Source organism: Haliotis cracherodii, unplaced genomic scaffold (genome assembly GCF_022045235.1).
Source record: "Haliotis cracherodii isolate W230 unplaced genomic scaffold, xgHalCrac1.p SCAF_12, whole genome shotgun sequence".
In the NCBI taxonomy this organism is placed as follows: Eukaryota; Metazoa; Mollusca; class Gastropoda; order Lepetellida; family Haliotidae; genus Haliotis; species Haliotis cracherodii.
The window spans coordinates 9,400,422-9,452,500 of record NW_027266267.1 but is presented as its reverse complement, the minus strand read 5'-3'; the positions used below and the strand labels follow the sequence as shown (position 1 = coordinate 9,452,500).

At 39.8% G+C, this 52,079-nt stretch overlaps 1 protein-coding gene and 1 long non-coding RNA gene across 2 annotated transcripts; both read left to right on the top strand.

Annotated features, from left to right (window-relative positions):
* Window positions 1-15,789: 15,789 nt before the first annotated feature.
* On the top strand, window positions 15,790-36,451 carry LOC139457514 (uncharacterized). The gene is made up of 3 exons (XR_011652596.1): window positions 15,790-16,048; window positions 18,985-19,296; window positions 36,392-36,451. It is a non-coding gene; the product is annotated as an uncharacterized lncRNA (long non-coding RNA).
* A 315-nt stretch (window positions 36,452-36,766) lies between these two features.
* On the top strand, window positions 36,767-43,102 carry LOC139457513 (carbohydrate sulfotransferase 15-like). Its single transcript, XM_071238899.1, has 6 exons — window positions 36,767-37,039; window positions 38,133-38,237; window positions 38,669-38,825; window positions 40,299-40,470; window positions 41,930-42,077; window positions 42,762-43,102. Exons 1-6 carry the CDS (start codon window positions 36,832-36,834, stop codon window positions 42,938-42,940), a joined length of 969 nt encoding a protein of 322 aa, XP_071095000.1. The 5' UTR covers window positions 36,767-36,831; the 3' UTR covers window positions 42,941-43,102.
* Window positions 43,103-52,079: the final 8,977 nt, after the last annotated feature.

Below are 52,079 nucleotides of genomic sequence, written 5' to 3'. Positions count from 1 at the left end.
AACGTTCGACACAACCGAAAATAATGAATAAATGACTACGCAGGAACCAAGCTTATACTTCAAGACAAACGTTCGACACAACCGAACATAATGAATAAAGGAGGACTACGCAGGGACCAAGCTTATACTTCGAGACAAACGTTCGACACATCTAAGTTCGACACAACAGAGTTTGACTGTATATGTTCCGATAGGATATTCCTATCAATATATTTTCTCAACCTCTTGTAATGTATTTTATTTCGTTATTGCATTTTTGTTTTGTTTGATTGCTTTTTCTGAGTTGTTTCCGTTATTTTAGCTACATTGGTAATTTTTTTTAAATAAATTTAATATATCGAAATTTTTCTGATCTTTGTATTTCATAGGCATTTAGAAGTTTGAAGAACATAAATACATGACACTTTTATTGATATAATACTTCATGTATATAACATTAACTCAATGGCTTCACTTTGTATTCATCTGGTGAAGTCGCTCTGAAACATCGTTTCAAAGAAAAAGAAGTTGTTATCAATAAAAAAAGTGTTATGTATTCATGTTTCCGATCTAGTCATTATCATTAAAAAATGGCTGTTGTTATTGGTTAGAGTGAGTGAGTGAGTGAATGTTTTTAATGACTCAGCGATATCCCTGCTATAACAGTAAACAGTAAATAATCGTAATCTGTGTTATTGATGAATTTTACCTTTGTATCCTTTGATATGAAAAGTGTCAATCTTAAATAAGTTTAAAACTTGGAGATACCTTGGAACTATTTTTTTTATCCTCCAAAATCATTCTTCAAACCTTTTTTTAGTTTGTTGAGTCTAATAAGTGCAGCTGACCAGCTTCCGTCTTCAAAGAGGTTAGTGATGTAATTCTAATGTGATGTCATGGTAACCAGAAACGTCAAACTGGTCTGCAGAGCGCTGTGATGCATTTATACTCTTGCGGTATCGCCCAGGAGATATTGCTTGATGACAGCCAAGCAAGATCTTCCGTCGAAGCCAGTCTTGAATGATAGATACATGGAAAACGTGAGATTATACGCTAGATGTAGCGGATATATAGAATACTAAACGAGCTCCCGTCTAATACCAATATTAAGAAACGAGTGAATAGTTCACGAGTTTCTTAATAGGTTTTACACGGGAGCGAGTTTAGTATTATATTTATTACTTGCCATTTATAATATTTTTTTAGAATATATACTGTTGAGTGTGAATAGGCTGACACCTACAGGATTTCACGGCATAATCCAATTGAGTTTAACAGAATAATATTTCAAACACGTCAAAAGTGTGAGACGTATGAGTTTAATACCATACAACGGTCCACCTTTAGAATTCAGGCGTCCGTTCCACAAAATTATCGTAGCGCTAAGGTTGTCACAACTCACAAACTTTAACTTAGACTTACGACTGTCGTTGCGCTACAGTACGATCGCTTTGTGGAACGGGTCCTTGAACCTCAAAGTTTACAATCACGTCACAATACCAGATGACGTAATTTGTGGAATTTTGTTGCAAGATTCATCGGCGAAACAATGACATGTGAAGTCAGCCTAGCAACAAGGTTTCTGGGGTCAACGGGTGTGCATAAGCTCCTCTCAGTGATCTATCATCACCACATGCAGTGTCGTTGATTAAGTGAGTGAGTGAGTGAGTTGGGTTTAACGCCGCTTTTAACATTATTCCAGTTATATCACGGCGTGTCAGCTTAATGTGGGATGAAAGCCCGAAGTGATGCAGGTCTCGGACGTTTACCACTTCTGTGAAACCCACGAGCACGGGTATGGTGCTGACAAACCTAGAAACATAATCGGGGTGAACCGGGATTCGAACCCACAATCATAGGTTTCTGGCGTGTCCAGGAGACGCAACTCTGCACAGCGAATCGCGGCGCCTTAGACGACTGGGCCACCCGTGCCCCTCGTTGATTAAGCCAAGGGATGTTGAGAGATTTCAATATTTGTTCGTGAAACGTGTTCCGAGAGTACATTTGCACGCTTTTTGGTAATACAGCTATATGTTTATTAAAGGGGTGATCTCTTCACAGGGAAGTAATGAACGGAATCTACAGGACGCAGATAGTTATCTAACACTCGTGTAAATGTAAATAAGAGTGACAGAACCTTTACCATATTCATAAGACAATTCTACCATTAACTGATTGTCGACTGCACAAATCCTACGTCATGAGCTTGTCTATATGTATCACCATGAAATAGTGACGACACGAGCTGTCTTGTGCAATAATAGACCGCCTCCGTGGTCTAGTGGTAGAGCGTCCGCCCGGAGAGCGGAAGGTCCGGGGTTCGATCCCAAGACGCGTCATACCAAAAGACGATAAAAGATGGTACTTGTTGTTACCCTGTCTGGCGTTCGGCATAAAGGGGCTAAAACAAGGACTGGTCGGCTTGGAGTCAGTAAAATGTGTCTGAGTGGGGTATTCATGTTAAACTGCGGCATGGTATCTCAGTGAGCTTGCACTATAAATCGGCATCAGTCCGGACTAGTACAAGCAGCCACACAAACACGCACACGTACATGCACGTCGCTATATAAGTGCAATAATTTTGGACGCGACGTTAAACTTCATTTCACCTCACCTTGTGCAATAATAATTTTCTTAATGCCAGCGGATGCCTTTAAAACAAGTTATTTGTTATTCCATGCTTCTTTAAGGCTGTGCAGAGTTGCGTCCCCTGGGCACGCCAGAAACCTATGATTGTGGGTTCGAATCCCGGTTCGCCCCGATTATGTGTCTAGGTCTGTCAGCACCATACCCGTGCTCGTGGGTTTCACCGAAGTGGTAAACGTCTGAGACCTGCATCACTTCGGACTTTCCTCCCACATTAAGCTGACACGCCGTGATATAACTGGAATAATGTTAAAAGCGGCGTTAAACCCAACTCACTCACTAATAAAGTATTGTTCTCGTTGTTGTCCTGAACTAATTTCCACATTTAACAAGAATCAAACTGTCATCATTTGACAAAACTTAACTGATAAAAGCGAGTCTCCCGAGCACTGGCACACAGCTGATGGAGCTGCTCTATCATATAACTTCCTTGTCGACTTTCATCGCCATGGTCTGCACTGACGTACACTGAAGGAAGTAATGGAAGGAAGGACGCTGTGTATTCGTTTGTTTGTTTCTTTGTTCGTTGTTAACCGCCACACTCAGCAATATTCCAGCTATATGACGGCGGTCTGCAAATAATCGAGTCTGGACCGGACAATACAGTGATTGACATCATGAGCATCGATCTACGCAATTGGTATACGATGACATGTATCAACCAAGTCAGCGATCCTGACCACCGGATCCTCTTACCCCAAGCATAGTCGCCTCTTATGACAAGCATGGGTTGCTGAAGACCTATTGTACCCCGGACTGTTCTAATTCACCACAGTTGGCTGCAGAAGAGCACGTATTATGGATCTGTAAGGTGTACTTTTGTATAAGCTTTCTCCTCTCGATTGCTTGTCTGTAAGTTAATTTGTTTGTTGTTTGACGCAACACTCAGCAATAGTCTGAGCAATATATTTCAATAATCCGAGTCTGGACGAGTCAATCCACAGATTGATACTGCGAGCAGCGATCCACACCGTCGGGGTATTATGACACCCAATGAACCAAGTCACCGAGTCTGACCACCAGATCCATTTAGTTGGTTGGTTGGTTTGTTGTTTAACGCCGCACTCAGCAATATTCCAGCTATATGACGGCGGTCTGTAAATAATCGAGTCTGGACCAGACAATCCAGTGATTAATATCATGAGCATCGATCCACGCAATTGGGATCGATGACATGCATCAACCAAGTCAGCGAGCCTGACCACCGATCCCGTTGGTTGCCTCTTACGACAAGCATAGTCGCCTTTTACGGCAAGCATGGGTTGCTGAAGACATATTCTACCCCGGATCTTCACGGGTCCAATCACCAAGTGTTAAGCTGCTGCCTATCACAACAGGGCATACATATTTACCTATCATCCAGCTTGATAATGGTGTAAGAATCTACATCTGCAATAATCCAGATGTTCCAGATCCATTTAGTCGCCTCTTACAACGACCAGCTGTGGAACAATTCTACTCCTGACTCCTCACGCGGGACTCGTCTGTAAGACGTATGGACCCTGCTAGATACTCGAAAATGTATCAAATCTTTACTACTTACATCCGTACATTAACGGGCCATCAATTCAACAGAGGTTTCGGGGTATTTCTTTAATTAAAACTATGAGTCTAATTATTTTCTTTAGTGAGTGAGTGAGTTGGGTTTAACGCCGCTTTTAACAGTATTCCAGTTATATCACGGCATGTCAGTTTAATATGGAAGGAAAGCCCGAAGTGTTGCAGGTCTCAGACGTTTACCACTTCGGTCAAACCCACGAGCACGGGTATGGTGCTGACAAACCTAGAAACATAATCGGGGCGAACCGGGATTCGAACCCACAATCATAGGTTTCTGGCGTGCCTAAGGGACGCAACTCGTACCCCCTATTTTTTTTTGTAAATTTCCCACTTGCAACAATGTATTTTAGTGTCAGACAGATTATAGTTTTAACAAACTGACATGATTATCTTTTGTCAAGCATTTCCTTGGACAATATATATTTTCAAATATCCCGAGCTTCCTTCGGATAAAGCAGATAAAGCAACTATAGCCAAATGCCATGTGGCTTGCATAAGGTCATGCTAAGCACAGGCTCTTACCAACATCGGTGCCTTTCTGCGATCAAGGCCTAGTTCCATAAAGCGACCCTATTGCTCCGAGTGTCGTATTCAACATTAAGATCTCTTTGTGAATCCTGGGGTCCTGACTGGTCTTGTATGCTATCAGAGGAAGAAAAGAAGAAGAAAATATTTTATTAAGGTGTCTTTGTGAATCCTTGGGTCCTGGCTGGTCTTGTATGCTATCAGAGGAAGAAAAGAAGAAGAAAATATTTTATTAAGGTGTTTTTGTGAATCCTGGGGTCCTGACTTGGCTTGTATGCTATCAGAGGAAGAAAAGAAGAAGAAAATATTTTATTAAGGTGTCTTTGTGAATCCTGGGGTCCTGACTGGGCTTGTATGCTATCAGAGGAAGAAAAGAAGAAGAAAATAGTTCATTAAGGTGCCGCATGATATACATACATAAGGACAAACAGTTAAAAACAATTATTGTATATCATCCGGCCGATATGGCCTATGGGACACCAAATATCTCATAAGTACAAATAAAAGCACATAGTGTGCTAAAAACACAAATGTTACAAAAAATACATTTAAAAGAGGCACGGGCGCGCGATATGTATTCCGCATTAAGTAAATGATTGGATAGATATAGGTAAATAAAATAGATGGATAGATACAACTACACGTGCAACAGTCATGGCAATGCGAAACATACGACGTGCGCCCGGGCCCATGGCATATTACTAGTTATTGTAATAATGCTTTCTACGCTGAAACATCCGGTTCACTAAAGCGGCAAGGCTTGCCGATAATTCATCGCATTGCATTAAGAAGGCGAGCTGGTCAGTAGGAGTCAAAGCCACAAACAATGGGTTAATTAAAGACGCTTGATGGAATAAGTTATATCTTAGGTCTGAATAAAGATCACAAGTAACTAAAAAGTGCTTTTCGTCCTCAACTCTTAAGTTACAAAACTTACAGGTACGTTCTGACAGAGGTGTTATAGGGCGAGAGAATCGCCCAACTTCAACTTCTAACGGAAGAGTGCCACAACGAAGTTTAGCTAAACAGCTACCACTGCAAACACGAAAACGTCGTTTTTTTCCGTATATGGTCATTGGACGGAAAAACGACTAAATATTCATTAAAATTGATTGATTGGTCAGCGTCTAGAAAGTGTCCAGAAAAGGGTCGAGTTTTTCAAGCGTAAAATGGACGGAAAAACGATGCTTTTTGCTCCGCCTTGTACAACTGTTAACGGCCAATCAGATGGCGCTGGTCCCCCGACGCACGTGATGTCCAAGGCTTCCTTTCGGAAGCTTTAGGTTTCGTATTTCTGGCATGCCTTGCTCTAGTATCTCTCGCGCGCAGTGCAGCGAGATTTGCTGATAAGCTAGTTTTAGGATATGTTACATGTTAATGGAATTCAGACACGCGCCAAGAAGTCAAACCAAACAATGTTACTAAGTTTATTGTGGTAACGGCTATGTACAGTTACCCCTATCGGATAATGGGTTGTGTTTCATTTGGTTATAACAATAACTATTTTTTTAATGTGAAGTTTACAAGATATACGACTTGGACGCGAGGTCGGTTTCATGACGTTCTTCACGTGACTGTATTCTTGAAAAGGCGTAAACACTGACTACTTCCACATTCCTGGGGAAAACCCTTGGAATTCCCTAGTACGAATTCATACAGAAGCGTGGTTGCAAGCCCATTTAAGGATACCCTCGCTACAACCCATCCCAGAGAGAAAAAACACGAAAAAAAATCCAAACTGTCGCAGTGACAATTTACAGAAATCTATTAATTTAATTACCTTAGTATCTATTTGACACATCTTCACAATCACCTTTCAATGATCGGCCAATTGATCAGTGATGCCAAAGGCTTGAAATAGCCACAGGTTAATTAACAACTTCGAAAATATCTCCCGTCACGTTTATCGTGTCGGCCATTTTGACGTATTGTACTTGATGTAAATGTATTACGACGCTCTGTCATTGTGATTGACTTACTGAGGTAATTCTGTAAAAGATCTTCTCATCTAATGAGGATATTGTTTGGAATATATTTCTTGTAAACATACTAAAACATGTGTTCCTCGCTTTGGGGGGAACTATTTTATTCCGGGGTGGCCCATTAAATCTAGTAGTAAGTCAAGGCACCATGCGTGATCTGTTATTTTATGTGTTTAAATTACGATTTGGGGCGTTAATAAAATACACTGACGCAAGTATATTCTATTCAAATCAATTGGCTAATTGAATATGCTTTCTTTTACATATTACATAACATCACTGCACAAAATATGAACAGTTGCAGTAACACACTACGGTAATCGCATCAAACATCATTTTCAACTGTACAGTATATCAGTATTTCAGTTATATCATGGTGTATCAGACTGATGTGGGATAAAAATCCGAAGTGGTTCAGGTCATCCAATGGGTGTTCGGGAAAAGGTGAGCGTATCCTGCCACACAAGTGGCACCCGTCACAAACACATGCAAGGACAAGTCAATTGTTCACCTGAACAAAGCACGGAAACACACAATGATGCCCGTCCTTAGTTTTACCGAGCATGTAAATTATTTTGTCCGTCAAAAACATGGACGAGTATAAACAATATGTTCATTCACGTAATACATGTCATACATTTGACAAAATGTATTGACTCGGAGCATTATTGTTAATCACAGCGTATGCATTTGAACTCATCACCCATCCCATTATTGATAACCCTTCTTGAAGATCTATGAAATCAGAAGCTGCAACACTCTATCTTTTAACTGGCATGTCAGACTTCTATTTCATTACTCAGTTTTTTTTGCACGGATTGCTATGGAAGGGACATTGTCTCGTTGTCGCATTGTCGCATTGACGCCTTTACAAAAACAAGCAAAACGTGTCAAAATTAACAAAAGCGCGACAATTGGCCATTTGTCGCATTGTCGCGTGTTCGCATTGTCGCTCTTTGATAATCCTTTTCTTTATTTTACAAAAGGGCGACGATGCCGTAACGCGACATTTTCAAGGTCAAAATATGTCTCGTTGTCGCATTGTCACCCCATCACAAATGTGTATAAAAGGCGTAAAGTTCAGTTATTGTTACAGTTAGGAAGTTCAAACTGATAAATGTACGCCTTGAAATGAAAACACAAGTCCGTCCGCGAGTCCATAAAGTTTTATTGTGAGCTCTTCTCTAAAAGTGCTTAGTGTTCAACTCCCAGTTCCAAACACGTAGTGCCTCCTCAATAATCCACATACCTCCAGTGCAGTGGTCTTCCGGAAGATTTTACTCTTGACCGTATTAGACAACTGACGAGGGCATTGCCTAAAACTAGGGCCGGGCGGGGCCAAGACGGGCCAAAGTGTTATTGGCTAATTACTTCATTATCGGCGATCATATATTATTATTATTGATGCAACATACACACATGACATTAATGAACAATCACCAACCAAAAACGTGAAACATAATTAGGTATTTCGGAGTAAATCGCTTGAAATCCAGAAAGTGGAGCTGTGTGTAAGCGTCGCTGATCTAGGTAACATGTAAAAGAGCAATCGTTAAACGAAATAAGATTTGAAACGTATCAAATACTTCTAGCTCTCGCGATATAAATTTCCATCTGTCGGCATAGTGTTTATATTTATAGGATAGTACTATATCTATGTAAATACCACTTAATAATGTCACTGTTCATCGTGTATAAAGCAGACACGTTGGTTAAAGTAGACCTCTTCTCCCCATACTCTCAACAGTCTCACAAGTGTTCGGTCCAACTTGGCCCGGGCTGTCAAAATCAACTTAAACCTCACAGATGTAACATGAAATGGATTCACACCTATAGATTAGTATTATATCTACCTAAATATCTCTTTATAGTGTCTCAGATCGCGTTTTTTAAAGAAAACAAGGTGCTCAAAGTGAAGCCCTTTTCCCTCTACATTCTCAACATAGTCTCTATCAGAAGTGGTGCTCGGTCCGACTTGTCCCGGGCTGTCAAAATCAATTATACACACAGATGTATCATCAAATGTGTTAATATCTGTAGCTTAGTATTGTATCTACATATAAAACACTTTATAATGTCACAGTACATCGTATTTAAAGAAAACAAGGTGCTCAAAGTGAAGCCCTTTCCCCTCTACATTCTCAACATAGTCTCTAACAGAAGTGTTTGGTTTGTGGTAGGTCCGACTTTGCCCGGGCTGTCAAAATCAACTTTAAACACACAGCTGTATCATCAATGTAGAGGGAAAAGGGCTTCACTTTGAGCACCAAGTTTTCTTTACATACCGCGATCTGAGACACTATAAAGTGGTATACAGGTAGATATTATATCATTTTGTCTTGGAACATCTATAAGATGTACAGCTACATGTATTTACCAAAAGAAAGAATCTACGTTTTTACTTCATTAAATAAACATTCACTCATTGAACATCTCCAACAGTTTTGTCCATGTTGAGATCCACTGAAATGGTTAGTTCACTTGTTACATTTATATAGAACAGAACGAAATTTGTGATTAAATATGATTGTGGATACATTTACCTAGGCTATATTTTAAAATTCAACAATAGCTTGCGTGTGGTTTGTTTGGAAGCATAAAATCAACTATTGTTTGTAAAAACCATTTGTGTGTGTTAATATATATGTTTTTTAAAGGAAGAGGTGTTTGAATAAATAATTATTTGTGTGTTCACAAACCCCTATCATGTAATTATATTTTCCTGAATAACATGTTGTTTGCATGTAAAATAAATGTCCCTGTTCACCTATGTAGAAAGTCGATAAGCGAAATAAGACTGAGTAACAGACTGTGTATTATAGATCCATAGAAATACGATTGCATAGACGATCAATTCAGAATACAACAGGTGTAAAGTGTGGCTAATTGACATGTATCTCGATGACTAATTGAAATGTATTTCGCAGGTAATAATCAATAAACATTGTGACAGAAAAACAAGTGAAGGATTGAGTTGAATTTTAGTTTTGCGAAAAAGGTCCGTGGTTTCTGTGGATGAAACTAAGTTTGACAATGTTGCAAATGATCACCTTCTTTGACTTCATTACGGATTCCTCAACCTGTATCGAGGAGAATTGTTTACAGTTAAGTAAAATTCTAATTAAGATTTCTTAAAGCTGTCACGGTGGCAAATTCAAACTTCGATATCATGGTACACAGTTCTATTGTAAAGTCAGATTGGGAGTTCAAATTGGCGCTATGTATTTTTATCTCGAATTTGAAATAAGCGGTTAAATTTATATGTTTTGTTTGTTTGTTTTTTTGTTTAACGCCACACTCAGCAATATGCCAGCTATATGACGGAGGTCATGCAAATAATCAAGTCTGGACCTATACGGTTTGACCTGTTCCAGTTATTGTAGACATAAAAGGAAGTATGAAGCGAAATGTTCGGAGTTTATTACCGTTAGGCTGACCAGAATCGTTCCATAAGGTACTATGCCACTTTCACCATCAATACTAATCAGTTTTTCTTTAATAATATGTAAATCTCTCGGTGAGACATTATAAACATCTAAACCACGAAGCTGTAAACTATTAAGTATGTTTAGCACAGTGTTATCCCAGGATTTACTGAATTTTCTTGACCAGGTTTTAATGAGGCAAATCAAATCCATTATTCAATTTTGACCAAAAACGTGAGATATCGATTCTTTGTTTCGTAAGAGGTGATAGCCACCTCATTTCTGCGCGAGTTGCCAAGTTAGGGGTTTTGAGACCAACTCACAAGTAGAAACGACACGCTTTATTTTGGACAGCGTTAATACATCCCAATTCACGATTACCCCAAATAGCAGAACCATAGGATAACACCGCGTCAATCAGATTATCGTACAATGTATTGAAAACCTCGAACGGCATTCCACCCATTACTTTAAATTTGCTAATTATAGCGCCGAGCGCCCTACCAGCAGATTTAGCCATTTCTTTTGCGGTATAATTTAAGTCGAGATGTTCCTGGAACCAAAGCTCGAGGTACGTATAGCTCGGAGCGATGTCAATCAAACTTTCACCACAGTTAAACAAATAGGTAGTTTTTGCGACACTCGGAGGTCTATAATGAACTATCTTAGTTTTATTTAAATTAATTTACACTCTCCAATTTTTACACAATTACGCGACTCAGTCCAACATAGACTGGAGAGAGCGCTCGTCAGGGGCTATAAGTGCAATGTCGTCCGCATATAATAATAAACTTAGCATTGTACCGTCGATGTCTATACCGCAGTGAAGATTGTTGATTTCATGTGCCAAATCATTAATAAATACGTAGAATAATACGGGGGATAAGACGCACCCTTGTCTGACGCCGCTTGATACGGGGAACATGTCTGTGAGATGACCGTTTACCGACACACACGACTTAGTTTTTTCGTACATCGATCTAACTGCAAAATAAAACTTTCCGCCAATACCCAACTTTAACAGTTTATACCACAGACAGTTACGGTTCACCCGGTCGAAAGCTTTCATAGCATCAATGTAACACACGAAAGTAGATTTCTTAATTGCCTTTCTGTTGTTAATGACTGAGTAAAGTGTAAAAAGATCATCAGTTGTGCTCCTTTTTGCGCGAAAGCCATTTTGCTCTACTGCAAGAATTTCGTTGTCGTCCAGCCATTTCGTAAAACGGAGATTTAATAAGTCAGAATAGAGTTTACACGCAATACATATCAACGACCACGGTAACGAAGAAGATCATCGGCGAGAGTATCTGGCTTTTTGATATGGGTTACGATGCTTTTTTGCCAAGTGTCCGGACAAGTATTATACTCAAAACAGTAAGTGAATATTTTAAGTAATAGAGCAACACATGTGTTATTTTTCAATCCTTCAGCTGGGATTTGATCAATACCAGGGGACTTACCAAGCTTAGTACGGTTAATAACATTAACTACCTCCTCCCGTGTTACCGGAGCATTTAGACTGCTAACGTCATATTGCTGTGGGTTAGTAGAGGTGCTGTTTACATCATATAAAGTATTTTCATAAAATAATTAATCAAACGAGTCAGTAGGATCTGCATTATCCAATGTGCCATAAACAGTTTTCCATTTCTCCAGAACAACTTTTCTATCCGTAGCAACAAACCCATTTAGAGTTACCTTCCAGGGTATTGAGCCACGCCTATCGTTAGCAATACCGAGTTTACCAATGGATTTCCAAAACTCGCGGGAATCCTTATGCTGGTACTTATCCAACAGCCGCTGTTATTCCTGCAACTTAAATAACCGTTTTGATTTTCTCAACCGCTTATCAAAGGATTTCCTTTCATTACGATACTTAACTTTCAACGATTTCTTTAGAACAGGAGATCTGCATTTTAACCACTTACGCTCACAGTCTTTAACAATATCCCTCAATGACTGTAGTTCGTCATTCCATTATATAATTTAATGATTAATGATTTAAATTAATGATTTACCTCTTGTGGTTTTTGGGGTTTTTTTGTCTTTTAAGATACCAACCTTATTATCTAGTTCAGTATATAAACATGTCAAAACTTCATTATAAGCAGCACTTATGTCATTTTGGGAAGAAAGATGAAACTCGATATTCGTAATAGTATTATTAATACTTGTCAGGGCATCTTCGCTTGCCAAAAAGTCATTGGAGCAATTCTTCCAATTATATCGTTTAAAAGCAGGTGGTGAATTATGTGAATGAGTTTCGTTTGTATCATCACGGTTATAAGGAATCGAAAAATCACACAATAAGGCAGAGTGGTTCGGAATAACATCAGGGGCATTACTTCCATTCGCACAAGATGACATTTTCAAGACATTGAAATTAGAAAAACGATATAAATCTTCATGTGCCGTGACCATATACAACGACGGAACACCCATTTTTCACATAAGTGTAGTCTTGCTTACCCACTCGATCATTTAAAACACACACATTGCTCTTAGTAAAAAAAACGACAAACAGACTACCATATGCGTTTTCTTTGTTATCGATGACCACACGGTCACTCATCGTATCCACACCGTCAATATAATCAGTTTTCATACCAAAAATAAGACCCGTGAATATTCCGGGCTAGAATAGGTCTTCAGCAACCCATACTTGCCGTAAAAGGCGACTATGCTTGTCGTAAAAGGCGACTAACGGTTTCGGGTGGTCAGTCTCGCTGACTTGGTTGATACATGTCATCGATCCCAATTGCGTGGATCGATGCTCATGATGTCAATCACTGGATTTTCTGGTCCAGACTCGATTATTATACAAACCGCCGTCATATAGCTGGAATATTGCTGAGTGCGGCGTTAAACAACAAACAAAACAAAATCTTTCATACCAATACGGGCATTAAATTCACCACAAATACAGATCGTTCCTTCGTTCTGATATAGATACACTTTTTCTAATAAAGTTTGGAAAACATTATCTCCTTCATTAGTTCTAGTGGAACCAGCCGGCGGTAAATAACAGATACATAATACGAAGGAAAATTCTTGATTAGTTTGAGACACAAGTTTGAACCAGATAACGTCATCAACAGATGAATCTAAAACAATCACATCAAACAGAGTTAAAAGAGAGTTTTTAATAAGGGCTCCAGTGTCACCCGATCCCTTGGGTTGGCCTGGCTACGATTATTGCCAAACCACGTATAGCCTTCTACCTGAATATTTTCTTTATTTCTTAGAAAGGCACACACCAAAAATGTCACAGTCAAGATCTTTAATCAGCGACTCGCGAAATTGTTTATTAGTTGACTCACGTGTAGACCAGCCGCCAACATTCCATGCACCCATCCGCACTGTGTCCTATGCGTCTTTCATAGCAACCAGACGTTTTCCTTGGAAACGTGGTTTCTTCCATTCATGACCAACTCGTGTTATTCCAGGACAAGCCGAATAGCGACTCGTGCCCATCTCATGACCATTTTTGCGACCGGGTTCCGTCTTTGCGCAAACGGGCATATCTAAAACAATTGTCGACTCGTTGCGTAATGCTTCACAAACATTTCCTCATATATTATAGAAATTTCAAATTCAATTTAAAGCACATCGGGACGTGCGGAATTATACGGTATGATTGAACACATTTAACTGTGTCTTGGGTATATTTTTAGATGCAAGACAAATGTAAAATCAAAAGTTATTCCTGTGGGTTTCTTTGATGAAGAACGTGAAGTCATACGCGCATTCTGATTGGTTTGTCGTATTTTCGCACATAACATTCATCGATAGGGGGACGAGTCTTCTTGCAGGTTACGGAAAGGGACGAGTGGTGACGAATGAGTTTCTTCAACTTCCCAATTTCCGTGATCATTGGCTGCATGTTGTTTCGCGCTACGAGTTCAGCCTGAGATTACGCACTATCAAAGTATACTCTCGAATAGTCCTTGCTCTTTCGTAAGTTCTTCTTGTTTAGAAGTAATTTATTTTTCTGTTCTCCAGATTCTAACTGTACCATGATCAAGCCATGTTTGTTGTCATTCCGGTTTTTTTTCGCTCCGCACGTTTTACGCGTACATCTGTCAGTTTCAGGCCGTCTCTAATGACATGGGGGACAAGTTGACATGTGAGGGTTGGACCACTGTTCTCACGTTCATCAAAAGCCAAATTTCTGACAACCACTTTACAAGCCAGATCATCTTCTGCAGTTCTACCTTTTACAACTTCCGAGAATTTCTTTTCCAGATTTGTAAGAGTTTTTTCCACCGCACCACACTTCTTAGAGTTATCTTCATTAACTCTCAGCCGTTCTCTGAGATTTTTCAAGATACACAACTTTATCCCTAAGAATCTTTATTTCAGCATCGAATTCTCTCTTCAATTTCTCAGTTTCTGCTTCAACACTGCTGTTAAAGATCTCGTAACTCTAGCTTCACTCTCACCGAGTTGATGACTGAAAAACTGCTTCATATTGTCAATTGCAGCGAGAATGTCGGCGTTACCCGACGCCTGTTTAGTGCACGTGCTGTGCGAGTTTTCAATGTTTACATGATTGTCAGGTTTAATTGGTATATCTAAAATTTCCTCAGAATGATTAATTCGGGCTTATACATATCTGCCGCACATTCTGAGACATAACCGATTCTACAAAGTTTTCCGCTTCGTTTAAAATGATGGCCTGTGACATTTTCACGGGCAGCAGATGTCCACATGTAAAATCCCACAAAATCGATAAAGTATCGGCAAAGTCGACAAATTCAGCTTCAGTAATCTATCAGGACTGGTTGCACAAACGTTCAGCTTAAATTCAGTAGATTTTACCGTAGGATAACGCCGATAAGTAGAGATATTTCTAAGATTTTTCAAACTTTTCGTCAGAGACGATGTGCGAGAGTCATCTTGGTGTTCTTATGAAGTTATTCCTGCTTCTTTATGCAGATGCCTGCTGCAGACTTACAGAAAGCTTTAGATACTTTTGGCAATTATTGTGAAGCATGGAAGCTAAAAGTCAATGTAATAACTTGAAGTCTTTCTTTCACAAATGATGATTTCTTTATTCTTTCCTGTTTTGCATTCTTTCTTTTCTTTACATTCTTTTCTTTTCCTTTTAGATAAATGTCTTTCTTTTCTTAATTGAATCTAATTATTTTCAGATTGACTGAAATACAAATAAATAAACAATAATTACTATTTTGATCAAATGATGCAATAATGCAAATAATCATAATAACATTATAAATGAATTAACCTAATAAAATTGACTACCTTTCAGTGACATGAAATACTATACAAATGTAAACAAACGATGAAAAACACTCTATGACTAAATAACTGCTCTAAAACATTTATACACATGTAGATAATGATAAAATAATATATATGACAGAATTTGGAAACTCACCATTGTTTTCAGACTCTTTTATCCTTAAAACCTTTTCACACTCTACATGTGTCTTCTGTTTTAGGTGCATGACGTTGTTCGTTCTGTCATAATTAGCATATGATTTTTTTAGAAAGGGCAAAAAAATTAGACTTCTACGATCGTTTCGTCAAAACACATTGTTCTTTCCACTATCAGATCTGACCATTTTTAACCTACTGCAATATGTTACCACAGTCAATAGAGCACAAATCCACGGCTGACAATGTCACTTGTGTGTATGCTTGCATCAGTAGCAGCTGCGCCATTTCGGATATCGCACATTACCGACGACGGAAGGATATAGGCTGAGTATTTTGTTTGTCCAAGCGGGGAGATAGACATTGATAATTGACATATTTTATTATCTTTCTTCTGGACATGCTGTGTACTTGACAATTTGCAAATTTCATCTTTGTGAACTATCTGAATTATTTGGTTACTTGTTCATCGTTAGAAAACGAAAGAAAACAAGTCAAGACAAGCATCTCACTTCCTTCATGTTGATGGTGGGTGTATACTTTACTATTTAAATAACATTTATTTGGTTGTATCAAACTTCTTACAACCTGCATGTTGATGGTGGATGTATACTTTACTATGTAAATAACATTTATTAGGTTGTATCAAACATCTTACAACCTGCATGTTGATGGTGGGTGTATACTTTACTATGTAAATAACATTTATTTGGTTGTATCAAACATCTTACAACCTGCATGTTGATGGTGGGTGTATACTTTACTATGTAAATAACATTTATTTGATTGTATCAAACTTCTTACAACCTGCATGTTGATGGTGGGTGTATACTTTACTATGTAAATAACATTTATTAGGTTGTATCAAACTTCTTACAACCTGCATGTTGATGGTGTGTGTATACTTTACTATGTAAATAACATTTATTTGATTGTATCAAACATCTTACAACCTGCATGTTGATGGTGGGTGTATACTTTACTATGTAAATAACATTTATTTGGTTGTATCAAACTTCTTACAACCTGCATGTTGATGGTGGGTGTATACTTTACTTTGTAAATAACATTTATTTGATTGTATCAAACTTCTTACAACCTGCATGTTGATGGTGTGTGTATACTTTACTATGTAAATAACATTTATTAGGTTGTATCAAACATCTTACAACCTGCATGTTGATGGTGGGTGTATACTTTACTATGTAAATAACATTTATTAGGTTGTATGAAACATCTTACAACCTGCATGTTGATGGTGTGTGTATACTTTACTCTATAAATAACATTTATTAGGTTGTATCAAACTTCTTACAACCTGCATGTTGATGGTGTGTGTATACTTTACTATGTAAATAACATTTATTTGGTTGTATCAAACATCTTACAACCTGCATGTTGATGGTGTGTGTATACTTTACTATGTAAATAACATTTATTAGGTTGTATCAAACATCTTACAACCTGCATGTTGATGGTGTGTGTATACTTTACTTTGTAAATAACATTTATTAGGTTGTATCAAACATCTTACAACCTGCATGTTGATGGTGTGTGTATACTTTACTATGTAAATAACATTTATTAGGTTGTATGAAACATCTTACAACCTGCATGTTGATGGTGTGTGTATACTTTACTATGTAAATAACATTTATTAGGTTGTATCAAACATCTTACAACCTGCATGTTGATGGTGTGTGTATACCTTACTCTGTAAATAACATTTATTTGGTTGTATCAAACTTCTTACAACCTGCATGTTGATGGTGTGTGTATACTTTACTCTGTAAATAACATTTATTTGGTTGTATCAAACTTCTTACAACCTGCATGTTGATGGTGGGTGTATACTTTACTCTGTAAATAACATTTATTTGATTGTATCAAACATCTTACAACCTGCATGTTGATGGTGTGTGTATACTTTTCTATGTAAATAACATTTATTTGGTTGTATCAAACATCTTACAACCTGCATGTTGATAGTGGATGTATACTTCTTACAACCTGCATGTTGATAGTGGATGTAAACTTCTTACAACCTGCATGTTGATAGTGGCTGTAAACTTCTTACAACCTGCATATTGATAGTGGCTGTAAACTTCTTACAACCTGCATGTTGATAGTGGATGTATACTTTACTCTATAAATAACATTTATTAGGTTGTATCAAATATCTTACAACCTGCATGTTGATAGTGGATATAAACTTCTTACAACCTGCATGTTGATAGTGGATGTAAACTTCTTACAACCTGCATGTTGATAGTGGATGTAAACCTCTTACAACCTGCATGTTGATAGTGGCTGTATAGTTTACTATGTAAATAATATTGTCAAGAAGTAACAATCTTACTTCCTGAATGTTGATGGGATAGACTTTTCTAAGTAAATAACATTGTCAAGTAGTAACAATCTCACTTCCTGCATGTTGATGGGATAAACTTTACTAAGTAAATATCATTCTCAAGTAGTAACAATCTCACTTCCTGCATTTTGATGGGATAGACTTTACTAAGTAAATAATATTGTCAAGTCGTAACAATCTCACTTCCTGCATTTTGATGGAATAGACTTTACTAAGTAAATAACATTATCACATAGTGACAATCTCACTTCCTGCATGTTGATGGGATAGACTTTACTAAGTACATAACATTGTCAAGTCGTAACAATCTCACTTCCTGCATGTTGATGGGATATACTTTACTATGTAAATAATATCATCAGGAAGTAACAATCTCACTTTCTGCATTTTGATGGGATAGACTTTACTATGTAAACAATATTGTCAAGTAGTAACAATCTCACTTTCTTCATGTCGATGGGGTATGCTATATGTTGTAGCAGCATCACGAGGGGTACATAGGGTCCAGAGGCGTGTTGTAGAAAACCTGACGAGGGATCGCCTAAAACCCCATGTACCCCAAGTGATCCTTCTACAACGAATTTATCTTACCGACATGTTATAATATGACATTGTAAAATAATTCCAAAATGATAAAAAAAAACAGCTGTTTCTTTGAGCTGATGTTAGCTTATGCTATGTCACGTGACATCCATTGGCTCGGAAAAAGCGTGCGGCTTTTTCTATGAAGAGGGGTATAAAGGATTCATTCTGTCTCTCAGAAATGCAGCCTGTAGTTCTCGTGGCGGGGTATAAAAGATTTATTCCATGCTTGTATTACATCCTTGTGATATGTTAATTAATTGTTAACACACAACATCGTGTGTCCTCACAATCTAACATCAACTGCAACCATTACCCCATAAGTATCGGAAGCATGCAGTAACGACCGGGGTCACTCGTCACGCTGAAGAATCAGGTTCGATTCCCCACATGGATACAACTTGTGAAGCCCATTTGTATTGTACCCCGCCGCGACATTGCAGGAATATTGCTAAAATCGGTATAAACCATACTCACTCACCCATTTCGATCATTGTATTCTCTTCTACAGCCTTGGCGTTTCACAATGGGGACAGTCCAAAAAGTCGTAAAAGTGAGCCTGGCTGTTTCAATTTTACTTGTAATGTGTCAAATAACACTTGTGTGGCGGAAGATGGATTCACACGTAGAATTACAAAGAAAAAAGTTAAAGGCCCAGAAAGCCAAGACTGTACAGCACATAATGACTTTACAACCTCACGGACAACACGATTCGACAATGACACTAACGAAACCAAAAGGATTATTAAATGAGAAGGCTAGGTTTCTGTCAGACGCATCTCACAACGCCACCTTGTGGCGTGACCTTGACCTCATGATGTTGGTAAGTAGTTGGGTCTATTTCCAGATGTGTTCTTTCTTTGTATGAGGATCAGTAATTGTGTCGATTACTTGAATTTGATGAGTGATATTGTATCTTTCTTAATGCTGTGTCTCAGTCCACGTAATCTGCAGTGTGCCTTTACCAAGAATATTTGGGGGACACGAGTGGTCCAGTCGTCTAAGGCGCCGCGATTCGCTGTGAAGAGTTGCGTCCCTTGGGCAGCCAGAAACCTATGATTGTGGGTTCGAATCCCGGTTCGCCCAGATTATGTTTCTAGGTTTGTCAGCACCATACCCGTGTTCATGGGTTTCATCGAGTGGTAAACGTCTAAGACCTGCATCACTTCGGACTTTCCTCCCACATTAAGCTGACACGCCGCGATATAACTGGAATACTGTTAAAAGCGGCGTTAAACCCAACTCACTCACCCAAGAATTTCTGGTAGGCTTTTCTAGACTATAGCTAGAGATACCATGCCGTAGTTTAACATGAATACCCCACTCAGACAGAGTATACTGACTCCGAGCCGACCAGTCCTTGTTTTAGCCCCTTAATGCCGAACGCCAGACAGGGTAACAACAAGTACCATCTTTTAACGTCTTTTGGTATGACGCGGTCGGGGATCGAGCCCCGGACCTTCTGCTCTCCGGGCGGACGCTCTACCACTAGACCACGGACGCGGTCTGAACTAAGGATGAAGCATGACATACTTGCGTGAGATTCATGCTGCACCACTAAATAAAGCCACAAAACCCTTTTATCCTGCCCTACCGATGGCACCGGCACAAACACATGCAAAGGCAAGTCAGTTGTTCACATGAAAAACATGGGCAAAGTTTCAGTTGTATCACGGTTGCTGACACCGCCCATTGGCTTCATATATGAAACTATAATGCAATGTATTGTTAGCTCCTTTGGGACTGTTCAACATGATGGACCCTGTAGAAGATTATTGTTACCTTGTGAGTTAGTGAGTGAGTGAGTTGGGTTTAACGCCGCTTTTAACAGTATTCCAGTTATATCCCGGCATGTCAGCTTAATGTGGGAGGAAAGCCCAAAGTGATGCAGGTCTCAGACGTTTACCACTTCGGTGAAACCCAAGAGCCGTACATGTATCAAGACTCATTGTCCTAGCCGTACTTGTATCAAGATTCATCGTCCTAGCCGTATTTGTATCAAGATTCATTGTCCTAGCCGTACATGTATCAAAACCCATTGTCCTAGCCGTACATGTATCAAGATTCATTGTCCTAGCCGTACATGTATCAAGACTCATTGTCCTAGCCGTACTTGTATCATGACTCATTGTCCTAGCCGTACATGTATCAAGATTCATTGTCCTAGCCGTACTTGTATCAAGATTCATTGTCGTAGTCGTACATGTATCGAGGCTCGTTGTCCTAGGCCTACATGCATCAAAGTACTTTGCCATAACCGTACATGTATCGAGGCTCGTTTTCCTAGCCGTACTTGTATCAAAACCCATTGTCCTAGCCGTACATGTATCAAGATTCATTTTCCTAGCCGTACATGTATCAAGACTCATTGTCCTAGCCGTACTTGTATCAATATTCATTATCGTAGTCGTACATGTATCGAGGCTCGTTGTCCTAGGCCTACATGCATCAAAGTACTTTGCCATAACCGTACATGTATCGAGGCTCGTTTTCCTAGCCGTACATGTATCAAGATTCATTGTCCTAGCCGTACTTGTATCAAGATTCATTGTCGTAGTCGTACATGTATCGAGGCTCGTTGTCCTAGGCCTACATGCATCAAAGTACTTTGCCATAACCGTACATGTATCGAGGCTCGTTTTCCTAGCCGTACTTGTATCAAGATTCATTGTCCTAGCCGTACTTGTATCAAGATTCATTGTCCTAGCCGTACTTCACAGGATAACGAGCCTCGATACATGTACGACTATGACAATGGGTTTTGATACATGTACGGCTAGGACAATGAATCTTGATACAAGTACGGCTAGGACAATGAATCTTGATACATGTACGGCTAGGACAATGAGTCATGATACAAGTACGGCTAGGACAATGAGTCTTGATACATGTACGGCTAGGACAATGGGTTTTGATACATGTACGGCTAGGACAATGAATCTTGATACAAATACGGCTAGGACGATGAATCTTGATACAAGTACGGCTAGGACAATGAGTCTTGATACATGTACGGCTCTTGGGTTTCACCGAAGTGGTAAACGTCTGAGATCTGCGTCACTTCGGGCTTTCCTCCCACATTAAGCTGACACGCCGCGATATAACTGGAATACTGTTAAAAGCGGTGTTAAACCCAACTCACTCACTCACGCATTGCAGACCACTTCACATTGATCAGTCTTCGATTGATAGTTTATATATTCAAGCAGTGACGCCTGAAAACAAGTTTCATGTGATCTTGTACTGACCTCAGAACAGGTGTATGGCTGTTTGACATTAGGCTCATAACTTAAACGAATGTTCCTGTCATACACATATCTTAATAGAAATCTCAGGTCGGCACAGGGTTGATTTTGTCATTGATCTGCCATTGTTGGACCAATTGCGATCATATGACGTGAGGATACAATGTGTCGACCACACGAAGAGTACTGCAACGGCTGATGTGTTATAATCTGCATTTATCGATATAGGCAATACATTTAATTTGCACTGCTCTACGTTGACAATATACATCCGACCTGGCAATGGTCAGCGTGGTCGAATACTTGAATTGTTGTATAGTCATTTTAAGGCTAAAAATATGGACAACAACTTCTTTATTATTCTGAGAAAGCATATTTCTCAGAAGTAGACTACTTAGCATTCGAAATTTTGTAAACAAAAATATACAATACCCACAATAGTTACATTTTACTTGAGGCACGAAATAATCGAAGACAATTATGTTGGGTGCGCATCAAACTCAACGTGTTTCGAGTTGGAATATGAGCACAAAACCATCTTCTCTTATTCTTGAAAATCATATCTAAGCGTCTGTTTGGACAAGTCAATACGTATTTTGGTGTCTATGGACAAGTCAATACGTATTTTGGTCTCTTTGGGAAAGTCAATACGTATTTTGGTATCAAAAGGCATATCAATACGTACGGACATTTTTTTTTACTTTTCCTCACAGTTCTCGGTATCTAATGACCTATCGAATATTTAAATTGTTGGATAGGTATGTCCTGCCACATGATGTAAGGCTCTTAAGAACACCAGCCTCCTAGAAATCCCATTCAAAGTTACCCGTGTTCCAACGACATTGTTACTGCATTCCATTCGATCATTGCATGTCTCTACATCATGCATTTAATTTCATCTAACGCAGTCTCTAGGTTTGGTTAGTGCAACATTAGACCAACTTGGTCTGTGTGGGCTTGTCAATAAGTATCTTGGTCTGTGTCGGCTTGTCAATAAGTATCTTGGTCTGTGTCGGCTTGAAAATAGGTATCTTGGTCTGTGTCGGCTTGTCAATAAGTATCTTGGTCTGTGTCGGCTTGTCAATAGCTATCTTGGTCTGTTTGGCTTGTCAATAGGTATCTTGGTCTGTGTCGGCTTGTCAAAAGGTATCTTGGTCTGTATGGGCTTGTCAAGAGGTATCTTGGTCTGTGTGGGCTTGTCAATAGGTATATTGATCTGTGCCGGCTTGTCAATAGGTATCTTGGTCTGTGTGGGCTTGTCAATACGTATCTTGGTCGGTATGGGCTTGTCAATAGGTATCTTGGTCTGTGTGGACTTGTCAATAGGTATCTTGGTCTGTGTGGGCTTGTCAATAGGTATCTTGGTCTGTGTGGACTTGTCAATAGCTATCTTGGTCTGTGTCGGCTTGTCAATAGGTATCTTGGTCGGTATGGGCTTGTCAATAAGTATCTTGGTCTGTTTGGGCTTGTCAATAGGTATCTTGGTCTGTGTGGGCTTGTCAATAGGTATCTTGGTCTGTTTGGGCTTGTCAATAAGTATCTTGGTCTGTGTCGGCTTGTCAATATGTATCTTGGTCTGTGTGGACTTGTCAATACGTATCTTGGTCTATGTCGGCATGTCAATAGGTATCTTGGTCTGTGTGGGCTTGTCAATAGGTATCTTGGTCGGTATGGGCTTGTCAATAAGTATCTTGGTCTGTGTCGGCTTGTCAATAGGTATCTTGGTCTGTTTGGGCTTGTCAATACGTATCTTGGTCTATGTCGGCTTGTCAATAGGTATCTTGGTCTGTGTGGGCTTGTCAATAGGTATCTTGGTCGGTATGGGCTTGTCAATAGGTATCTTGGTCTGTGTCGGCTTGTCAATAAGTATCTTGGTCGGTATGGGCTTGTCAATAGGTATCTTGGTCGGTATGGGCTTGTCAATAGGTATCTTGGTCTGTGTGGGCTTGTCAAAAGGTATCTTGGTCGGTATGGGCTTGTCAATAGGTATCTTGGTCTGTGTCGGCTTGTCAATAGGTATCTCGGTCTAGGTCGGATTGTCAATAGGTATCTTGGTCGGTATGGGCTTGTCAATAGGTATCTTGGTCTGTGTGGGCTTGTCAATAGGTATCTTGGTCTAGGTCGGCTTCTCAATAGCTATCTTCGTCGGTATGGGCTTGTCAATAGGTATCTTGGTCGGTATGGGCTTGTCAATAAGTATCTTGGTCTGTTTCGGCTTGTCAATAGGTATCTTCGTCTATGTCGGCTTGTCAATAGGTATTTTGGTCTGTGTCGGCTTGGCAATAGGTATCTTGGTCTGTGTCGACTTGTCAATAAGTATCTTGGTCTGTGTCGGCTTGTCAATAGGTATCTTGGTCGGTATGGGCTTGTCAATAGGTATCTTGGTCTGTGTGGGCTTGTCAATAGGTATCTTGGTCTGTGTGGGCTTGTCAATAGGTATCTTGGTCTGTGTGGGCTTGTCAATAGGTATCTTGGTCTGTTTTGGCTTGTCAATAGGTATCTTGGTCTGTTTGGGCTTGTCAATAGGTATCTTGGTCGGTATGGGCTTGTCAATAGGTATCTTGGTCTGTTTGGGCTTGTCAATAGGTAACTTGGCCTGTGTGGGCTTGTCAATACGTATCTTGGTCTGTGTGGGCTTGTCAATACGTATCTTGGTCTGTTTTGGCTTGTCAAAAGGGTATCTTGGTCTGTTTGGGCTTGTCAATAGGTATCTTGGTCTGTACGGGCTTGTCAATAGGTATCTTGGTCTGTTTTGGCTTGTCAATAGGTAACTTGGTCTGTGTCGGCTTGTCAATAGGTATTTTGGTCTGTGTGGGCTTGTCAATACGTATCTTGGTCTGTTTGGGCTTGTCAATAGGTGTCTTGGTCGGTATGGCATGTAAATACGTATCTTGGTCGGTATGGCATGTCAATACGTATCTTGGTCGGTATCGTATGTTAATACGTATCTTTGTCGGTGTGACATGTCAATACGTATCTTGGTTGGTATGGCATGTCAATACGTATCTCGATATGTATGGCATATCAATGCGTATCTCGACCTGTATTTCATGTCAATGCGTATCTCGATTTGTATGTCATGTCAATGCGTATGTTGGTCTATATGGCATGTCAATACGTATGTTGGACGGTATGCATGTTAATACGTATCTCGATCTGTATGTCATGTCAATACGTATCTCTAACTGTATGTCATGTCAATGCGTATCTCGACCTGTATGTCATGTCAATGCGTATCTCGATTTGTATGGCATGTCAATACGTATCTCTAACTGTATGGCATGTCAATGTGTATCTCGATCTGTATGGCATGCCAGTGCGTATCTCGACCTGTATGTCATGTCAATGCGTATCTCGATTTGTATGGCATGTCAATGCGTATGTCGACCTGTATGGCATGTCAATGCGTATGTTGGTCTATATGGCATGTCAATACGTATATCGATCTGTATGGCATGCCAATGCGTATCTCGACCTGTATGACATGTCAATGTGTATCTCGATCTGTATGTCATGTCAGTGCGTATCTTGGGCTGTAAGAGCATATCATTACGTAACATGATCTGGTCGGCGTGCATATGGACGGTTTGGCATGTGTTGACAAACCTATATCTTTACACAGCTTTACTTTGACATACACTGTACTCTCAATTTATTTCCCGAAGTACACCTTTGTTTAGTTCGATACATATCACGTTTGGTATGACTCATGACTCTCCCTGGATTTACCAGCCTGTGTTACACAAAACCAAATGTTTTCCCATAGACTTCTATAGTAACGTTATATTTCTTTTAAAAATAACTAAGCATTCAACAGCTATTACCTGTACGTGTGTGCACAGTTTGGCCTTAGAGCAGCAATAAAAAAATAAAAAATGTCTATCTTAGCCAGCTCCTTTTCCGAGTACAGGAAGCTAAACACACCACCCCCAGTTTCGCACCAAATGTCACCTACTTGAAAATAGCTGCGGTCACATTCAGCATAAGTCATCATGTTGAAAAAGACAGTACTAAATATAGAAAAACATGGTCAGTTTTAATAACTGGATGGATGTACATTTGAAAGACATAAAAATCTTACAGAATATCCTCCATTCACAGCCTGCAGATATCTCTCGATCTGCACTGAAGGCTGATTTGGTGAAGTAGAACCTGTATATAAGAAAAAAAACGCGTTTAGCAGGCTGCTCTCTTTGGTGTCTTATTATTTATATCCCAAGTAAAAGAATCAGCCCTTGTTTCCTGACACTTATTGGCGAGTCATCATCATCATCATCATCATCATCATAATAATAATTATAATCCCTTCTGTTTTGAACAAATATATTTAAATTTGTTTCTACAATTTCTACAGCTTTCAAAATGTGCCTTAAGTTGCACTTTGCTGACACCAGTTAAAACATTTGGATAGTTATGAAATGTCGTTTCATACACGAATTACAGTATTTAAATAGGTTAATGAAATTCTAAAAAGCAGTATCAACATTGATGATGTTTGACAAACCATCAAGCTGTCTAAAGATAAAGTCTGATTTGACATTAAAGTTGTAATTATTCATATGTCTTTCTTGTCATTTATATTTCTCTCGGTCCGAAAACAAAGAACTATTATAACTATATATAACCGACACCTTCACTACCTGGTCTGAGGGGCACGGGTGGCCCAGTCGTCTAAGGCGCCGCGATTCGCTGTGCAGAGTTGCGTCCCTTGGGCACGCCAAACACCAATGATTGTTGGTTCGAATCCAGGTTCGCCTCGATTATGTTTCTAGGTTTGTCAGCACCATACCCATGCTCGTGGGTTTCACTGAAACGTCTGAGACCATCACTTCGGGCTTTCCTCCCAAACCCAACTCACTCACTCACTCACTGCAGACCACTTCACATTGATCAGTCTTCGATTGATAGTTTATATATTCAAGCAGTGACGCCTGAAAACAAGTTTCATGTGATCTTGTACTGACCTCAGAACAGGTGTATGGCTGTTTGACATTAGGCTCATAACTTAAACTAATGTTCCTGTCATACACATATCTTAATAGAAATCTCAGGTCGGCACAGGGTTGATTTTGTCATTGATCTGCCATTGTTGGACCAATTGCGTGAGGATACAATGTGTCGACCACACGAAGAGTACTGCAACGGCTGATGTGTTATAATCTGCATTTATCGATATAGGCAATACATTTAATTTGCACTGCTCTACGTTGACAATATACATCCGACCTGGCAATGGTCAGCGTGGTCGAATACTTGAATTGTTGTATAGTCATTTTAAGGCTAAAAATATGGACAACAACTTCTTTATTATTCTGAGAAAGCATATTTCTCAGAAGTAGACTACTTAGCATTCGAAATTTTGTAAACAAAAATATACAATACCCACAATAGTTACATTTTACTTGAGGCACGAAATAATCGAAGACAATTATGTTGGGTGCGCATCAAACTCAACGTGTTTCGAGTTGGAATATGAGCACAAAACCATCTTCTCTTATTCTTGAAAATCATATCTAAGCGTCTGTTTGGACAAGTCAGTACGTATTTTGGTGTCTATGGACAAGTCAATACGTATTTTGGTCTCTTTGGGAAAGTCAATACGTATTTTGGTATCAAAAGGCATATCAATACGTATGAACATTTTTTTTTACTTTTCCTCACAGTTCTCGGTATCTAATGACCTATCGAATATTTAAATTGTTGGATAGGTATGTCCTGCCATATGATGTAAGGCTCTTAAGAACACCAGCCTCCTAGAAATCCCATTCAAAGTTCCCCGTGCTCCAACGACATTGTTACTGCATTCCATTCGATCATTGCATGTCTCTATATCATGCATTTAATTTCATCTTACGCAGTCTCTAGGTTTGGTTAGTGCAACATTAGACCAGCTTGGTCTGTGTGGGCTTGTCAATAGGTATCTCGGTCTGTTTGGGCTTGTCAATAGGTATTTTGGTCTGTGTTGACTTGTCAATAGGTATCTTGGTCTGTGTCGGCTTGTCAATAAGTATCTTGGTCTGTGTCGGCTTGTCAATAAGTATCTTGGTCTGTTTGGCTTGTCAATAGGTATCTTGGTCTGTGTGGGCTTGTCAAAAGGTATTTTGGTCGGTATGGGCTTGTCAAGAGATATCTTGATCTGTGTGGGCTTGTCAATAGGGATCTTGGTCTGTGTGGGCTTGTCAATAGGTATCTTGGTCTGTGTCGGCTTGTCAATAGGTATCGTGGTCTGTGCGGGCTTGTCAATAGGTATCTTGGACTGTGCGGGCTTGTCAATAGGTATCTTGGTCTATGTCGGCTTGTCAATAGGTATCTTGGTCTGTTTGGGCTTGTCAATAAGTATCTTGGTCTGTGTCGGCTTGTCAATAGGTATTTTGGTCTGTGTGGGCTTGTCAATAGGTATCTTGGTCTATGTCGGCTTGTCAATAAGTATCTCGGTCTGTTTGGGCTTGTCAATAGGTATTTTGGTCTGTGTGGACTTGTCAATAGGTATCTTGGTCTGTGTGGACTTGTCAATAGGTATCTTGGTCTATGTGGGCTTGTCAATAGGAATCTTGGTCGGTATGGGCTTGTCAATAAGTATCTTGGTCTGTGTCGGCTTGTCAATAAGTATTTTGGTCTGTGTGGGCTTGTCAATAGGTATCTTGGTCGGTATGGGCTTGTCAATAAGTATCTTGGTCGGTATGGGCTTGTCAATAGGTATCTTGGTCTGTGTGGGCTTGTCAATAGGTATCTTGGTCTGTGTGGGCTTGTCAATAGGTATCTTGGTCTGTGTGGGCTTGTCAATACGTATCTTGGTCTATGTCGGCTTGTCAATAAGTATCTTGGTCGGTATCGGCTTGTCAATAGGTATCTTGGTCTATGTGGGCTTGTCAATAGGTATCTTGGTCTGTGTCGGCTTGTCAATAGGTATCTTGGTCTATGTGGGCTTGTCAATAGGTATCTTGGTCTATGTGGGCTTGTCAATAGGTATCTTGGTCTATGTGGGCTTGTCAATAGGTATCTTGGTCTATGTGGGCTTGTCAATAGGTATTTTGGTCTATGTCGGCTTGTCAATAGGTATCTTGGTCTATGTGGGCTTCTCAATAGGTATCTTGGTCTATGTGGGCTTGTCAATAGGTATCTTGGTCTATGTGTGCTTGTCAATAGGTATCTTGGTCTATGTGGGCTTGTCAATAGGTATCTTGGTCTATGTGGGCTTGTCAATAAGTATCTTGGTCTGTGTCGGCTTGTCAATAAGTATCTTGGTCTATGTCGGCTTGTCAATAGGTATTTTGGTCTGTGTCGGCTTGTCAATAGGTATCTTGGTCTATGTGGGCTTGTCAATAGGTATCTTGGTCTGTGTGGACTTGTCAATAGGTATCTTGGTCTGTGTGGGCTTGTCAATAGGTATCTTGGTCTGTGTGGACTTGTCAATAGGTATATTGGTCTGTGTGGACTTGTCAATAGGTATCTTGGTCTGTGTGGACTTGTCAATAGGTATCTTGGTCTATGTGGGCTTGTCAATAGGAATCTTGGTCGGTATGGGCTTGTCAATAAGTATCTTGGTCTGTGTCGGCTTGTCAATAAGTATTTTGGTCTGTGTGGGCTTGTCAATAGGTATCTTGGTCGGTATGGGCTTGTCAATAAGTATCTTGGTCGGTATGGGCTTGTCAATAGGTATCTTGGTCTGTGTGGGCTTGTCAATAGGTATCTTGGTCTGTGTCGGCTTGTCAATAGGTATCTTGGTCTGTGTGGGCTTGTCAATACGTATCTTGGTCTATGTCGGCTTGTCAATAAGTATCTTGGTCGGTATCGGCTTGTCAATAGGTATCTTGGTCTGTTTGGGCTTGTCAATAAGTATATTGGTCTGTATCGGCTTGTCAATAGGTATCTTGGTCTGTGTGGACTTGTCAATAGGTATCTTGGTCTGTGTGGACTTGTCAATAGGTATCTTGGTCTATGTCGGCTTGTCAATAGGTATCTTGGTCTGTGTGGACTTGTCAATAGGTATCTTGGTCTGTGTGGACTTGTCAATAGGTATCTTGGTCTATGTGGGCTTGTCAATAGGTATCTTGGTCTATGTGGGCTTGTCAATAAGTATCTTGGTCTGTGTCGGCTTGTCAATAAGTATCTTGGTCTATGTCGGCTTGTCAATAGGTATTTTGGTCTGTGTCGGCTTGTCAATAGGTATCTTGGTCTATGTGGGCTTGTCAATAGGTATCTTGGTCTGTGTGGACTTGTCAATAGGTATCTTGGTCTGTGTGGGCTTGTCAATAGGTATCTTGGTCTGTGTGGACTTGTCAATAGGTATATTGGTCTGTGTGGACTTGTCAATAGGTATCTTGGTCTGTGTGGACTTGTCAATAGGTATCTTGGTCTGTGTGGGCTTGTCAATAAGTATCTTGGTCTGTGTGGGCTTGTCAATAAGTATCTTGGTCTGTGTGGGCGTGTCAATAGGTATCTTGGTCTGTGTCGGCTTGTCAATAAGTATCTTGGTCTATGTCGGCTTGTCAATAAGTATTTTGGTCTGTTTGGGCTTGTCAATAGGGATCTTGGTCTGTGTGGGCTTGTCAATGGGTATTTTGGTCTGTGTCGGCTTGTCAATAGGTATCTTGGCCTGTGTGGACTTGTCAATAGGTATCTTGGCCTGTGTCGGCTTGTCAATAGGTATCTCGGTCGGTATGGGCTTGTCAATAGGTATCGTGGTCTGTGTGGGCTTGTCAATAGGTATCGTGGTCTGTGTGGACTTGTCAATAGGTATCTTGGTCTGTGTGGGCTTGTCAATAGGTATCTTGGTCTGTTTGGGCTCGTCAATAAGTATCTTAGTCTGTTTGGGCTTGTCAGTAGGTATCTTGGTCTGTGTGGGCTTGTCAATAGGTATCTTGGCCTGTGTGGACTTGTCAATAGGTATCTTGGCCTGTGTCGGCTTGTCAATAGGTTTCTCGGTCGGTATGGGCTTGTCAATAGGTATCGTGGTCTGTGTGGGCTTGTCAATAGGTATCGTGGTCTGTGTGGGCTTGTCAATAGGTATCTTGGTCTGTGTGGGCTTGTCAATAGGTATCTTGGTCTGTTTGGGCTCGTCAATAAGTATTTTGGTCTGTTTGGGCTTGTCAGTAGGTATCTTGGTCTGTGTGGGCTTGTCAATAGGTATCTTGGTCTGTATTGGCTTGTCAATAGGTATCTTGGTCTGTGTGGGCTTGTCAATTGGTATTTTGGTCTGTGTGGACTTGTCAATAGGTATCTTGGTCTGTGTGGGCTTGTCAATAAGTATCTTGGTCTGTGTCGGCTTGTCAATAGCTATCTTGGTCTGTTTGGCTTGTCAATAGGTATCTTGGTCTGTGTGGGCTTGTCAAAAGGTATTTTGGTCGGTATGGGCTTGTCAAGAGATATCTTGGTCTGTGTGGGCTTGTCAATAGGGATGTTGGTCTGTGTGGGCTTGTCAATAGGTATCTTGGTCTGTGTCGGCTTGTCAATAGGTATCGTGGTCTGTGCGGGCTTGTCAATAGGTATCTTGGACTGTGCGGGCTTGTCAATAGGTATCTTGGTCTATGTCGGCTTGTCAATAGGTATCTTGGTCTGTTTGGGCTTGTCAATAAGTATCTTGGTCTGTGTCGGCTTGTCAATAAATATTTTGGTCTGTGTGGGCTTGTCAATAGGTATCTTGGTCTATGTCGGCTTGTCAATAAGTATCTCGGTCTGTTTGGGCTTGTCAATAGGTATTTTGGTCTGTGTGGACTTGTCAATAGGTATCTTGGTCTGTGTGGACTTGTCATTACGTATCTTGGTCTGTGTGAGCTTGTCAATAGGTATCTTGGTCTATGTGGGCTTGTCAATAGGAATCTTGGTCGGTATGGGCTTGTCAATAAGTATCTTGGTCTGTGTCGGCTTGTCAATAAGTATTTTGGTCTGTGTGGGCTTGTCAATAGGTATCTTGGTCGGTATGGGCTTGTCAATAAGTATCTTGGTCGGTATGGGCTTGTCAATAGGTATCTTGGTCTGTGTGGGCTTGTCAATAGGTATCTTGGTCTGTGTCGGCTTGTCAATAGGTATCTTGGTCTGTGTGGGCTTGTCAATACGTATCTTGGTCTATGTCGGCTTGTCAATAAGTATCTTGGTCGGTATCGGCTTGTCAATAGGTATCTTGGTCTGTTTGGGCTTGTCAATAAGTATATTGGTCTGTATCGGCTTGTCAATAGGTATCTTGGTCTGTGTGGACTTGTCAATAGGTATCTTGGTCTGTGTGGACTTGTCAATAGGTATCTTGGTCTATGTCGGCTTGTCAATAGGTATCTTGGTCTGTGTGGACTTGTCAATAGGTATCTTGGTCTGTGTGGACTTGTCAATAGGTATCTTGGTCTATGTGGGCTTGTCAATAGGTATCTTGGTCTATGTCGGCTTGTCAATAGGTATCTTGGTCTGTGTGGGCTTGTCAATAGGTATCATGGTCGCTATGGGCTTGTCAATAAGTATCTTGGTCTGTGTCGGCTTGTCAATAGGTATCTTGGTCTGTTTGGGCTTGTCAATAGGTATCTTGGTCTATGTGGACTTGTCAATAGGTATCTTGTTCTGTGTCGGCTTGTCAATAGGTATCTTGGTCGGTATGGGCTTGTCAATAAGTATCTTGGTCGGTATGGGCTTGTCAATAGGTATCTTGGTCTGTGTGGGCTTGTCAATAGGTATCTTGGTCGGTATGGGCTTGTCAATAAGTATCTTGGTCTATGTGGACTTGTCAATAGGTATCTTGGTCTGTGTCGGCTTGTCAATAGGTATCTTGGTCGGTATGGGCTTGTCAATAAGTATCTTGGTCGGTATGGGCTTGTCAATAGGTATCTTGGTCTGTGTGGGCTTGTCAATAGGTATCTTGGTCGGTATGGGCTTGTCAATAAGTATCTTGGTCTGTGTCGGCTTGTCAATAAGTATTTTGGTCTATGTGGGCTTGTCAATAGGTATCTTGGTCTATGTGGGCTTGTCAATAGGTATCTTGGTCTATGTGGGCTTGTCAATAGGTATCTTGGTCTATGTGGGCTTGTCAATAGGTATCTTGGTCTATGTGGGCTTGTCAATAGGTATCTTGGTCTATGTGGGCTTGTCAATAGGTATCTTGGTCTATGTGGGCTTGTCAATAGGTATTTTGGTCTATGTAGGCTTGTCAATAGGTATCTTGGTCTATGTGGGCTTGTCAATAGGTATCTTGGTCTATGTGGGCTTGTCAATAGGTATCTTGGTCTATGTGGGCTTGTCAATAGGTATCTTGGTCTATGTGGGCTTGTCAATAGGTATCTTGGTCTATGTGGGCTTGTCAATAAGTATATTGGTCTGTGTCGGCTTGTCAATAAGTATCTTGGTCTATGTCGGCTTGTCAATAGGTATTTTGGTCTGTGTCGGCTTGTCAATAGGTATCTTGGTCTATGTCGGCTTGTCAATAGGTATCTTGGTCTGTGTGGACTTGTCAATAGGTATCTTGGTCTGTGTGGGCTTGTCAATAGGTATCTTGGTCTGTGTGGACTTGTCAATAGGTATATTGGTCTGTGTGGACTTGTCAATAGGTATCTTGGTCTGTGTGGACTTGTCAATAGGTATCTTGGTCTGTGTGGGCTTGTCAATAAGTATCTTGGTCTGTGTCGGCTTGTCAATAAGTATCTTGGTCTGTGTGGGCGTGTCAATTGGTATCTTGGTCTGTGTCGGCTTGTCAATAAGTATCTTGGTCTATGTCGGCTTGTCAATAAGTATTTTGGTCTGTTTGGGCTTGTCAATAGGTATCTTGGTCTGTGTGGGCTTGTCAATGGGTATTTTGGTCTGTGTCGGCTTGTCAATAGGTATCTTGGCCTGTGTGGACTTGTCAATAGGTATCTTGGCCTGTGTCGGCTTGTCAATAGGTATCTCGGTCGGTATGGGCTTGTCAATAGGTATCGTGGTCTGTGTGGGCTTGTCAATAGGTATCGTGGTCTGTGTGGGCTTGTCAATAGGTATCTTGGTCTGTGTCGGCTTGTCAATAGGTATCTTGGTCTGTTTTGGCTTGTCAATAGGTATCTTGGTCTGTTTGGGCTCGTCAATAAGTATCTTGGTCTGTTTGGGCTTGTCAGTAGGTATCTTGGTCTGTGTGGGCTTGTCAATAGGTATCTTGGTCTGTATTGGCTTGTCAATAGGTATCTTGGTCTGTGTGGGCTTGTCAATTGGTAACTTGGTCTGTGTGGGCTTGTCAATAGCTATCTTGGTCTGTGTGGGCTTGTCAATAGGTATCTTGGTCTGTTTGGGCTTGTCAATAGGTGTCTTGGTCGGTGTGGCATGTAAATACGTATCTTTGTCGGTATGGCATGTCAATACATATCTTGGGTCGGTATGACATGTCAATAGGTATCTTGGTTGGTATGGCATGTCAATACGTATCTCGATATGTATGGCATATCAATGCGTATCTCGATTTGTATTTCATGTCAATGCGTATCTCGATTTGTATGTCATGTCAATGCGTATGTCGACCTGTGTGGCATGTCAATGCGTATGTTGGTCTATATGGCATGTCAATACGTATGTTGGACGGTATGCATGTTAATACGTATCTCGATCTGTATGTCATGTCAATACGTATCTCTAACTGTATGTCATGTCAATGCGTATCTCGATTTGTATGGCATGTCAATACGTATCTCTAACTGTATGGCATGTCAATGCGTATCTCGATCTGTATGGCATGCCAGTGCGTATCTCGACCTGCATGTCATGTCAATGCGTATCTCGATTTGTATGGCATGTCAATGCGTATGTCGACCTGTATGGCATGTCAATGCGTATGTTGGTCTATATGGCATGTCAATACGTATATCGATCTGTATGGCATGCCAATGCGTATCTCGACCTGTATGACATGTCAATGTGTATCTCGATCTGTATGTCATGTCAGTGCGTATCTTGGGCTGTAAGAGCATATCATTACGTAACATGATCTGGTCGGCGTGCATATGGACGTTTTGGCATGTGTTGACAAACCTATATCTTTACACGGCTTTACTTTGACATACACTGTACTCTCAATTTATTTCCCGAAGTACACCTTTGTTTAGTTCGATACATATCACGTTTGGTATGACTCATGACTCTCCCTGGATTTACCAGCCTGTGTTACACAAAACCAAATGTTTTCCCATAGACTTCTATAGTAACGTTATATTTCTTTTAAAAATAACTAAGCATTCAACAGCTATTACCTGTATGTGTGTGCACAGTTTGGCCTTAGAGCAGCAATAAAAAAATAAAAAATGTCTATCTTAGCCAGCTCCTTTTCCGAGTACAGGAAGCTAAACACACCACCCCCAGTTTCGCACCAAATGTCACCTACTTGAAAATAGCTGTGGTCACATTCAGCATAAGTCATCATGTTGAAAAAGACAGTACTAAATATAGAAAAACATGGTCAGTTTTAATAACTGGATGGATGTACATTTGAAAGACATAAAAATCTTACAGAATATCCTCCATTCACAGCCTGCAGATATCTCTCGATCTGCACTGAAGGCTGATTTGGTGAAGTAGAACCTGTATATAAGAAAAAAAACGCGTTTAGCAGGCTGCTCTCTTTGGTGACTTATTATTTATATCCCAAGTAAAAGAATCAGCCCTTGTTTCCTGACACTTATTGGCGAGTCATCATCATCATCATCATCATCATCATAATAATAATTATAATCCCTTCTGTTTTGAACAAATATATTTAAATTTGTTTCTACAATTTCTACAGCTTTCAAAATGTGCCTTAAGTTGCACTTTGCTGACACCAGTTAAAACATTTGGATAGTTATGAAATGTCGTTTCATACACGAATTACAGTATTTAAATAGGTTAATGAAATTCTAAAAAGCAGTATCAACATTGATGATGTTTGACAAACCATCAAGCTGTCTAAAGATAAAGTCTGATTTGACATTAAAGTTGTAATTATTCATATGTCTTTCTTGTCATTTATATTTCTCTCGGTCCGAAAACAAAGAACTATTATAACTATATATAACCGACACCTTCACTACCTGGTCTGAGGGGCACGGGTGGCCCAGTCGTCTAAGGCGCCGCGATTCGCTGTGCAGAGTTGCGTCCCTTGGGCACGCCAGAAACCAATGATTGTTGGTTCGAATCCAGGTTCGCCTCGATTATGTTTCTAGGTTTGTTAGCACCTTTCCCGTGCTCGTGGGTTTCACCGAAGTGGTAAACGTCTAAGACCTGCATCACTTCGGGATTTCCTCCCACATTAAGCTGACACGCCGCGATATAACTGGAAAACTGTTAAAAGCGGCGTTAAACCCAACTCACTCACTCACTACCTGGTTTGAACGTGGTTCAATCAGATAGGTTTTGTCCCAAGAAAAGTTTCGGAACCAGCAGCCTTCTGTCTAATATCTTACACAGTAGTTCTACTGGTGAGATGAAGCCTATTTCTGGTTTCCCCTGCCATGATATTGTTGGTATATTGCTAAAAGTGGCATAAAACCATACTCACTCACTCACTCTACTGGTGAGTGCAGCATGTGTCTTTATATTTGTGGTTAAAGCGTTCGCTCGTCACGCCGAAGACCAGGGTTCGATTCCCGACATGGGCACAATGTGTGAAGCCCATTTCTGGTGTCATTGGTCACCGCCGTGATATTGTTGGAATATTGCTAAAAGCGGCGTAAAACCATAATCACTCACTCTTTATATCTGTAGCCTCAGTTTAAGACTCTCCCCGAGTTTACCAGCCCGTGTTGGTGGGTGCAAGATGTCTCTTTATATTTGTAGCCTCAGTTTAAGACTCTCCCCGAGTTTACCAGCCCGTGTTGGTGGGTGCAACATGTCTCTTTATATTTGTAGCCTCAGTTTAAGACTCTCCCCGAGTTTACCAGCCGTGTTGGTGGGTGCAACATGTCTCTTTATATTTGTAGCCTCAGTTTAAGACTCTCCCCGAGTTTACCAGCCCGTGTTGGTGGGTGCAAGATGTCTCTTTATATTTGTAGACTCAGTTTAAGACTCTCCCCGAGTTTACCAGCCCATGTTGGTGGGTGCAAGATGTCTCTTTATATTTGTAGCCTCAGTTTAAGACTCTCCCCGAGTTTACCAGCCCGTGTTGGTGGGTGCAAGATGTCCCTGAAGACAAGTGTCCTCAGAGCATGAAACGAAGCAGGGAGCCGCTAGAGTGGATCGCCAGCAACAGGAGGAAGACGGGGGAATCAAGGGTGCTGCGTTGTCTGCCCTACTTCTTCATCATCGGCCAGTGCAAGTGTGGAACGTCGGATCTGTTCAGTAGAATCAACAGTCACCCTGATGTAGCTCCTCATGCCATGAAGGAGACGCAGTGGGTTCGTCGGTCACAACTCCGTACGTGGAAATATGACGTGGGATAACATTTCTTATTTGGACATGTTTAGTTTCATTTTGAGCTCTGTCGAATCTTGGATGCCTCGTTTTTAAGACAAGAACTTTATTAATATTTATTATTGCATATGGTATTTTCTAACACGGTTACATATGGATTCGAAAGAGTGCAAGCTCTGCAATAGGCATGACATCCACATAATTTTTTCATTGTGAACGCTTATATCAGGAAAAAACGTTTTTCTCTTTTTGCATTGACTTACTTGACGTTCAAAAATATTGATTTCGAAATGCAAGACGAAACAGATATGTTATCATTCTTATTTGGAGCTGAAACAAAATTTAATCACAATCTTGATTAACACACCTGGGAAACTATCATACTACAATTCACCTGGTATCTGTAAGACTAAAGCATCTTTTGATATACATCTTTTAGTGGATATCTGTCTTTGCATAGGTATTTGAATTTGATATGCTGTGTAGATTTGAATAAATGTTATGCCTCTTTTATTGTGTTAACCGCGTGTAATTGAATACAGATTCATTGTAATCTTTCATTGGAGGAAATAAAGAATCTCGCTCACACATCAAGCTTAGAAATAACAAGCGTACAGTAAACTACGGTTATAACGAACTTAAAGGGGCCACTAAATTTAGTTCGTAATAACCGTAGTTCGTTATAAGCACATACACAGCATAACTACAGCAAATTGTCGGGACCAAAAAAGTAAGTTCGTTATATCCGTCAGTTCGTTATAACCGTAGTTCGTTATAAGAATATATACAGCATAATTACAGCAAATGGACGGGGCCAAAACACTGTTCGTTATGTCCGTCAGTTCGTTATAAGCGTGTTCGTTTAAAACGTACTCTACTGTACTTCTTTTGTCACAAACAGTAAAATTTCACAGATTATTAAAATTCCCTCTTCATAACCAAGTACAACAATTGATTGAAACATGTTTACCCGTTACCGTCAATGGCTGTCACAAACGCTGTTGCTATTTTTTTTCAAACTTGATGCAAATTTTCTTTGTAGATCTTCAGTATGGCAAACCTTTTCATAGATATGTTTGCCATCTTTTAATTTCAGGCGAATCGTGTACCTCCATAGATACGTACCTTTATTTGCTGCAGAAGAGTGCCAGTTACATACAGAAGAACCACAGAAAGGACACCGTCAGCCCATATATTATAGGTAAAACCATGATACTCTTCTGTGTGTCTTATCGGTGTAAAAAATGGAAAGGGAATTTAGCAAAACGCCTACATTGTACATACCGTATTCGACGTAATAAGCGCCCTGCTCTAATGAGCGCCCACGGCCATATTTGCTAATACATTGGCTAGTGAACAATCCAATTAGCACCCCTTCCGATTGGTCAATGTACAAAAGACTAATTTATTCGCGTATAATGCGCACTTGTGTGTTATATGCACCCTTAATTATGGGCATTTAAATTCTGGAAAAATATATCTGTCGTATATAAACGTTTCAGGCTGTCAGCATGAACAACGAAATTTATCTTTCAACCCTATTTTTTTTCACCAAAATAATATCCTAATAAGAGCCCCCTGGGCGTTTTTTACGTCGAATACGATACACTGAATGTGTGTCTATTTACACAGGTGATGCTACCCCGGCCTATTTCTCATTCAACGAGTTCTGGGACATGTTGCCTGGGAACGAGGGATGCAAAGAGCCGTGTGTGACAAATCCCGACCTCATCCACCATCTGAACCCACAAGCGAGACTTATACTGTCTCTCAGGAACCCAACAAACAGGTGACCGCCTCCGTGGTCTAGTGGTAGAGCGTCCGCCCGGAGAGCGGAAGGTCCGGGGTTCGATCCCCGGCCGCGTCATACCAAAAGACGTTAAAAGATGGTACTTGTTGTTACCCTGTCTGGCGTTCGGCATTAAGGGGCTAAAACAAGGACTGGTCGTCTCTGAGTCAGTATACTGTGTCTGAGTGGGGTATTCATGTTAAACTGCGGCATGGTATCTCAGTGAGCTTGCACTATAAATCGGCATCAGTCCGGACTAGTACAAGCAGCCACACAAACACACACACGTACATGCACATCGCTATATAAGTGCAATAATCTTGGACGCGACGTTAAACCCAATTTCACCTCACCTACAAACAGGTGTCAGCATGACTGTCAAAGGCATTTTCCGCAATAGTACTGGAACAGTATAGTGAAAACCTATTCCCAATGCCAGTGTATACTGCATTATTCGACATGTTAACAAGCCCAACACGTAGGTTAAGCAGCAGTTTGATGGGGGCAGATTTAGAGAAGGAACCCCTGTCTCTTCAAGTGTTTCGTAATGTACAAATAAACATATAACTTCTCTCAAGAATACCGCATATCTTTCCAAACAAGGAGTTTTATATTAAATAATCTCATAGGTCATTGTTACCTGTGAAGATCAGGGTAAATAGGTCTTCACCAACCCAGGCTTGCCGTAACAGGAGATGCATGTCATCGTCGCATATAATGTACCGTATTCGACGTAATAAGCGCCCAGGACGCTCTCAAAATTAGAAATAGGGGGCTCTTAACAGAACATTATTTTGTTGGAAAAAAACAGATTTGAAAGATACATTTCGTGGTTTATACTGACAGACTGAAATGTTTATATGCGACAGATATATTTTTCAAGAATGTTATTGCCCATAATTAAGAATGCATATAAGACACGAGTGCGTATTATACGCGAATAAATAAGTCTTGTGTACATTGATCAATCGGAAGGGGTGCTAATTGGGATTGTTCACTAGCCAATATATTAGCAAATATCGCCGTGGGCGCTTATTAGAGCGGGGCGCTTATTACGCCGAATACGGTATGTCTGTCCAGTGGATTTTTGAAACAAACCGGTGTCTGAAGCTTAAAGTGGAGAGGGTAAACGATACAGTAAACTACGGTTATAACGAACTCAAAGGGATCATTAATTCTAGTTCGTTATAACCGTAGTTCGTTATAAGCATAGATATAGCATATATACAGCAAATAGACAGGACGGAAAAAAAAGTTCGTTATATCCGTCAGTTCGTTATAAGCGTGTTCGTAATAAACGTAGTTTACTGTATTTTGATTTTTCGTTATGTGGCCCTGATGGAACCATTGATTGGTTTACGTTCTTATGTTTAACATGATAAAGTATAATCACACATTTTTTTATTATAATGTATGTAATATCTAATTGAAGATGATGTTGATGTGTTTATATAAATGTTCAATATTTTGTAGGCTATACTCTTACTATTTCCACATGGCCGGCTTTTCAAAGAGGAAAGTGTCAAAACAAGCCTTCCACGACCTCGTTGTAAGAGAGATCAACGTGTTTAAAGACTGTCTTACGTCACAGTCCCTCCGCGGCTGCTGCTACAACTACACCAACTCCTTCTCTAGGACACACGAGGTAGGTGTGTCTGACACCATCTTTGTCTCAGGCGACCCGTGAAGATCCGGGGTAAATTAGGCCTTCAGCAACCCATGCTTGCCGTAAAAGGCGACTAACGGGATCGGGTGGTCAGGCTCGGTGACTTGGTTGATGCATGTCATCGATCCCAATTGCGTGGATCGATGTTCATGGTATAAATCACTGGGTTGTCCAGTCCAGACTCGATTATTTACAGACCACCGTCATATAGCTTGAATATTGCTGAGTGCGGCGTTCAACAACAAATAAACACACAAACTTTGTCTCAGTGCACAGGCGTACATGTACATCCTTTCTCATACACGTGAGGGTGTGTCTGATCTGATACCATTGTCCGAGTGCAGAGACAAATGTAGTTTGAAATATATAAAGGTCAGAATGATAAAACAGTGGCCATTGCGTGTCTGATATCATCAGATTACCTGCGACAAAGGTAACCGTGAGATTAATATGGTAACACAGGGCTAATAATGTGTCCGATATCACAAATTACCTGCGACAAAGGTAACTGTGAGATGAATATGGTAACACAGGGCTAATAATGTGTGCGATATCACAAATTACCTGCGGCAAAGGTAACTGTGAGATTCATATGGTAACACAGGGCTAATAATGTGTCCGATATCATCTCTCGTGTGCTGAGACATAAGTGATAGGTGATAAGTGATGACAAAGGGGTCGGTGTGGGAACGGCCGTATGTTGCCCATCGTGTGAAGCTGATCATCGCTCTTGTACTGAATGTGATTATAATTACAGTAAAAACTACGGTTATAACGAACACGCTTATAACGAACTGACGGATATAACGAACTTACTTTTTTGGTCCCGATAATTAGCTGTATTATGCTGTATATATGCTTATAACGAACTACGGTTATAACGAACTAAAATTAGTAGTCCCTTTGAGTTCGTTATAACCGTACTTTACTGTACGTCGGTTTGCTGAAATTAGATTTCACCAGGCAAAGGTGTTGGTGATTAAAAAGAGGACGGTGCGGGAAGGGTCCGTTTTGTGGATCTGATATCATCGTTCATGTGAGTGAGTGAGTGAGTTTGGTTTTACGCCGCTTTTAGCAATATTCCAGCAATATCATGGCGCGGGGGACACCAGAAATGGGCTTCACACATTGTGCCCATCTAGGGATTCGAACCAGGGTCTTGGGCCTGACGAGCGAACGCTTTAACCACTAGGCTACCCGACCGCGGAAATGTCATTATTGAATGAAATGATGACCATCGTCAAGCGACAGCTTTCCTTTGAATGTGTTATGTATACGTTAGCGCCCTCTGTTGGGAATATGGATTTAGCGTCGGCCGAGAGCTTTGGGTCTATATTACCGGCAGAGGGATGTTGGGTGGAGGAGGGGATGTGAGGGCTATCCTGCATCCTAAATATGGGCTACGGACACGTCTATCTATTTAATGCTCTGTCCCCAGATTGATCTGCAGCGAGGTATCTACCATGTATTTCTGTCGGACTGGTTGAACGTGTTTCCCAGAGAGCAGCTCTACGTCCTAAAGTTTGAGGAATATGCTATAAATGTTTCACACTATCTTGCAGAACTTTTCAAATTTCTTGATTTACGTGAGTATACTAACCTTATAGAATAAGTATTGTTTTCTCCTTATTAATTTCATTTTCCCTGTCAGATCAGTATTCACAATGTTATTACTATTAATATAATAATATTATAATTCCAAAAAAAGTAGTACATAAAATGGTAGTTTTGAGCGTTGCACCATGTGGCCTGCTCCTGCAACCCCGGCCTGTTCTGACGTGTGCATACAGAACAGACTTGCTTTGCAAAGTTGGATTCATGGCAGGAAGTGGAATTTTTTATGAAGCTCAGAATATGTTTTCGGCCACTGCTTCAAGACATACTATTCTCTATGGTTAAAGCCAAACAAATTTGGTTTCAGACTATTCGGACAACTATTTTTGTGAAGGAACAATTACTTTTAAATGGAAGGGATAATCTTGAAATCTTCAAATAAAAGTGACAAAAGTCCTGTCCATAATCTTTAGAAATCTCTACTAAAGGCTGAGTCCATTGTACGATTCCGACTGCCAGACCCGTGAAGATTCCGGGGTAGAATAGGTCTTCAGCAACCCATGCTTGCCGTAAAAGGCGACTATGCTTGTCGGCGTTATACAACAAACCAACCGACTGCTATGATTACGTATTTAGGACTCACTACCAAATAGTGATGAAACCATGTGTTCAAACGAAGGGACGTTTGTTTACCTTAAATGAATTATTATTTACAGGAACATTATCGGAAACAGAATTAACAAACATCGTTGACCGGAAGGCTGCTTATCAAAGGCATTATGGCCAAGACGTCGGGGACATGATGAACGAGACTCGTCAGCTACTTGATGACTTTTACAGACCACACAACCAGAAACTGTCCATATTAGTGGGACGCACCAACTTTAATTGGTGAGACGTTTACCCAGTACATAAACCTTATGCTGTGAAACATCAGATGCAAATGAAAACCACGAACTGTTATTGGTCAGAGATGACATTGTGTGTCTCCTGTAAATTGACATGTGGAGTTTTAGCACCTTCCTTGAAAAGAAGCATTCCTTCATGTACCACCCCATGGAGCTTATTGAAATAAAATGAATCATCTTCAAAAATGTGTTTCTGTATTTAATTTTACAGACCACACAATCAGAAACTGTCCGTGCTAATGGAACGTACACACTTTAATTGGTGAGACGATTAACAAGTATCTTAACTCTGTTTTGTATTATTTTATTTCTTTTTGGAGTACACAAACAATATGTTTACAGAATATGGTTCACATGCAATCTTAAATACATACAAGTTACAAAGTATATCTATAGATGATATCAAACAAAAACTATTCCAGTGTCATATTGTTGGATTGTGCAAGTTCGTGATTTTAATAGGTGGTGACAGAGAGACCAAAATGTCATGAACTGTGTGTATTCACATAGTGAATATGATATATTTCTGTCGATGTAATATGAATCGGTCATTTCTTGTTTGATGTCTGGGAAATTTGGTATGGAGTCGGAAAAGTTTGATTTAAATATTTTTTGCTTTGTTAAAGTTAGAATATGATTTAATACATCATTTCGTTTTTCTTGATATCCTAATGAAATTGTCAATTTTGAAAATTCTTGTTCTATTCCAGTTTTGTCTTTGATCCATTTTGTAAGGTTGTTCCAGATATGTTTTACAATTTTGCACTCAAAGAACATGTGCACTAAGGTGTGTTTTTCTCGTTTACAAAAATTGTAGAGAAATGATTCTTTATATCCCATTTTGTACCGTCACTCGTTTGTTAGTATAATTCTAAGAATAATACTGTATTGGAACCATTTTTGTTTTGAGGACACATTATATCTGTGGGTTAACTCTTATTGGTCAGAGATGACATTGTGTATCTCCAAAATAAACAAATAATCTTCATTTATGTCTCATTTTGTATTTAACCTTAAGCCTGCTAAATTGTTTTAGCATAAGGCGCTGTAAAGAGGTTTGACGATTTCAAACAGTCGGTGCTTCATAAAACATGGGCAATTGAAGACATATTTGGCACATTTATTCCTGATAGAAAACTACAAATTACTATGTAAAAATGTCCTGATGTGTTCAGTTATGAACAAGGTAAAGACGAAAGCGAACACCAAAATTGCAAATGTTCATGAACTTGCCTGAATTACGTTATTGAAGGTGGTTTTTCGTTTCATGTTAGGAAGCTTTTTAAATCGTTTAATTTTTCAAATTGTTTTCAATAATCCTATCTCCGATATCTTAATTTTAACTGAGTATAAATTCGATGATTTTTATTTGTAAATAATAGCGCGATGGTAAATTATAAACATTTCAGTAAATATCCAAACGTGAAACAGAAAAAAAAAACAATTTTCGAGGTCATCATGTCAATTAATGACTCATAATTAAATTTTCGTGGTGTTCATCGATAATCCTGCATTCTGATTAGCTGAATTGGTCACGTGTTATTGCATTCATTTCCCAATGAATGTAAAACATTAAGCCACGCCCACCGAGGCGACTACTTTCGTTACTACGGAATGTCGGGGAATCCCAAAATTACATTCGAGGGAATTCCCTTTCTGCTTAAGAGTATCGAGAGACATTTATTCATGCATATTCATTGTCCAAACAACCTTTGAGACCGAAGGCCGTGAAGGAAGGAAACAGCAAACGTGCAGGCTCGCTCGCCTTTTATTTCCCACACGCCTCGGTTCCACAACTTTCATGTCTTCGGGTTTCATTTCTAACTAGAGATCTAGCATTTTTCCAACTGTGTCTTCCCGTTCTCAGGGAACTAATCTGGCGGCAACTGACCATGTCATTTGAAACAGCCGCCTTTTCCTGGTTCGTTACAATCTGACTGTTCCACTTCTTCTCGCCTCTTTGCCTTGATTGGCAGGTCTTTATGAACATTGTTTTGTTCCTGCTCTCCGTTGATTGGCTACTTACTTTGTAGGCGTGTAAATTTATGTGCATAAATTAAACAATCATCTTATTCATGTCACGCCACAGTATGTATTCCTACACCTGGAATGATTATCAATGTCGTCATTTTTGTCGGCTTTGATATACACACCTGTTTTTTGTTAAACTATTGTCGATAAAACATGTTTTCGTTGTCGTATTTAATTATAAGCATTGACTGTATATGCGGATTCATACAGTTTGCACATCGGTTTTTCGAGTCATTCCTCAATAAACCGAAAAAAATACACAGTCAATCCTTACATATATATACTCACCAATCCTAATTTCAAGTGTTTAGTTGAATATTTACAATATACGAAAAGACAATTACCATGTCATGATGCTTGCAGACGTTCAAAAATCAAACATGGCGCGCTTCGCCCGACCTCGGCATAACTTACGGCTTTTTTTTATATCAACAAAGTTTACATTGTCGTGGCAATTCAATTCAATTCAATTCTTTATTGTATGAAAGGCCACAGGCCCATATACAACGGAGTTACATAACATATTTCATAAAATACAAAGTCAAGGTAACAATTCACTTAGTAACAAAAAACGCATTATGTATGTACAAAGCCAGTTGAAGTTGTGTTATAAAATCCTTGCAAGACAGTAATGAAGACAATCTTATGGCATTAAAATGAGATAAAGACCACTGCGGTAAGTACTTGTTTCTTAGATTTTCGTATATAGGGCAAATAAACATAAAATGGTTTTAGTCTTCGACAGCAATGTGACAAAATGGGCATAATCGTATCGATTTCTCAAAAGATGAAAATCTCCCTATGTTAATTTTTAGATCATTCAGGCAAAGTCTAAAACGAATAAGGGTGTTGCGAGAATTCCTGTACCGTAAATTTGATAAATAGTATTCTGGTTCAAGCAATGACTTGAATTGACAATAAGTATCATATCTTGAACTTTCATAAATACCTGAATGCCATTTCTGATGAAACATATCAATGGAACACATGCGAAAGTACTAAATGAAAACATTTGCATTACCAATTGTCTGGGGCAGCCAAATGAAACCAAAGCCATATGCAAAAGTTGACGATCTTCTCAATCGAAGAAAGTTTCATTTGTCATTTTCCGTTTAATATGACGAGAGAAAAATAAAGACCGTGAACTCTGGCAGCAATATTTCAGTAAGTGCAAAAGTCACCGGATCATGGCGGATGTATTGTCACAGACAGGGGTAGTCTGCTGATAATCTTTCGTTATAAAACAATTGCAGTTAATTTTGAAATATTTCGCCTGTCACATACAGAAAAAACAAAAATCATCACATATTATCAGTAATCACCACTAATATGAATAACAAAGTAATTTTCACGATATAATTTGCGTATTTTTTTAATCCGTTTGACCTTGCATGCTCCCGTGACCCGGAAACGGTAGACTATGAATCAACATCCCACATGCAAGTTTCTCGGTATCTTTTATTTGAACTTTTGTTGATGTATGAGGATCACCATTCGATGTGATGTTGACTATAAAAGGTTATGATTCATGTATCTGCGATGTACACGCTGATGATTTTGTTTTCACTAAAATAATTGTGTCCCAGGCAATACGTCTATGGATATCGTATTGCAAAGATCACCCACCACAACAGGTGCACGAAAATAGGCGTGACAAAACCTGTTTCAAATTAGCATTTATGCGATGCCGAATATGATAGGATATACGCAAGTATGTTTGTATATATCAATAAAATACTACACACATTTTGTTTGTGTTAGTTTCTAATTAAATGTGGGACAGTTTAAGAATTTGTTCGCTTTATAATACATTCATCGATTCCAGCATGATTTTTGAACAATTTCAGGGAGCATTTTAAAATTTATTCCATCAATGTAGCGAACGCCATGATTGCGTATTGATGATAGATTTGTTGATGTTTATTTACAGCTGTTCACAGCTTCTAAAATATTAAGTTATATTTTTATATTTAGTAGCTATTTTTTCCACAACGGTTATGTGCATGGGCACTAAACATTGATAAATACATCAGCAACTGATCAAACTTCAATTATTATCTTTAGTTTATACATTTTATATTCAACAGTTATTGTCTTTCACCTGAACATCAATTATGCGAATAAGTAACTATTTGATGTCGTTATTAAAGTTTAGTATTCCATAAAAAATATAGAAATAGATATGATCATTATGAACATATACACTCTTCAAAAAAAGAAACGCACAGGTAGTATGTAGTTCATTGAACCTGACTACACAAAAAATCTGGTATATAAATTGGATATATGTTATTGGAAAATGTTGGTGGCCTGATATTCGACAAACAGTGCGTCAAAACGCAGCCATTGTCGATTTGCAATATCTTAAACGACATTGTTTTCACACTTGACAAAAAATGTCATGGAAGAAAACAGTACAGCAAAATGCACGTGCAATTTATGGCATTCGTAACTGGTGGTAGTGGCTATAAAAAGGCAACCATACGCCAATAATTTGTCATTCAATTGTCAACATTTTTCAAGTTTCAAAATGCCGAGACTCAGCGCTGCCGATCAGAGCATCGCCATAGGACGTATCCAAAGAGGGGAATGGTCGTCTTCTGTTGCACGTCACTTCAACGACCACCACAGCACCACAGTACCACAGCACCACAGCACCAATTGCTGCCTTAGGGACCGATACCCATAGTTTAATTCCACTGCAGACCGTCCGAGAACCGGCCGACCAAGAGTTACCACCCCTGCACAGGATCGCTACATTCGACTGTTAAACCTACGTCATCGCAATGCCACAGCTACGGAGACTGCAGGACGAATCCCTGGTTTGAGGAGGATATCGGACCTACACCACGAGATCTGACTTGGTGATTCAGGGAAATTTGACAGCAAATCGCTACATGAATCAAATTCTTCAACCTCGCCTTCATTCAATCATTGACCGCCAGTGGGAGCTGTTTCAACAGGACAACGCTCCACCGCATATAGCTCGTGTCAGGGTAGACTACCCTCGTAATGCCAACAATCAACGACTTGCCCTGGCCGTCGAGATCTCCAGATCTCAACCCAATCGAACACCTCTGGCATCGATCGACATGTACGTCAACATCAGAACACGCCTCAGGTACTCCCACAACTTGCCAATGCGTTACAAGCAGAATGGCGCAGAATTCCGCAGGACAGAATTCGTACACTTATCCAGGCAGTGCAGAGGAGATGCAGAGCCGTGATTGCTGCCCTGGGCAGTCACACGAGATACTGAGTTCAGCGCAGCCTTGTGGCCTTATGTGACATGACAATGACTAGTTTTTAATGCCTTTGTACACCGACAACGTGTGAGTATCGAGCTACCACAATTTCATATTTGTATCTATGATATTTAATTAAATATATCGACTTTATTAGGTACCATAAATTTACTAAAAGTCTACCTGTGCGTTTCTTTTTTTGAAGAGTGTACATACACAACTCATAAGGACATTAATCTTGTGTATGAAGTGGTTTGTTTCCAACAATTCTGAAATATAATTTTTACATGAATACGGCACATTCATTTCTTGTAACAGTACATGAGAGTTTAGGCAAGGATCGCACTTTAGCTGGCGAGTTAGCCATGTTCTGTTGGAGAAAGGTACATGGAAATATCCTACCTTATGTATTTTTTCAGGGTTCTCACCAATGAAATAATTAATGTATAATGTGTAATTAGTCTGGCAGGACTTTCCAGTTTTGTTGCAGTATGCTCAGGTGTTTGACAGTGACGCTCATGCATGTCCCCAATAGGAACATGGACCGTTGTGAAATCAACAGGTTTTCGTCTATCAGTCAATGTGATGTTCAAAGATTCAAAATAAATGCAGATAGGCACCACCTTTGGATCTGACATCCTTGATCATTTGATGGGTTTCTGAATATACAGTCAGTATAGGTCCTTATATTCTATGTGTCTCAGCCTTCTGGGTGGAGTGTAAAGAAATGTCCCTGTATACATGATTACCTTTGTCAGATGTATTTTGTCCTGTCAGCCACACACCCTGACTTTATGTCACCTTATGAGATTTATTTTCGCATACATGTACTGTCGCAAAGCTGTTTTTCCCTTGTATGCAAACACAGTATACAACTTCATCAGCTGGTGTGTCACAAGTTCGTCAGTTGGTGTGTACAAAAGTGACCTTGACATCATGAAACAAGAAGTGCCAAAAACAAAAGCATTTGCAATAAAAAACTAACACATTTGTCTTTCCTTGAATTATCTTTGATTTAGAGCTTGAAAATTTCAGTGTCATAAATTATTTTTTCTATAATTTCATAAGGATTTGTCTTTGACGGGCCAACTTTGATTATAACTTTAAAAGCCCTCATTTCTGAGGTGTCCATACTTTTCAGATTTGTTTTTCTACTTTTAGGACAAAACATGAGCCGTCTCCCTGAGTTTGGTTACGCAAACAAATACTTGTTTTAAAATGTGAAAAGGAATTCCACTGATGAAAAATATTTTTTTTATCCCATCGTTCAACGAAATCCATTTGAAATGCGCTTTTTGTACGTAAACTTTCTTGAGAGTTTGTACCCGAACCGGTATGTGCTTTTGTACTCAGAATAATAGTTTCAAAGACACACATTACTTTTTGAATGAAAAAGTTAATTTATTATCACTTTCCTGTCAAACAACTTAACGGTTTACCAATTTACTGGCCTCTTCTTCAGTGAGAAGAATTTATTACTTTCCTATCATAATCGATCAATTTGAGTCGTGCTGTGACCACGTACGTTTAGGTCAGATATATTATGAACTTGATGAAATGTTTTATCATAATGTTCAGCTCATGAAATATTTGCAATAAACATGAAAAAATGAATATAATCATACAGACTTAGTTTAGTTTTTTTGGGTACAAAATCATCAAGTACTTTGGGTACAATTTTGTTTTGGAAACAAAATCACTTTGGCCCTACATTCATCCAGTCGCCGTGTACCTACTTTCATCCGTTCTGAAGATTGGGGAGGGGCAGTAAACTAAATTGTCCTTCTTGCAATGACAGACCAATAACAATATTATGTTGTTATTATTATGGCATATCAATACGTTATATCGCTCTCCGCTGCCGCCGTTTTCAGAAAATAATTTTCAAATCTTCGAACGTGGAATCCTTTACGGTTTTGGATTTAGACTTACAAATAATCACGAATAAATATGAAACAAATAGGAGTGAAGACTGCTATCCAGATCAATAAATAGTAAACAGTTGACGAAAAATAGTAAATTATGTATTTTCTTTTGAATTTAAATTTATTTCGGATTTTTTTATGATATCTCACGAACGTTTGCATATTTCGCTTCGATGTGTGTCATGCGGTAAGTGTTTTCCGTTTCAGAAATGATAGCTAAAATTGCAAGTATTTTGATTATAGTTCGTAAACTGCATTATTTGGCCATTGAATGGTTTACCTAGAATGTATACCAGTTCAGATTTTGCGTATCATCCAATATTTGTCATTATTTGCAGTGTTTGTTGAGTTTGTTCAACTCAACAATTCGCGAGTTAGGGCACGCCCAAATGTGTCACTGAAGATTGTGTGCTTGTCAATGGGTCCGAAAGTTTATCAAACGAAATCATTTGCAAACTCTGTTAAAATGAGATTTTTTTTTTACAAAGATTTATACATCCGTGTCAATAATTCTAGAAAATTAAGTTAGATGTAACAAAATGTTGTAATAGTCTTACGGGATCACTATGCATGTGGAGTTGTTTGTTTACCACCGTTGCCATGATCGTACACGTTCCATCCAATCGATGATGTTACGATTCAGATTGTTTTTGTTTATAATAAATAACGTTGAAATTTGCTATTTTTTAAAATTTAAGGAACTGGAGTGTTTTCCTTTCGTCAGCAAACAAACAATTATGATCGACTGTGAAAAATGATAAAATTATAAAGAAAATATCGGACTGCATGCCGCTCAACATGAAGTAGGTTGGTTGGTTTGTTTGTTGTTTTACGCCTAACTCGGCAATATTCCATCTATATGACGGCGGTCTGTAAATAATCGAGTCTGGACCAGACAATCCAGTGTGCCAAAATTCAACAATGGCCGTTTCTTGTAGCTGTGTACCGATACCTTTGGTCGATACTTTCTTAACATGCGATGTTTTCCTTTTGAGGTAAATAAACTACTGAAAGTTTTGATATTTTGCAAGCTGAGCACGTAACTTAAAATGTACGCAAAGCCTACTCGTTAAACAGTTACATGTATAGCGAGTTTCGTAGCATGTGTGTCTACCATCACCTGTACAGAAGGACTGTAGCATGTGTGTATCTACCATCACCTGTAGAGAAAGACTGTAGCATGTGTGTGTCTACCATCACCTGTACAGAAGGACTGTAGCATGTGTGTGTCTACCATCACCTGTACAGAAGGACTGTAGCATGTGTGTATCTACCATCACCTGTAGAGAAAGACTGTAGCATGTGTGTATCTACCATCACCTGTACAGAAAGACTGTAGCATGTGTGTATCTACCATCACCTGTACAGAAAGACTGTACCCTGCCTGGTGCCTGGTGCTCAGCATTAATGGACTAAAACAAGGATTGGTCGACTCAGAGTTGATTTGTGGCATGGTATATCAGCGGGCTGGCACTATTACGTAAACACACACACACACATACACACACACACACCACACCACACCACACCACACCAAACACCACACACTCACACACACACACACCACACCACACACCATACCACCACACACACACACACACACACACACACACACACACACACACACACACACACACACACACACACACACACACACACGGCACACGGCACACGGCACACACACGGCACACGGCACACGGCACACACACGGCACACACACACGCACACATGAACACACACACACGCACACATGAACACACACGCACACATGAACACACACACACACGCACACATGACCACACACACACGCACACATGAACACACACACCACACACGCGCGCGCGCGCACGCACACGCACACACACACGTTAAATCCCACATTACATTTGGTATAAGCAGAAGCAAATTCATGGGCGTAAATCATT

Excerpts from the sequence above, each read along its gene's own strand:
- LOC139457513 (XM_071238899.1), top strand. The coding sequence starts at position 36,832 with ATGAAACGAAGCAGGGAGCCGCTAGAGTGGATCGCCAGCAACAGGAGG. Across the intron at positions 37,040-38,132 it reads GGTTCGTCGGTCACAACTCC|GCGAATCGTGTACCTCCATA; the intron begins GTACGTGGAAAT and ends TTTTAATTTCAG. Across the intron at positions 40,471-41,929 it reads CCTTCTCTAGGACACACGAG|ATTGATCTGCAGCGAGGTAT; the intron begins GTAGGTGTGTCT and ends CTCTGTCCCCAG.